The following is a 72,089-nucleotide window of genomic DNA, read 5'->3' as shown; positions in this document are numbered from 1 at the left end:
TCTTAAATTGCATCAACATATAGAGGAAAAGTTAATTTTCTACTATTTCTCTATAGGTAAGTGAAGTTGAAGTTCTCTTTCCCATTCATTCTTAATTTTATCAGATATACCTGGCTGTATTTTCATAATCATATCATAAATAATTGCTATTAAACTCTTCTGATAAGGGTTTAAAGCTAAGATTTTTTCTGTGATATCAGTTGGATATGAAGTCGGAAAGGTAGGTAACATAGTATTTATAAAGTTTCTAATTTGTAAATATATAAAAAAAAATGGGATCTGGGCAAATTATATTCATTAGACAAGTGTTCAAAAGACATGAAACAGTTATCCAACAATAAATGACTAAACCATTGATACCCTTCACTTTCCATATCAAAAAGGCTTGATCCTTAACAGAGGGTTGGAAAAAAATTAGATATAATAGGGCTTGATAAAATAAATTTGTTCAAACCAAAAAATTTACGAAATTGAAACCATATTCGTAATATGTATTTAATTATTGAATTAACCATTTGTTTATTCAATTTAGAGAGAACAAAGGGAAGCGAAGTCCCTGAAATAGAAGCCAATGAGAACCCTTGTACAGAATTATATTCAAGATTTAACCGTTGTGGACTTGGAATTATATCCAAATCTTGAGTCCAAAATATTAAATATCGAATATTAATTGCCCAATAATAAAATCTTAAATTTGGCAGTGCCAAACCACCATCCTCCTTGGAACTCTGTAAGTATTTTTTCCTTAGTCTAGGATTTTTATTCTGCATTTCATATATGAGGAAATTTTAGAATCAGCAGTACCAAAAAAGGATTTAGAAATAAAAATTGGTACCGCTTGAAATAGATATAAAAATTAGGTAGAATGATCATCTTAATAACATTGATTCGGCCAATTAGTGATAAAGACAATGGGGACCATTAAGCAAACAACTGTTTCACCCGATTAATTAAAGGTAAAAAATTCAGCTTAAATAAATCCTCATGCTTCTTAGTAATTTTAACACCCAGGTAAGTAAAATAGTCAGTAACCAATCCGAATGGTGAACGTTCATAAACTGGATCCTGCATATTTAATGGAAAGAGTGCACTCTTATTAAGATTCAATTTGTAGCCAGAAAAGTTGCTAAACTGAGCAATCAGGGGTATTACTGCAGGAATAGATTTCTCAGGGTTGCAGATATACAGTAATAAATCATCTGTGTATAGTGATAACTTGTGTATCTCATTCCCACGGATAATGCCAAGTAAATTAGGTGAGTCACGAATAGCAATAGCTAAAAGTTCCAAGGCAATATCGAATAATACTGGGCTAAGAGGACAGCCCTGCCTAGTACCACGAAACAACTGAAAAAAGGGAGATTTTTGATTTTTTGTAAATTCCGAAGCCGAAGGAGTAAAGTATATCAATTTAATCCAAGATATAAATATCGGACTAAAATTAAATTTCTCAAGCATACTAAATAAATATGCCCATTAAATTCTGTCAAACGCTTCCTCAGCGGCCAGTGAAATGACACATTCTGGAGTTCCAGATGAAGGAGTATAAACAAAATTCATTAATCTCCTAATATTACAAAAAGAATAATGATTCTTAATAAATCCAGTATGGTCGACAGAAATAATTTGAGGCAATTCATTCTCCAGTCTAGTTGCCAGTATTTTAGAAAAGATCTTAGAATCGACATTCAGCAAGGATATAGGCCTATACGATGCACATTCAGTAGGATCCTTATCTTTTTTAAGAATTAGGGAAATAGAAGCTCCATAAAAAGATTGTGGTAATTTCCCTATAAATAATGTATCCTTAAAGATTCTACATAACCAAGCAGAAATTATAGTAGAAAGGGATTTTAAATAATCTACCGTATAGCCGTCCGGATCAGGTGCTTTGCCTGAAATCATTGAAGAAATAGCATCCTATATTTGTTCTTCCGTAATAGGTGCATCTAATATTAAACGCTCATTGGGTGGTAATTTCGGAATATACAAGTTCCTTAAAAAAACATGCATTTTAGTAGGGCCATCAGGAAATTCTGATTGATATAAAGAAGTATAAAATTCCTTAGCTCATCATGATCAACCGTCAGAGTACCATCACTTTTACAAATCTTAATTATCTGATGCTGAACCGAAGCAGTTTTCAATTGGGTAGCCAGTAATTTACCAGATTTATCACCATGTATATAAAACTGACTCATAGTTTTAATTCTATTGCTCCCAGAAAGGAGCTTTATAAAAAGAGAGTCGAACTTCAAATGGAGCATAGTGTATTACTAACATCTGCTTTTGAAATATACATAAAGACCTGGCCCCGACAGCTGTCAGTGAAAAAGAATTCCACAGATTCATCCCTCTCTCGCTAAAGAATTCCCCCTCATCTCCTTTCTCAAAGGATGTTCTTCAATTCTGTGTCCTCCAGTTGTTGTAAACTCTCCCACCATTGGAAACATCCTTTTCACATTCACTCTGTCAAGGCCTTTCACCATTCGATAGGTTTCAATGAGGTAACCCCTCCCCCCATTCTTCTGAATTCCTGGTGAATACAGGCTCAGAGCCATCAGACGGTCTTTATATGACAAACCATTGAATTCTGGAATCATTTTCCCGAACCACCTTTGAATCCTCTCTAGTTTCGACACATCAGTTTTAAGATAAGGAGCCTGAAAATTGCTCATAATACTCCAAGTGAGGCCCAGACAATTCTTTATAAAGTCTTAACATTACATCCTTACCTTTATATCCTAGTCCTCTTCTAAGAAATGCTAACATTTCATTTTCCTTCCCCACAACAGACTCAATATGCAAATAAACCTTCAGGAAATCCTATACCCGGACTCCCAAGTTGTATGTCAGATTGCTAAGTACCTAGGCAGTGACGAAAAGAAAAATAACTGGAGCCGCTTAGCACTAAAGTGCAAATCTGTTTATTAGGTGCGTCAAAAATCAAACTTACGACAATTAACTATAATAGCGAATGAAAAAACTGCCTATTTTATAAATCGATAATTAAGAAAAAACACAGTAATTGCTAATTATTATTTTTGTCCAGTGTGGACTCCTGACAGTCCCAGTTTTTCCCCTCTCCCCTACTGTGAGCGAGCCATGTTTTCGAGCACCAGGACAGAGCATCTTTAATTACCTACAACGTTAACTTAAAACTACAGATGAATTCGAATATGATGTACCCACAATGTAGTTACAAACACATTCCAAAATAACCAGAATTATCTACCTTAAGTACAGTATATAAACAGCATATGCACTTTTACACATAGTATTACTGAAGAAATGGAATATTATGCCGTGTACAGTACCATAAGGCCTACACTGTCCCATCAGACCTATTGCTAGAAAATACCGAGTAAGACATTGAAGTGCGAACACTCAGGGCAACGAGAGAAATTGACTAGGCACTGTGCGCGCGCGCGCGCGCGCGTGTGTATGTGTGTGTGTGTGTGTGTGTGTGTGTGTGTGTGTGTTAAGTGCATTTAACAATCGCTCTCCGTTGCACAGATTGATCATTGCACAAATAGGTCAACATGTCAACATGACAATAGTGTTTGCACGTGAGAAAAAAAATGTGATTTCTGTATGACAATCAACCTAGAGATGAAATTTAACAATACGAAATGGAAATTAATTGAATTGCAATCTCTCCGAAATATATCCTGAAAGAACGAAACATTTGAACACACATGCAGAAAATATGCAGTCTTCCCGATCACATAAGGACATGGGTATTTTCAGCAGGTATAACCATAATACGGTAAGACATTGCTGCAAAGTTCAGCTATTCGGCGCACAGAAAGAACTCTACTGTTCCATCGTTACTGATTTATTATCCCTTTCAACCCCATTCTCCTGCCTTCTCCCCATAACTAAGCAAGAACCTATCTGCTTTAAATATTCCAAATCAGTTGGCCTCAACAATCGTCTGCGCATTGAATTCGACATTCACCACATTCTGGCTAAAGAAATTTCTCCTCAGCTGTGTTACAAAACGACGCTCTTCTATTCTGAGGCTGTGATATCTGGTCCTCAATCCCTCACTATAGGAAACATACGCTGCATGCAACTCTATCTAGGCATTTCAATATCCGGTAAGTTTCAATGAGATCCCATGCCATTCGTCCAAACGTCAGCGAGATCAGAGCCATAACCATGAAACGCTCCTCATATGGTAGCCCTAACGGTCTCGCGAATCTGCTCTGGATCTATTACAATGCCATACATGAGGATTAACTTAGCCATAAGCCCTTCCAAAGAACTGCTCAGAATTCTCCGATTTCGATCTAACCAATGCCTTATAAGCCTTATTATTTTCATTTGCTTATATATTCTCGTCGTCTCGACATAAATGCTAACAGTGCTTTTGCGTTCCTCGCCGCTGACTCAACCTGTAATTTAACCTTTAGGAAATCCTGCACGAGAATTACCAAGTCCCTTTCCATCTCTAATTTCTGAATTTGTTCCCCGTTTAGAGAACAGCCTACGCCTTTATTCCTTCTACCAAAGTGTATGACCTCGTACTCCCCACACTATATTCCATCTGCCACTTCTTTGCCCATTCTCCTAATCTGTCTTATTCCTTCTACAGACTCGCTGATTCCTCTACCTTCCGTCGTATTTTTCACAAATCTGAGCACAAATTCGGTCACAAATCCATCAATTCATTAATCGGAATCAACACACCTATCGTAAAATGAAACAGTCCCAACAGCGTCCACTGCAGACCACTGTTTACCGACAAACAACCAGACAAGGCTTCTTTATTTCCACTATCCAATCCTCTATCCATTCATGTATCTTTATTTTAACGCCTTGAGATCTGATTTTCTTTAGTAGCCTCATCTGTGGCACTTGTCAAAGACCATTTGAAAATCCAAGAGAACAGCATTCACTGACTCTCCTTTGTCTATCTTGCCTCTTATTCCCACGAAGAATTTAAACAGATTTGTCACGTAGGATTTTCCCTTGCCTGACAACGATGCTAACTTCGGCCTATTTTATGACATGCTTCCAAACACCACGAAACCCCATCCTTAATAATGGACTCCATCATGTCAACAACCAGAGAAGTAAATCTAACTGGCCTGTAATACTGTAATTTCCTGTCATTTGTCTCCTTCCCTTCTCAACGAGTGCAGCGACCTTCTCAATTTCCCAGTGCTCCTTATCCATCCCAGAATTTACTGATGCTTGGAAGATCGCTAACAATCTGTCCGCAATCTTTTCACCTTCATCTTCCAGAATCCTGTGGTGTAGTCCATCTGGTCCAGAATTTTCAACTTCCCTAGCGATTTCACCTTACTAACAGTTACTACACTCGCTTCTGCTCTCTGACACCACTGAACTTCCGGCATGTTGCTTGTGCTTCCACTGTTAAGGCTGAAACAAAGTACAAATTGAGTTCATCCACTATTTCTTCATCCTCATTATTGCAACTCCTGCGTCATTTTCCAGCGGTCTGATATCGACTCTCGCCTCCCTTTTTATATATCTGAAAATGACATCCATTCCCGCACCCTTCTCATTCCTTACCCCGTGAGAGGTGATAAATAATGGGCTACAAATTGGACAGCTTAAGGTGATTCAAATGTGCTTTCTTTACACTTTTAAGTTCGGTTTGTTCTGTGTTGATTTAAGCAAGAAACATTGAATCAAGGAAACATCGATATTTAAAAAAGCACTCTAAACAGAAATCACGAAATTGTAGGCCGGTGAGTCTGATATCATTTGTGGGAAAGTTTTGAACGGTATTCTAAGGGATGGGATATATTAGTATTTGGATGGATGTGCATTGATGAAGGATAGTTAGCATGGCTACGTGTATGGTAGGTCATGTCTAACCAATCTTATAGAGTTTTCGAGGAAGTTACCAGGAAAGTGGATTAAGGCAAGGCAGTGATGTTGTATATATAGACTTTAGTAAGGCATTTGACAAAGTCCCGCATGGGAGGCTGGTTAACAAGGGTCAGTCACTCGGCATTCAGGATGAAGTAGTAAATTAGTTTAGCCATTGGCTTTGTGGGAGAACAATTACCTCTCTGTTGGAGGCCTGTGACCAGTGGTGTGCAGAGTCCGTTGTTGTTTGACATCTATGTTTATTATCTGGATGATATTGTGGTTAATGTGGCGTTAGCCAATTTGTGGAAGAAACCAAGGGTGGTGTGTGGTGGACAGTGAGGAAGGCTATGATGGCTTGCAGAGGGATCTGCACCAGTCAGAAAAATGGCAGATGGAATTTAATGCAGGCAAGTGTGAGGTTTAGCACTTCCGTGGGACCAGCCAGGGTAGGCCTTACATAGTCATTGTCATAGTCATACTACATTGACCCCGAGGGAAATTGGTTTTCGTTACAGTTGCACCAACCAAGAATAGAGTAGAAATATAGCAATATAAAACCATAAATAATTAAATAGTAATATGTAAATTATGCCAGGAAATAAGTCCAGCACGAGCCTAGTGGCTCAGGGTGTCTAACCCTCCAAGGGAGGGGTTGTAAAGCTTGATGACCACAGGAAGGAATGACTTCCTATGACGCTCAGTGTTGCATCTTGGTGGAATGAGTCTCTGGCTGAATGTACTCCTGTGACCAACCAGTCCATTATGTAGGGGATGGGAGACATTGTCCAAGATGGCATTCAACTTGGACAGCATCCTCTGTTCAGATTCCACCGTCAGAGAGTCCAGTTCTATCCCCACAACATCACTGGCCTTATGAATGAGTTTGTTGATTCTGTTGGTATCTGCTACCCTCTGCCTGCTGCCCCAGCACACAACAGCAAACATGATAGCACTGGCCACCACAGACAGGGAGAACATCCTCAGCATCGTCCGACAGATTAAAGGACCTCAGTCTCCTGAGGAAATAGAGACGGCTCTGACCCTTCTTGTAGAACGGTAGGGCACTGAGGACTGTGGTAGAGCAAAGAGATTTGGAAATGCAGATACATAATTCGTTGAAAGACGCGTCACTGGTAAGTAGGGTCGTAAATAAAAGTTTTGGCACAATGGCAATCAGAAATCAATGTATTCAGTACAGAAGATGGGTTATGTTGAAGTTTTATAAGACGTTTATGAGGCCTACTTCGCAGTATTATGTGCAGTTTTGGTGACCTACGTATAAGAATGATGTAAACAAGGTTGAAAGAGTGCAAATAAAATTTACAAAGATGTTTGCAGACTAGAGGACCTGGATTATAGGAAAGATTCAAGAGATTAGAATTGTATCCGTTAGAATATAGAAGATTAAGGGTGGATTTGATAGAAGTACACAAAATTATGATGGGTATAGATAGAGTAAATGCAAGCCGGCACTTTCCATTGACGTAGGGTGGACGACAACTAGAGGGCATGGCTTAAAGGTGAAAGATGAGAAGTTTAAGGGCAACATGAGGGCAAACGTCTCATTCAGAGAATCGTGAGAGTGCGGAATGAGCTGCCAGCACAATTGGTCTATGGGAGGTCAGTTTCACCGTTTACGAGGCACTTGGATAGGTACATGGATAGTAGAGTTATGGAGGGCTATCTTTGTACCCAGTGCAGGTCGTTGGGAGTGGGCAGTTTAAATGGTGTCGGCATGTACTAGATTGGCCGAAGGGCCCGTTTTGTGCTATGCTTCCCTATGACTCCATGCCTCTGAAACGTTGGTGCGAATTTTCTTTGTTAAGGAGAATCAGAAAATCCGTGGTCATTCGGTCGCACGGCCCCAAGTATATATGTACAGTATCCGAATTCGTGAAGGGAAGAATATTTACAGCATCTGGAAGTGAAAAACAAACTGCTGGAGAAATTCAATGTGTTGGACGACACTAGTGGCAGGAAATATACAGTCGATCTTTCGGGCCGGGGCCCATCATCTGAACTGAGGCACAGATTCAAGCACAACTCAACTAAGCCTGTTAATTGCATTCCATGCTCTCGATCAGGCCTGCTGCACATCGGTCTAATCACGTGTAGTTTCGCAGTTTAGTTTGGAGAGCACCTGAACCTCATGCGCAAGTGCCAGCTGAAGTCGCTGTTGCATACTATTTCATCTCGAGCTTCACATTCGCACGTGGTCCGGTCTGTCCGCAGCCTTCTCCGCTGCCAGCATGAGGCGAAACGCAAACTTCAAGAGCAATGCCTTTTATTGAGCCTGCGTAGTCAATGATATCAACACTAAATTTTCCAGCTTGAGATAATCTTTACCTTCTGTGAATGCTCACGTCTTTCTCTCCTTCTGATCTAATTGGGTCGTTACTCCTATGGCCCTAACATTCAATGTAGCCCCTAACTAATTCCAATAAACTGTAACCACGAAATGTTTTCGTACAAAGCCTTCCGTCCCCTACTCCAATCGTTCTCAGTTGCCTCTCAGTCGCTTCTAATTTGTTTGCTCTGATCAGTTTCCTTACTTATCAGATTCTACCCTCTCCAGCTCTTGTACCTTCCACCACACCCCAGCATCCGTCTCTATCTTCACTCTTCCTGCATCCATTTGGCATATTTTGCCCTTTTCCTTTGACTATTTCCTTTTATCTACTGTAACCTGTCTGTCAACTCCAGAGACACTACGTCTCCCCCATCTAGGTTCCCGAAGTGGAGAGCCGAAGGAAATCTACCATTTACTCTTCAGTTTCACGGGGAATTTCATTATGTTATGAACAACCTATATTGTAAATGTATTTTTTTTTTGTATTTTTGCAAAACTTAAATGTTCGACGAGAAGAGGCGGAGGACCAGCTTCTTCCCAGTTAGTCTTTCCAATGCCTCCTGAGATGGTGATGTGCCTCTCATGCGAGATGTGGCAGACTTGGGCAACTTCCCTCTCCCGCAGAGTCACGTCTGCCAGAAGTGCATGCGGCTGGGCGACCTGGAAGACCATGTAGGGAATCTGGAGCAGCGGCTGGATGACCTTCGAATCATAAGGGAGACTGAGGCAGTCATAGATGACAGCAACAGGGAGGTAGTCACATGTAGGCTGCCGGAAGCAGATCGTTGGGTAACAGTCAGAGGGGGGAAAGCGAGGGTGAGTAGACAGGTAGTGCAGAGCACCCCAGTAGCCATTCCCCTGAATAATAAGTTTACCGTCCTGGATACTGTTGGCGGGGACGACCGACCAGGTGTTAACCACGGTGGCAGGGCCTCTGGCACTGAGTCTGACCCTGTGGTGCAGAAGGGTGGGACGGTGAAGAGGAGAGCTGTCGTCATTGGAGACTATATAGTCAGGGGAGCAGACAGGAGATTTTGTGGACTTGAAAAGGACACCCGCATGGTTTGTTGCCTCCCGGGTGCCAGGGTCCGGGATGCCTCTGACCGGGTGCACGACATCCTGGTACGAGAGGGAAAGCATCCAGAAGTCATGATACATGTTGGTACCAACGGCACGTGGAGGAAGGCGGATGAGATCCTGAAGTGTGAGTTTCGGGAACTACGCAGAAGGTTGAAGAACAGGACCTCAAGGGTAGCGTTCTCAGGATTGCTTCCAGTGCTACGTGATAGTGCTGGTAAGAATAGGAGGAGATGGTAGTTGAATGCGTGGCTGAGGATTTGGTGCAGGGGGGCAGGGTTTTAGATGTTTGGATCATTGGGATCTCTTCCGGGAATTGTGGAACCTTTACAGATTGGATGAGTTGCATCTGAACTCGACGAGGAGCAATATCCTTGCAGGTAGGTTTGCGAGCATGGTTCGGGAGGGTTTAAACTAATTTGCAAGGGACGTGGGACCCGAAGCTATAGAGCAGTGTAACAACTGCATGGAGTAAAGCCAGGTCTAACATATACAGAGGCTTTGAGGAAAGAGAAGCAGAATAAAAGGTGTAAATGTAGTAAGGTAGAAGGGCTAAAGTGTGTATACTTCAATGCAAGAAGCATCAGGAACAAAGGTGATGAACTGAGAGCTTGGATACATACATGGAATTATGATGTAGTGACTGTTACAGAGACTTGGCTGGCACCAGGGCAGGGATGGATTCTCAATATTCCTGGATTTCAGTGCTTTAAAAGGGAAGGGGGTGGGTGTAAGGAGGGTTGGCATTACTCGTCAGGGATGCTATTACAGCTACAGAAAGGGTGAGTAATGTAGGAGGATCCTCTTATCAGTCAGTATGGGTGGAAGTCAGGAACAGGATGTCATGGTCCGGTCCGTGAAGTCCGTATTCCTTTTCACGGTCCGGTCCATCGACCCTTGGTCCAGGTTTTCCTGTTTACCCTGTTTCTTTTCTTGCTTAGCTCTAACTGAGGCAGATGATGTTCATTGGGCATAAATACCTCCAGAAACCAGGGCGTGGTTGCTGGATTGTTCTTGTCCTTACTCTTTGTATCCCTTGCTCTGCCTTCTGTTTCCTCGCCCGAAGCCCTGCCTTGTCTTGCCGGTAACTCTCGTCTCGCCTTGCTTTGCCAGAAGCCTTGCCTTGTCTTGACGGTAACCCTCGCCTCGCCTGAAGTTCTCGTCTCGCCTTGCAATGCCTGAAGCCTTGCCTTGTCTTGCCGGTAACTCTCGCCTCACCTGAAGATCTCTTCTCGCCTTGCATTGCCTGAAGCCTTGCCTTGTCTTGCTGGTAACTCTCGCCTCGTCTCGCCTGCGGTCTTGTCCTGGAGCCACCCTATACCTAGCTCCCTTCATGTCACTTGTCTCCGCCCAGGTAAACCAGGCCGTCTTGCCGTTACCTGTGGTTGGTTCTGTCCCTTCCTGTCCCTTGCCTCTGTCGGTTGGTGATCCGCGCCCTGCCCAGGAGTACCACGCCCGGCCTAGGAGTATCACGCCCTGCCCAGGTGATCCGCGCCCTGCCCAGGTGAACTGGGCCCTGCCCAGGAGGACCCTGCCTAGCCTCAAGCCTGAAGATTTCAGCCTCCTGTCTAGCCTCAAGTCTGAAGACTCCAGCCTCCAGCCTAGCCTCAAGCCTGAAGATTCCAGCCTCCCGCCAAGCCTCTAACCTCTAGCCTCAAGTCTCCAGCCTCCTGCCTCCTGCCAAGCCTCGCCTCAAGTTTCCAACCTCATTCCTCCTGCCAAGCCTCGCCTCAAGTCTCCTACCTCCTGCCAAGCGTCACCCTCAAGTCTCCTGCTTCCTGCCAAGCCTCGCCTCAAGTCTCTAAGACTCCAGCCTCGTCATGCCTGCCTGCCGAGCCAGAGGCGAAACCCAGGTACTGAGTCCTTGTCCAGTCTCTTGATCGGAGTCCAAGCCTGGGTTCCTAGCTCTTTTGTACAGTCTGTTCCAGGTTCCTGGATTTCCTGTCCATGGTCTTGCCATCGCCCTGTATCCTAGTCCTGTCTCTAGTACTGCAGTGCCTGTGTCTTGCACTTGGGTCCGTTCGCAGCCACCTCCTTATGACACAGGAAGGGAGCAGTTACTCGATTGCGAGTATTCTACAAGCCCCCAGGTAGCATCAGAGATACCGAGGAGCAGATTGGGAGGCAGATTTTGGAAAGGTGCAAAAATAACAGGGTTGTTATCATGGGTGACTTTAACTTCCCTGATATTGATTGGCATCTGGTTAGTTCCAAGGGTTTAGATGGGGCAGAGATTGTTAAGTGTGTCCAGGACGGATTTCTGTTACAGTATGTTGACAGGCCGACTAGGGGGAATGACATACCAGATCTAGTATTAGGTAACGAACGAGGTCAAGTCAGAGATCTATCACTGGGTGAACATCTGGGGGACAGTGACCTCCGCACCCTGGCCTTTAGCATTATCATGGAAAAGGATAGAATCAGAGAGGACAGGAAAATTTTTAATTGGGGAAGGGCAAATTATGAAGCTATAAGGCTAGAACTTGCGGGTGTGAATTGGGATGATGTTTTTGCAGGGAAATGTACTATGGACATGTGGTCAATGTTTAGGGATAACTTGCAGGATGTTAGGGATACATTTGCCCCGGTGAGAAAGATAAAGAATGGTAGGGTGAAGTAACCATGGGTACAAGTGAGGTGGAAAATCTAGTCAGGTGTAAGAAGGCAGCATACATGAGGTTTAGGAAGCAAGGATCAGATGGGTCTATTGAGGAATATAGGGTAGCAAGAAAGGAGTTTAAGAAGGGGCAGAGAAGAGCAAGAAGGGGGCATGAGAAAGCCTTGGCGAGTAGGCTGCTCCACAAGGCGAGGGAAGAGATCGCTGAGGCTCTGGCTCGGATTTTTATGTCCTCGTAATGGTACCGGAGCATTGGAGGGAGGCGAATGTTGTCCCCTTGTTCAAAAAAGTTAATAGGGATAGTCCGGGTAATTATAGACCAGTGAGCCTTACGTCTGTGGTGGGAAAGCTGTTGGAAAAGATTCTTAGAGATAGGATCTATGGGCATTTAGAGAATCATGATCTGATCAGGGACAGTCAGAATGATTTTGTGAAGGGCAGATCGTGTCTAACAAGCCTGATAGAGTTCTTTGAGGAGGTGACCAGCCATATAGATGAGGGTAGTGCCGTGGATGTGATCTAAATGGATTTTAGTAAGGCATTTAACAAGGTTGCACATGGAAGGTTTATTCAGAAAGTCAGAAGGCATGGGACCCAGGGAAGCTTGGCCAGGTGGATTCAGAATTGGCTTGCCTGCAGAAGGTAGAGGGTCGTGGTGGAGGGCGTACATTCAGATTAGAGGATTGTGACTAGTGGTGTCCCACAGGGATCTGTTCTGGGACCTCTACTTTTCGTGATTTTTGTTAACGATCTGGATGTTGGGGTAGAAGGATGGGTTGGCAAGTTTGCAGACGACACAAAGGTTGGTGGTGCTGTAGATAGTGTAAGGGATTGACGAAGATTGCAGAGAGAGATTGGTAGGATGCAGAAGTCGTCTGAGAAGTGACAGATGGAGTTCAACCCGGAGAAGAGTGAGGTAGTATGCTTTGGAAGGACAAACTCCAAGGCAGAGTACAAAGTAAATGTCAGGATACTTTGTAGCGTGGACAGCAGAGGGATCTGGGGGTACATGTCCACAGATTACTGAAGGTTGCCTCACAGGTTGATAGGGTAGTTAAGAAAGCTTACTGGGCGTTATCTTTCATAAGTCGAGGGATAAAGTTTAAGAGTCGTGATGTAATGATGCAGCTCTATAAAACTCTGTTTCGTCCACACTTGGAGTACTGTGTCCATTTCAGGTCGCCTCACTATAGGAAGGATGTGGAAGCATTTGAAAGGGTGCAGAGGAGATTTACCGGGATGCTGCCTGGTTTAGAGAGTATGGATTATGATCAGAGTTTAAGGGAGCTAGGGCTGTACTCCTTGGAGGGAAGGAAGTTGAGAGGAGACATGATAGAAGTGTAAAAGATATGAAGAGGAATAGATAGAGTGGATAGCCAGAGCCTGTTCCCCAGGACACCACCTCTCAATACAAGAGGACATGGCTTTAAGATAAGGGGTGGGAAGTTCAAGAGGGATAGAACCTGGGGTATATTCAGATCGCCAAACGATTGAATTCCCGCGTGGCCCGTTGGGCATTGTTTTTGTACGGTTCAAGTTTACCCTCACGTACCGTCCGGGATCCAAGAACGAGAAGCTGGACGCGCTATCCTGCCAGCATGACTCCAAGGATGACACCTCCAGTCCCGAGACTATCCTCCCACCATCCTGCGTGGTTGCCACCCTCACTAGGGAGATCGAGTCTAAAGTAAAGGAAGCTCAGTGGGACGACCCCGACCCTGGCAATGGACCCAGCGATCGCCTGTACGTGCCCATCTCTGTCAGATCTCAGGTTCGCCAATGGGGCACACATCCCGGTTCGCCTGCCCCCCCAGGAGTGATCGGATCCTGGCTCTCCTGAGGAAGAAATTTTGGTGGCCATCCATGGAGGGGTCACCCGTTCTTTTGTCTTGGCTTGTTCCATCTGTGCTCGGAGAAAGGTCTCTCATCGACTTCCTGCGGGTCCACTTCGTCCCCAACCAGTCCCTGGTCGTCCCTGGTAACACATCCCTTAGACTTCGTCACCGATCTACCCTCTTCCCGTGGAAACACCACTGTCCTCACCGTGGTAGACCGATTCTCCAAGGTGGTGCACTTTGTGGCCCTCCCTAAACTCCCTTCCTCTCAATAAACCGCAGATCTTCTCGTCCGCCACCTCTTCCGCCTCCACGGAATTCCCGCGGACATCGTCTTCGATCGAGGGCCCCAGTTCGTCTTGCAGGTATGGAAGGCCTTCTTTCAAGCCTTAGGTGCGTCGGTCAGCCTGTCATCCGGCTTCCACCCCCAGACGACGGGCAGACGGAACGGGTCGACTAAGACCTGGAGGCGACGCTATGTTGTGTAACAGCAAACAACCCGTCGACCTGGAGCGACCACCTCCCGTGGGTTGACTACGCCCACAACTCTCTGTTGAGCTCTGCCATCGGAAGGTCTCCGTTAGAGTGCTCCCTTGGGTACCAGCTCTCGCTGTTCCCCGCGCAAGAACAAGAGATTGCGGTACCGTCGGTAGAGGACCATATTAATCAATGCCTTAGGATTTAGGAGGAGACACGCACGGCCCTACTCAGATCAACAAAGCGAAATAAGTAGACAGCCGACCAACACCGGACTCCGGCGCCGGAGTACCAACCTGAGCAGATGGAATGGCTTTCCTCCAAAGATATCCCGCTCGAAATAGAACATAGGAAACACGCCCCTCGCTTCCTGGGGAGATTCAAGTTTTAAAGGATTATCAATCCCACAGCAGTCCGCCTAAAACTGCTAAGATCCATGCACCCGACTTTTCATGTGTCTCAGTTAAAGCCAGTTTCCGTCAGCCCCTTGTGTCCCCCAGTTGAGACTCCCCCAGCTGCCTATATCATCGACAACCACCCGGAATACACCGTCCGACGACTACTAGATGTGCGCCGTCTGGGCAGGGGTTTCCAATACCTGGTGGATCAGGAAGGGTACGGTCTAGAAGAGCGCTCCTGGATTCCCCGCTCTTTCATCCTAGAACCTTCCCTCATCCAGCACTTTCATCGGCACCATCCAGACAGGCCTGGAGCATTGGCTGGAGGCTCACATTGAGGGGGAAGTACTATCATGACCCCTTCTGGCAATCCCCCACCTTGCTATTTACCACAGGAATTGGGCCTCAATCACCTCGTTCAATTTCATATCATTCCCAGATTCCGCACACCTGCTTCCCATCAGAAACTGCAGGATAAATGCCCATAGGTCACAACAAGAGCTGCCAGTTCTTTGTTCGACTCGTGTATGAGTAACCTCGTCTCATGGTTCTTAGGACTATCAGTTCTAAGTCTAGCATCGTTCCTCAATTCGCTACTAAAACCAAGACTCCTGTTAAAGACTCCCTTGGCCACCAATTCCACGCTCCCTACGCCTCCCGACTCGGCCTCCGCGGCCACGTTCAGCACTTGGGCTCGTTCCACTGCCACGTCCATGCAACAGCTATACCTTATTTTGGTCACCCCTTAGATTTGTGTGCACGAACTTCATTACGATAATTGGTTCCTTGTTTCCCTCCTCAAAAGAGTCGCCTCACATATTTCTAAAATGAATTTAATTTGACAAAGTTATGTCTTGTGAAATAGTGTGTAACATCTTCTCTCGACGGGCAATGCCACTAACAATTTACTAATAGAAGTTAAAGTTTAAATGTTACGTCCGATGATCAACGACGGCGGTCGAGGAAGTAGAAAGGTTGTTCTTAGTTATCAAATGCTAGTTGTATTCCATATACATTAATAATTACTGAAAATATATTGGTCGTATGTATACGCATGTAATGCATTCATATGTAAACCCCCCCGAAAAATTACAAATAAATGTCTTAATCTCGTTTATAATTTGTCTTGCAACATTTATCCTGCATATTAGAGATTTCTTTTGCAGACCCATTGCAGCGTTTTCACAATACAGGTTACCGTCCTTGCCATCAGCAGTGTGAAAGGAGAGAAAAACATCATTCGAATATCTCTTTAGAATTAAATATGGTTTAATTGTTGTGGCTCTACCTCACATTTCACAGGATATACGCGCAGCAATAGCACAGCAGTTAGCGCGATGCTGTTGTAAGCCAGGGCGTTGGAGTTCGGTATTCACTTCCGGCGTCCTCTGTAAGGAGTCTGCAGATCCACCCCGAGTAATGCGTGTTTTTTTTTCCGGGAGCTCATGATTCTTCTCACAGTCCAAAGAGGCATTGGTTAGGTAGGTCCACTGGTCATTGTAAATTATCCCATGGTAAGGTTAGATTTATTTCGAGGGCTGAGGGCAGTGTGCCTCGAAAAACCAGAAGGGTCTATTCATCGCTGAATCTCTAAATATATAAATAAAAAATATGTGTTATTTCTTGGACTATTGTTCCATTGCCTCTAAAGTACTGCACAAACTTGATTAAATTAAGGCATCCGTTAGTCTTGCGAGACCATGGATCTGCGCCGGGAAAATCTTCACTCTCCACGGCGCAGGCCTGGGCAAGGTTGCATGGAAGACCGGCAGTTGCCCATGCTGCAATTCTCCCCTCTCCACGATACCGATGTTGTCCAAAGGAAGGGCAAGGGCCGATACAGCTTGGCACCGATGTCGTAGCAGAGCAATGTGTGGTTAACTGCCTTGTTCAGTGTCATAACACGCTGTCTCGGCTGAGGCTCGAAGTCACAACCATCAGATCGCCAGTCCAATCAATCCCTTAACCACCTGGCCACGTGTCCACGTGCACACACTTGATAAGTCAATAATATTATTCAATTCGGCAATGTTGCTGAATGGGACATCTTTCAATATAAACCGCCGTTTGCAATGACAACTCGAATGAGAGGGAGATCTAAGAATGCACGAACGAAAATTAAAACAAAAATAATGGGAGAAGTAACGCCCTCTACCTTCCTGATCCTCAGGTATGTTTTGAATTTGAATAATGTTATGGCTGACCCGGTACCGGTCTTCCAGAAGGAACGGAATGATTAAAAGATGGCAAATGGTCTTTGATTGGACAGCGTCGCAGACGCAGTAGAAACATCACCGCGCTGGTCTGGAGCAGAGCTTGATAACGCAGTCAGTTTTCAACGTGAGTCTTTGATTGGACAGCGGCGCAGACGCAGGAGAAGTGTTCTTGTGCAGGTCCGGAGCAGAGCTTCAAAACCATGTCTCCATAAAAGAGAGCTACCATCTACCGGAGCTGTCAACTGGAGCCATCACGGAGATGCAGCATGGACTCAGCAAAGGCAGGACCTGTTTGACAAACTTACTGGATTTCCATGAAGACATACCGAGCGCAGTGGATAGAGGGAAACAAATGGACGTTATTTAATTGGATTTCCAGAAGACTCACGATCAGGTGCCGCATAAAAGACTTATCCATAAGATATAGATGCGTAGAGTTGGGTGTGATGTATTAGCATGGATAGAGGATTGGTTAACTAATAAACAGCGGAGAGTTGGGATACCTGGGTGTGCCACGCGTGGCAGTGCTGGGCCCGCAACTGTTTACGATATACATTAACGATCTGGAAGAGGGGAGCGAGTGTAGTGTATCGAAGTTTGCTGATGATATTAAATTGAGTGGAAAAGCAAATTGTGCAGAAAATACGGAGAGTCTGTAGAGAGGTATAGATAGGTTAAGAGAGTGGACAATGGTCTTCCAGATGGAATACAATGCGAGGTTAATGCGAGGTCATCCACTTTGGAAGGACAAATAAAAGCAGATTATTACTGTATTGAAATTGTGAAAAAGTGTAGCATGCTACTGTGCAGTTTGGTGAGTGGTGAATATATGGAATTCTCTGCCCAATGAAGCAGTGGAGACTACCTTAGTAAATGTACTTAAGAAAAGGTTAGATAGATGTTTGCATAGTCTGGGAATTAAGCGTTATGCGGAAAAAGCAGGTAGCTGGAGATGAGTCTATGGCCAGATCAGCCATGAACTTATTGAATAGCGGAGCAGGCTGGACGGGCCAAATGGCCTGCTGCTGCTCCTATTTCTTATGTTCTTATGTTCTCCTGGCACTTATCCTTACAAGATGAACACTTATCCTTACACCTGCCCCTGCACCTCCTCCCTCACTACCATTCAGGACCCTAGTCCTTCGAGGAGAGGCGACACTTGACCTGTGAGTCTGTTGGGATCATATACTGCGCTTAGTGGTCCCGGTGTGGCCTCCTGTATGTCGGTGAGACCAGGCGTAGATCGGCAGACCGCTTAGCCAAGCACCTACGCTCCGCCCACCAGAAGAAATGGGGCCTCCTAATGACCACCCATTTTAATGTCACTTCTTACTCCCATTCCAATATATCCATCCATGGCTTCCCCACTGTCTTGAGGAGGCGTCACTTAGGTTGGAGGAACAATACCTTATATTGCGTTTGGGTAGCCTCCAAGCTCATGGCATGGTCATCGATTTCTCAAAAAACTTCCGGTAGTGCCCTCTAACACCCTCCTTCACCTTTTCGCTCTCTAAACTTGCCTGCCCATCGCCTCCCTCTGGTGGGTCTTCCCCCTTTTCTTTCTTCCATGTCCTTATCATCAACTCTTCATCGATCCTCCTCCAGGTTTTACCTATCACCTTGTGTTTCTCGCTCCCCTCCCCCCACTTTTATACCTACTCTCAGCTTTTTTCTCCAGTCCTGCGGAAAGGTTTCGGACCGAAACGTCGAATAGACTCTTTTTCTAGATGCTGCCTCGTCTGCTGAACTTCTCCTGCCTATGGTGTGTATTGTTCTTTTATTTTATTCTTATGTACTTGTAGGTCCTTAACATATCCACGTCCTCACCATAAATAGTAACAGGAAGCACTGCAGGCTTAGTTGCCCTAAAGTCCAGCACAGTCTCCTTTGTCTTACTAATCTTCAGGTGTAGATGCACAATTTGAAAAAGTCCTCTACGAGCGCCCTGTATTCATGCCCCCGCCCTCTCCTGATACACCCAACCATTACTGACTAATCAGAGTCATGTCTGGCACCTTATCAAATGCCTTCTCAAAATTCCAAAAAAAGAAATATCGACTCCGTCTCTTTTGTCCACCTTGCATGTTACTTGCTCGAAGAACTCCAACAGCTTTGTCAGGCAAGATTTTCCTGTAGAGAAAGCATGCTGATTTCGACGTATTTTATCGCTATTCTCGAAGTAACCGAAATACCATCTTTCATAAGGGACTCCATCACTTTCCCAACAACTGACGTTAGGCTAGCTGGCTACAATTTTATTTCTTTTGTTATTCTCCCTTCTGAAAGAGTGGAGTAACTTTTGAAATCTCTGGGACCATGCCAGAATCAAGTGATTCTTGAAAAATCATGACGAATGCAGAGGCTTTTTCCCAGGGCTGAAATGCTTGCCACAAGTGGACACAGCTTTAAGGTGCTTGGGAGTAGGTACAGAGGAGATGTCACCGGTAAGTTTTTCACTCAGAGAGTGGTGAGTGCGTGGAATGGTCTGCCAGCAACGGTGGTGGAGGCGGATACGATAGGGTCTTTTAAGAGACGTTTGGATAGGTACGTGGAGCTTAGAAAAATAGAAGTCTGTGCGTAAGTCTAGTAACTTCTAAGGTAGGGACATTTTCGGCACAACTTTGAGGGCCGAAAGGCCTGTATTGTGCTGTAGGTTTTCTATGTTTCTATGTCCTTTGATGTTTAGCTCCCAAATATGGCCTTCTTTCAGCCTTGATTCAGTGACATCCAAAACGTCATACTGACTTATTTCTAATTGTGCCGCGAGTTGGTCCACCTTATTACGACTGCCATGAAACGAAGCCAGCATTTACTCGCATTTGAATCTTCTCCAGTTGTATATCAAATAGTTTCGTTTCCTTTATTAATTCATTGTTTGATTCTCTCTTCTTTGTTTCCCTTACCTTTAGACCTCCTCCAGGCAGCCTCCCTCCCTCCACCACACACCTCAGACTGATCTTCAAAGCTGCATTCTACTTCCTGGGGTTGACATTTCTGAAGGAAGCAGCCGAGTTCAGTCATACTTTCTAAGCGTACTGCAATCCTATTCAGATGCATGCGAGTTTTACTAAAAAATGAACTGTCACTTTTTTTTTCAAACTTCAGTTTTGGATGCAGAGCTCAGAAGTACTGTGATATATCACAACAGTACACTGAGAGATATTCCCATGACATCCTACCCGATCCAGACATGTGGAATCGAAATCCCACAGAATTATATGGATGATTTCCAAGAAAATTATAATTGTTTATGGGTAATTTCCAATCTTAGTTGAATACACTGCTTTAAGAAGTTGTAAGTATTTTGCCAAATTATGTTATTTTGGCTAATTTATATACTAACTCCTAAAATCAACGTTTCGAAGTGCAATGTTTGATATTTAAGCATTCATGGATTTTGATGGAAGACAACACTTCTGCCCCAGTATTTTTTTCAATCTGGCAATGCTTATAAAGATGTCTTCAGTGGGCTTTCAGGGACTATCTCAAAGAAGCCACTGAGACTGCACTGATACTTGGTCAGAAGAGGTGCCAAGATCAAAACAGAAAAGTTTGCATCTGATAGTAATGTGATCCACTGCAACAGACTCAAGGTGGACAAGATATGCTACCGAAATAAATTCAACAGGATTGCACCCTGAGCTCTTTTTCTTCCCTTAATTAATACAGTTTTTATTCAGCAGCAGATAGTCTGTTGAACAATAAATACAAAAGGCCATTGACATATTCTGAGTGAATTTGTTTCGGTTTAAAGGCGAAGAGATGTGGGAAAATGACGTATCATATGCATAACTGGAAATAGTTCAACATTACTTTGTGATTATGATTTTAAGGAGACGATTGACAGAATCTTTCAGCATACTCCTGAACTCCTCCCTGATTTTTTTCTGTGTCCCTGCATAAATGCATGTGTTGGTGCAACAGCTCAGGAGTTGTAACATAATCCCGCTTTCCTGGAGAATGAACTTTGGGTCATTGGGATTAGAACCGACAGAATAACTGCTATTTGTAAATCGTACATAAAGGAAATTTACAACACGGGCTGTCCACAACAAAATAAAGCTACCCGAAATAGCGAAGAGTAAAATAATGGATTTCTTCCGGTTATTGACCTCTGCATCACTCTGCTTCCCTCCATTGTTCTTGGCTCTCAATCGCCTACGGGCACTATTAGCTACTAGAATATGTCTGACAGTTAGAGCATTGAGCAGCAGAATCAAAACAAATGGAGCACAAGGGATCAGGATATAATCAATGCAGTCAAAGGCTATCCAAAAAATATCAGAATGAAAGCTTAATTTGATATTGCAGAACCATGGTAAGTCGTTAAGTATATATAAGGGCTCATATATTAAGTATCTGGGGATATTTTTTGCACAGCTCAGGGTGCACACCATTATTATAACAACAAGCGCCGTTCTTTCGGTGCAATACTTTGTTTTCAGTTTCTGGCAACATATTGCTATAAATCGATCAAAAGTGAACGCGACCGTTAACCACACAGAGCTGTCCCTGGATGCATAAATTAGTGCGATTCTGATGCTGCAGACGGGAGTGATAGACAGGAAGGAAAGGGGAAAATAAATGGCCCTGATCCGGTTAAGTATCACTGCCGTGATGAGGACCAAAAGATCTGTCACTGCCATTCCCATCATATATCGAGTGACACAGCTGGAGAGACCGCACCTTCCCCGAGACAGGATCACAATCGTCACCAGATTACCTGTTAACGACAAGGAAAACAATCTTTTTACTCTTTGAAAATGCCAGAAAAATCCATGGATTTACTTTACACCACACAGCACAGTAAATCACAGGCAAAATCACACAACGTGTGTCTAACTAGCAATAAAACATCGTATTCAATTAATTGCTTCTCTCCACACAAGGTCTGTTTCGCTCTTTCGTCTGCAAATTAATGTACTAACCAAGAGCATCTTAAATGCATCTCTATTATATTGGCTTCAACTACCATGCCTCGACGTGGATTCCAACACCCACTACTTTATCACAGATATCAGTTGAACGTGCCCCTGTTATTTTAAATATAGGCCTTGTAGTACTAAACATTTCAACCTTTGGAAAATGGAACCCATTTCCACTTATGCTGCTACCTTAAAAGCTTCTATAAAGTTTATTTATGGACATCCTACGCCTGAGCAAACAACCCTAGTTTCGTCTCTTTGTAGAACCCGTCCTCTAATCCAGTCAACAACCTGATAAATGCCTTCTGCAACCTCTCCAATATCTCTTCAAACTTACAATAATGGAACGACCAGATTTGAATGCAACACTCCCGTCGCTGTCTGTAACGTGCTTAGAGTTTTTCTCCATGATCGCGCTGGTGTCTTCCTGGTGCTTTCGGTTTCTTCCCATACCCCAAAGTCGTATGGGTTAGCAGGTTAATTGCACAGATGGGTATAATTGGGCGGCACCTGCTTGGTCGGCTGCAGGGGCCTGTTAAGGGACATATCACTAAAATAAAGAATAGAGGATAAAATAATTGCCTCCAGACGTTACCTAGCCACAATTTTGAGAAAGCTTCAACTTATCTTCTTGACTCATTGTCTCGACTAAAAGAAAAGCATGTCATACGTTTCCTTATCTGCCGTAGACACTTGTGTGGCCACTTTACCGAAGTTGTGTACTTGTATTCCAATGTCCATCTGTGCAACAAAGTTGTGGAGAGTTCTATCGTTTACTCGGTATTATTTCTTTACATTTGATCTCCCGAAGTTCAAAAGCTCAAACTTACCTGTCGTTTCCTTGCCATTATCTTCTGCCGGACTATTTCTCGTTGTCTCCTTTAGCAGACTATACTCTATCCATAACAGCAGCAATCTTGGTATCTAATACAAACATGCTCGCCCGCCTATCTACAATTCATCTATATATAGGAGTCATTGGATCCGATATGGATCCATATGGACCAACTTGTCGCCGGCTTCAAGTCAGTATAATTCACATCAACAATTACTCCCTGTCTTTTAGATGCAATCTATTTAAGAATGCAAACGGCCGACACAGTGGATACCATGTTTCTTTGCCTTATTGTTGAGCCTGACATGCCAAAGCTTGTCGAACGCCTTACCTTATTTCATGTAGGTAATACCCACAGATAACATCCCCATCCGTCGCCTTTGTAGTTCCTCGAAATACTCATTCAAATTATTACTCATAGAGTAATTTGCCTCCCTCAAAGCTATAGCTTGCCCTATCTAAGCATTGGCTCTCCAAATGCCCATAAAAGCTATTCCAAATCTCCACTTCCTCCCAACCGTTTTCACCAGTCTAAAGCTTCGAAACTTATCCCTGTGCTTCTTTTCGAACAAAGGAACAACATTAGTTTCTGCCCAGACTTCCGAAATCATGTCTGTGGCTGATTGGGACGGTAATATTTTGGTCAAGGCTACGGAGATCTCACAATTCGTCTCTCTCGTTAGAGAAATGTGTCTTTTGTCCAATTATTGCTGATTCAAAAATATTTCGAATTTTAATGAATAGTTGACACGGTGACGATCGTAAGGAAAACAACTGCTGAAATGAGCTCTGACAGTGCCACTTACTGTCATATCAAAATATGCGATAGATGCAAATTAAAATTCAACACACCTGAGATCAAGTTGGCAACCGTCTGTCTGAATACATGGCAATTATGAGCATCAGCCTAGTTCGGAACTAAATTTTGGCAGAGCATATTAAAACACAACGAATTAATATGTGAAATCGCTCGTTTCATTCACAACGCCGAATTAACCGCGCATGCATGTGGAAACGCACTAAAATATTCCAATGGTAAAACCGCAATTATTTCAAATTGCCGGCAATATTTACTGTGAGTGACTCCAAATCCCACCATATTAATTCAATTAAAATAAAACTTTGCTCGGTGATTTAAAGATTCATTCATTTAAGGTTCGATAAGCCAATACTATCGTCTGTTTTTGTTTCGTTGGAAACGAAGTGCAGATTATACTAGCAAAACAAGACGAGACAGAGTGTTCCCAAGACCTGTGGTATCACTTTGTTAATTATCACACGTTACCTGGAACACCAACAGCAGCCAGAACAGGGTAATAAATGGAGTAAAAAAGACCGGATACGTGACCATGCATTTTGTGTCAGAATCCGTAATGTTTAGAACCTGGGGAACGACATAATAAATCGTAATATTTAACCCTCCTTTTATGCATTTGTTCCAATTCCCAGTGACGCAATTATCTTGTGTCAATTGTGAAAGATGCAGTCTGGTTTCAACATCAGCTCCGTTATTTCCATAAACAAGATAATTATAACACTTATTTTATTATAGTTATTTGTTCTTCCGATGCTTTGTAAGCACTGAAGGCTCAAAATCTGTCTGATATCTCAAGCAGGTTGACAGTACGATTACTTGCAACAGTTCATTTCGCTGCAAGGGCACTCGCCCATTACACTTTTGCAAATAAAACAATGACTCCACTTTATATTGTGAGATTTCTTCATTGACAATGGCAATTGTACTACGTGACAGGAATACTGTACAAAATAAATCTATTGGATTGATTTGTAAGCATATTTTCGACGTTTTTATTTGGCGTCGTGGTACACACATATATTATTTAAAAGTGTGATAATGAGAAAGATGCAGTTCATTGTGGATGTCAATTGGTTGTCGTTCACAGACAGGTATTATGGCAAATGGAGGCACTTGTCTTAATATAATATCCATGAATAATCAGGTGCTTATAAATAATTCAAAGTGACTTTAACAAGAGTTGTTTGTAACAGGCTCTCAGTTCTCAAGGATCTGACGAAAGAGACTACGGAGATAGACGAGGCCAGAATTCGGGAAATGCAGATGTCCGGACATTAGAACTAGAGGAGATTACAGAGAATGAATCAACTTAACGAAAATGTTAAATTATATCAATGGACATTATTGATGTTGCATATTTTGCACTGGGCTGTTAAAAATGAAAGGTAAACCATTTTCAAGCCGTTCAAAGATACTTGTATTTTACTACAGTGGTGTGCCTTCCTTCGAGGGATCGGTACGTTTTCTCAGTTCCTGACCCGTACCTTTAATCTGATTACCAAATATATTTACATGTAAAGGACTCCACCCGCATCCCTGCAATTGCTAGTAAATGGAATGGTCTGTCCTTTTTTCGATTGCTTCTGTCACGTAACCGGCAAAAATGAATATTAACCGAGACAGGTTTTATTAAAACAACCAAACATTTATGAAACACGTATAAACGATAAGGAGAAAATAACAAAGGAAATCTTTAACCGGAGGTTAACAGGTACGCAGCCGTTCATCAACTCCACTCGACTCTGGTTCTTAAAATGTTAAATGCAAAAACAGTTCTAAAAGCGATAACTTCAAAAATCCAACAGTTTTGCGCATTCAATTTGGAGAGACTTCTCTGGACAAGGATTTCTTCACCGACGCACCTTTACTGACGGTTCTGCCCACAGGATTCCCGATGCCGAAATTAAATAGTTTAAGTCGACTGACCTTAAATTCCCTTTAGAGAGAGCCTTTTTGCATGAACTCATTGCCCTTTTACAAGAGTTATGTCGATGCAGGTTCTCTTCAACGAAGACTCAGTAAGGTCGATCCTTTATTAACCTACCAAACGATGCCGACTTCTCTCGATCCTTCACTTCGATGAATTCTTCAGTCTCCCTTCAAAACGGTCGGAATTGAGTAAATTGGCACTTCCAGCCACAAATTTCCAGTCCAAATACAATATCTTGTAAGAGAACGCACCTTGCGTTTTAAAAAATGAAACTGCGTCACGAAAACAAACACGCAACAGAAACGGAGGCACACATACGTTCTACCTGGAAATCTACAAACTCAAAAACAAATTCCTTCACCTCGGTCGACCCTTATATAGTCACTGGGGGGGGGGGGGGCACATGTCATCACGTGACCTCACATCGGCGGGAAAATCACATCAGGTGACCTCCAAAAGACCATTACATCATTCTCACAAAAAAAACAGATCTCCTTGAGCACGTAACACTTCTCTGTAGAAGACGTTTATCATCGCCACTCTCAGCTCTCATTGCACCTTGAGGGACCTCGAATAGATTTCATCACGATTGGAATGTTCCAATATGAAGTGCACCCAGTTTTTCCCTTATCGGCTAATACCCCCTCCAGTTGAATTGCAGCTAGCTGACAGCAAGCCTACAGATCGGAGTGGTGATGATGCGGAGGAGGCACCGACACACTCCAACCTGACCACTTAACTTTTGACCAACCACTGAAGATGCTTACTGCACGGTCCCGATCATCTGATTGGAGCCAGTGAATTTTATTTCAAACGCAAAATTTGATAATACTTTATTTCTTAAAGCAATGCGGTCACAATCGTGCATTTCAAATTTAATTATTAAATTCCATTTCAATTCATTTGAAATGCAGCATTTAATTTGGAGTATTTCGAAATTCAGACAGTGACTATTATCAGCTAGAAGTATATGTGTGGCCTTCTTTCTGCCCAGTTGTCATTCCTGCCCCTATTCGCTCTCCAGACCTGGGCCGTTCGATGTAAATTTGCGACTGGATACGTTTACTTGGACGCTGGGTTAACTGGAGGGATGAATGTGCGGTGGATGCAGCAATCAGGGTGATGGCCTTATCAGATTCAGTTTTACGAGGCAGCTGCTCATGAGTTCCTCCATGCTTGCGATACTAAGACCATTTTGTTTTGTTCCGTCGTGGGGCACGCCTCCACTCGTTATCTGTTTTGTATGTATTATGCATACCTTAGAGGACTTCTGTACATCATATGTATTGTCGACTCCTCTATTCTCACTTTGCCTTTCATTTTATCCCGATTGTCTCTTAGGATTCTCTCGACGCATAACTGATTAGTATTAACAAACTCTCTTTGAATATTCCTCTGTGAACTTTCGACTCATTCTGCAAACCGTTTGCTTATATCTGCTGCTTCAGTACGGTGCTGTTTAGTGCCGAGAGTGTTTCTTTGACTTCTTAGCAAACTTGGTGACGATCGTGCTTTTGTCCCGAATCCATGAGATGCATCACGTGATACCTGGTCGGAATGACAGCGACGGATTTCTTCGGCGGTGCTATTAAACCGGATCAATGGCTTATCATAGTCATAGTCATAATCATAGTCATACTTTAATGATCCTGAGGGAAATTGGTTTTCGTTACAATTGCACCATAAATAATTAAATAGTAATAAAACCATAAATAATTAAATGGTAACATGTAAATTATGCCAGGGAATAAGTCCAGGACCAGCCTATTGGCTCAGGGTGTCTGACTCTCCAAGGGAGGAGTTGTAAAGTTTGATGGCCACAGGCAGGAACGACTTCCTATGACGCTCAGTGTTGCATCTCGATGGAATGAGTCTCTGGATGAATGTAATCCTCTGCCCAACGACTCCATTATGTAGTGGATGGGAGACATTGTCCAAGATGGCATGCAACTTGGACAGCACCCTCTTTTCAGACTCCACCGTCAGAGAGTCCAGTTCCATCCCCACAACATCACTGGCCTTACGAATGAGTTTGTTGATTCTGTTGGTGTCTGCTACCCTCAGCCTGCTGCCCCAACACACAACAGCAAACATGATAGCACTGGCCACCACAGACTCGTAGAACATCCTCAGCATCGCCCGACAGATGTTAAAGGACTTCAGTCTCCTCAGGAAATAGAGACAGCTCTGACACTTCTTGTAGACAGCCTCAGTGTTCTAAACTGACCAGTCCAGTTTATTGTCAATTCGTATCCCCGGGTATTTGTAATCCTCCACCATGTCCACACTGACCCCGTGGATGGAAACAGGGGTCACCAGTGCCTTAGCCCTCCTCAGGTCTACCACCAGCTCCTTAGTCTTTTTCACGTTAAGCTGCAGATAATTCTGCTCACACCATGTGACAAAGTTTCCTACGGTAGCCCTGTATTCAGCCTCATTTCCCTTGCTGATGCATTCAACTATGGCAGAGTCATCAGAAAACTTCTGAAGATGACAAGATTCTGTGCTGTAGTTGAAGTCCGAGGTGTAAATGGTGAAGAGAACGGGAGACAAGACAGTTCCCTGTGGAGGCCCAGTACTGCTGATCACTCTGTCGGACACACAGCGTTGCAAGCACACGTACTGTGGTCTGCCTGTCAGGTAATCAAGAATCCATGACACCAGGAGAGCATCCACCCGCATTGCTGTCAGCTTCTTCCCCAGCAGAGCAGGGCAGATGGTGTTGACCGCACTGGAGAAGTCAAAAAATGGACCCTCACAGTTCTTGCTGGCTTGTCCAGGTGGACGTAGGCACGTTTCAGCAGGTAGATGATGGCATCCTCAACTCCTAGTCGGGGCTGGTAGGGGAACTGGAGGGGATCTAATTGTGGCCTAATCATAGGCCGGAGCAGCTCCGGAACAAGTCTCTCCAGGGTCTTCATGATGGGGGAGGTCAATACCACCGGTCTGTAGTCATTGAGGCTGCTGGAGCGCGGCGTCTTTGGCACAGGGACGAGGCAGGACGTCTTCCACAGCGCAGGAACCCTCTAGAGACTAAGGCGCAGGTTGAAGACATGGCGAAGTACTCCACATAGCTTAGGGGCACAGGCTTTGAGCACCCTGGTACTGACACCATCCGGTCCTGCAGCCTTGCTTGGTTGAGACGTTGCAGCTGTCTTCTCACCTGTTCAGCTGTGAAGCCCACCGTGGTGGTTTCGTGTGGGGAAGGGGTATAGTCATGAGAGCAGGGTGGGGGACTGGGAGGGGGGGTATGAGAGGAGAGTGGAATATGTGTTGGTTGGGGGCCGACAACAGATGACTCATGTGGGGGATGGGCAGGGGCCACAATGTCAAGTCTGTTAAAGAACAGATTAAGTTCGTTGGCCCTGTCCACACTGCCTTCCACTCTTCTGTTGCTAGTTTGCCGGAACCCAGTGATGGTCCTCATCTCACTCTAGACCTCTCTCATGTTGTTGGGCTGGAGTTTCCACTCAAGCTTCCTCCTATACTTTTCTTTAACCTCCATGATCCTGGCTTTCAGGTCCCTCTGTATTGCCCTCAGCTCCTCCCTATTTCCATCTCTAAACGCCCTCTTTTTAGCTTTCAGGATGTCCTTAATGTCTTTTGTTCTCTCCCAGTTTTACTTCTATCTACTACTGAGGTCTGCAGCTTTAAATTATCTGTAACCTATGCTGCCACTGATGGTTCTGTCTAGTTAACGGTAGCAACTACCATCAATAGAATCAAAGGTTTAAAAGGTACATTTAATCTGAGAAATGTATACAATATACATCCTGAAATTCTTTTTTCTTTGCAACCATCCACGAAAACAAAGAAATGCCCCAAAGAAAGAATGACAATTAAATGTTAAAAACCCGAAGTACACCAGTTCCCCCCTCGTACGAGGAAGCAGCAGCAAAGCAACGATTCCCCTCCCCCACCAGCAAAACAAAACATCGGCGCCCCCCACCAAGTACTCAAGTGTGCAGCAAAATACATCAATAAAGACACAGACTTGCAACACCCGAAAGGATACTGGTTCATCCGGTAATTCGACATACAAAGTCGACACAAGGACGAGGCAGGACGTCTTCCACAGCACAGGAACCTTCTGGAGACTCAGGCTCAGGTTGAAGACATGACGAAATACTCCACATAGTTGAGGGGTACAGGCTTTGAGCACCCGGGTACGGACACCATCCGGTCCTGCAGCCTTGCTTGGGTTACGTTTCAACTGTCTTCTCACCTGTTCAGCTGTGAAACCTACCGTGGTGACTTCGTGTGGGGAAGGGGTATAGTCATGAGAGCAGGGTGGGGGACTGTGAGGAGGGGTAGGAGGGGAGAGTGGAATATGTGTTGATTGGGGGCCGACAATAGACGAATCATGTGGGGTATGGGCAGGGGCCACAATGTCAAATCTGTTAAAGAACAGGTTAAGTTCATTGGCTCTGTCCACACTGCCTTCAGCTCCTCTGTTGCTAGTTTGCCGGAACCCAGTGATGGTCCTCATCCTACTCCAGAACTCTCTCATGTTGTTCTGCTGGAGTTTCCACTCAATAAAGAGATCAATAAAGCATGACTATGACTATGACTATGACTATATCAGGCTCTCTCTCTTCCTAATAAGGGAAAACGGGTGTCTCCGTTTCACAGCGAGAGGGGAGACATAAAGAAACAGCTCTCTGATTTAAGATGTTGGAAGCCCGTTGCGTCGCTTTTTTTGAGCTCTGTTCCCAAAGAACTTTGATCTGTGGGTACACAGCCAGACATCCTCCTTCTCCCACGACACACCGATTTCCTGCAGAGGCACTAACCTCGAGTCTGCCCGCCTCCAGACCCATGAAATCCCGAAGGCTGCGTGAGACCCCGAGAGATGGTCCTATTCCCGCAAAACAAAACAGCGAAGTCGACCTGTAACACCAGGTCAGGGTCTTTAAAAGTACTCTGAAAGGGAAAAAATAGAGATATGAAAGATGGAAATTCAGCTGATTCCGAAGATGCATGCAAAGGAGTCTTCGTTAGGCGCCATTGTCTCCTAAGCTCCACCCCTGATCTAGGTCTGTTGCCTTATGTTAAAGCTATGCTATGTTTTGAAATTAGATAGATAGCCTTTGACTGGCTTCAACAAATAAAAACCTATATTTCCCTTTCTTCCTAACGTTTTTACTCAAGATACTGACTATCAGAGCTTGTCATATGGGGCTGCTGGGAGCAGACCCAAATGCAAGACACAGACACTGAAGAACTAGGACAGGACCAGACTAAAGAGCTAGGGAGGAGACTGGATGCAGACTGGGAGCTGGGACAAGAACACAGACTTGGGCTAGGACATTGGCTGGACAAGCAGGACCAGGACAAGGAAAGAGGAACTCGGATCCTGGGCTTGGACTCCGAGCCAGAGACTGGACAAGGACCCAGAACCTGGATCTTGACTCGGGCTCGGACCCCGGAACTAGGCGAGGACATGACTTGGCTACAGGACTGGATGTGGCGTAGGTTCCTCGAGGCGAGGACAGGACGAGGCTTGGGTTCCTCCAGACGAGGACTTTATACTTTATACTTTATTGTCGCCAAACAATTGGTACTAGAACGTACAATCATCACAGCGATATTTGATTCTGCGCTTCACACTCCCTGGATTACAAATATTAAATATTAAAAACATTAAAAATAGTTAAAATTAGTAAATATTAAAAATTTCATTTATAAATTATAAATCATAAAGAGAAAATAGAAAAAATGGGAAATAAGGTAGTGCAAAAAAACCGAGCGGCAGGTCCGGATATTTGGAGGGTACGGCCCAGATCCGGGTCAGCATCCGTTCAGCAGTCTTATCACAGTTGGAAAGAAGCTGTTCCCAAATCTGGCCATACGAGTCTTCAATCTCCTGAGCAATCTACTGGAGGGAAGAGGGACGAAAAGTGTGTTGGCTGGGTGGGTCAAGTCCTTGATTACCCTGGCAGCACTGCTCCGACAGCGTGCGGTGTAAAGTGAGTTCAAGGATGGAAGATTGGTTTGTGTGATGTGCTGCGTCGTGTTCACGATCTTCTGCACCTTCTTTCGGTTTTGGACAGGACAACTTCCATACCAGGTTGTGATGCACCCTAGAAGAATGCTTTCTACGGTGCATCTATAAAAATTAGTGAGGGTTTTAGGGGACAGGCCAAATTTCTTTAGTTTTCTCAGGAACTAAATACGCTGGTGGCAGTGCACTTTGCTTGGTTGGACCAAGTCAGGTCATTTGTGATATTGACCCCGAGGAACATAAAGCCTTTGACCACTTGCACACCACCGATGTAAATTGGGTCGTGCGGCCCGCTACTCCTTCTGAAGTCAACAACCGATTTCTTCGTCTTGCTGACGTTGAGGGATAGGTTATTGTCTTCGCACCATGCCACCAGGTTCTTAATTTCCTCTCTGTACTCAAACTGATCATTACCGGAGATACGGTTTACAATTGTTGTGTCATCAGCAAACTTATATATTGAGTTTGATGGAAACTTGGCTACACAATCATGGGTGTACAGTGAGTACAGCAGTGGGCTGAGTACACAGCCTTGTGGGGTACCGGTGCTCAGAGTGATTGTAGAGGAGAGCTTGTCTCCTATTTTTACAGCCTGGGTCCTGTCTGTGAGGAAGATGAAGATCCAGCTGCATACCTGTGTGCTAAGGCGCAGGTTTCGGAGCTTAGGAATCAGTTTATTTGGAATGATGGTATTAAAGGCAGAGCTGTAGTCGATGAAAAGGAGCCTTATGTATGCGTCTTTATTCTCCAGGTGTTCTAAGGAGGAACGTAGGGCCAGAGAGATGGCATCTGCCGTTGACCTGCTGCTCTGGTAGGCGAATTACAAAGCGTCGAGGTTGACCGATAGGCTGTGGTTGATGTGTGCCGTAACCAATCTCTCGAAGCACTTCATAGCAATTGATGTCAGATCCACAGGTCGATAGTCATTCAGGCATGCCACCTTGCTCTTCTTCGGCACTGGGATTATCGTTGCCTTCTTAAAACGCGAGGGGATCTAAGACTGAAGCAAGGAGCAGTTGAAGATGTCAGCGAACACTCCAGCTAGCTCGCTTGCACAGGCCCGGAGAGCCCGTCCCGGGACACCATCTGGGCCCGTCACCTTCCTTAGATTTATCTTCAGGAAGGCCCTTCTAACGTCCTCCTCGGTGACGATGAATCTCGATGCCACCAGGTCCGGTTCTGAGGTTGGCCTGGTTAAAGTCCCCGGCTGTAATGAGCAAAGCCTCCGGATACCGGGTCTCAAGTTCACTGATGTTGGCATACAGTGTGTTCAGAGTACACTCCACGTCGGCCTGGGGGGCGGAGGCGTAGACCACTATCAGTATGACCGAGGTGAATTCCCGTGGCAGAGAGTTGGGATGACACTTCACCGACAGGTGTTCCAGGTCCGGGCTGCAGGACATGGCGAGGCTTGGGTTCCTCGAGGCGCGGACATGACGAGGGTTGGGTTCCTCGAGGCGAGGACATGGCGAGGCTTGGGTTCCTCAAGGCGAGGCGAGTCAAGGCTCCAGACGAGGCGAAGCGAAACTAGGCTCCAGACGAGGCGAAGCGAGGCAAGGCAAGGTTCCAGATGAGGCGAGAGGAGGCAAGGCTCCAGACGAGACGAGGCGAAGCAAGGCTCCAGACGAAGCGAGGCGAGGCAAGGTTCCAGACGAGGCCAGGCCAGGCCAGGCCAGGCCAGGCGAGGCAAAGCTTCAGGCGAGGCAAGGCAATGCTTCAGGCAGTGCTCCAGGAGGAAGGTGAAGGGAAGGGAAGGGATGGGATTCAGACAGGGGGTTTTGACGGGAACAATCCAGAAACTGAAGCTGAACCAAAGAACTATTTATGTAGCCCGCCCAAAATGTGAATCAGCTGCCTCAATTACAGCACCCAACAGAAGAAAGGGAAAACCAGAAAACCTGGAATAAGGAACGATGGACCGAACAGTGAACAGGAATCCTGACTTCGCAGGACCGGACCATGACAGAGCCCTAATAAAGCGCGGGGGAGACTTTGAGCCCACAGTAGAGAAGAGAATCGGAGTGACCGCGAGGTGGAGAATCGAAGAAAGTCCATCATTTTACTCTTCAGCATGTCAGCATCTTCTTATGGTCAGCATATATTGTAAATGTTATACTGTATATATGCGTTTTGCAAAGCTTAATTATGTCCCTAACTCTATTCTGCAGGAAGCTGGATACATGTTGAGACACAATTGTAATGGGTGACGACAACATGCAAGAGGATTGGGAATATCAGTTTGGTGTCGGATCGCAAGACAGGGAGTTTGTTGAATGCCTGCGAGACGGCTTTTTGGAGCAGCTTGTGCTTGAGTCTACTAGGAGAAAGGTTATCTTTGGGTATTGTGAAATCATTCAAATTTTCTTATGGAGCTCAAAGTAAAGGACCCTTAGGAGGCAATGATTGGCACGTGATTGAATTCATACCGCAATTTGAAAGGAAGAAGCTTAACTCAGATATATCAGTATTGCAATAGAATTGACGGAGTTACAGAGGCATGAAAGAGCAGCTCGCCCATGTGGATTGGTGGGGGACTCTGGCTGGGATGGCGGCAGAGCAGAGGTAGCTGAAGTTTTTGTGAATAGTTCACAAGGTGTAGGACAGATATGTCGCACAGAAGAAGTTCTCAAATGGCAAGGGTAGGCAACCGTGGCCGACAAGGGAAGTTCAGGACCGAAAAAACACCAAGGAAAGGGCATATAAGATCGAAAAATGAATGATGTTGTATGATTAGGAAGTTTATAAAAATCCAACATAAGGCAATTAAAGAGCCATAAGAAGGGGTAAGACGAAATATGAGGGCTAGCTAGCTAATAATATAAAGCACGATGCTCGAAGTTCTTTTATTTATATAAAAAGGTTATATAAACGACGGGAGTGTTCTGGATGACAGGAGGGTTGTGGATGTTGTCCCTTTATTCAAGAAAGGGAGTAGAGATAGCCCAGAAAACTATAGACCAGTGAATCCTACTTCAGTGGTCAGTAAATTGATGGAGAAGATTCTGAGAAGCAGGATTTATGAACATTTGGAGAAATATAATATTATTAGGAATAGTCAGAATGGCTTTGTCAAGGGCAGGTCTTGCCTTACGAGCCTGATTGAATTTATTGAGGATGTGACTAAACACATTGATGAAGGAACAGCAGTAAATGTAGTGTATATGGATTTCAGCAAGGCATATGATAAGGTACCCCATGCAACGGCTATTGAGAAAGTAAGGAGGCATGGGATCCAAGGGGACATTGCTTTGTCGATCTAGAACTGGCTTTCCCACAGAAGGCAAAGAGTGGTTGTAGATGAGTCATTTTCTGCATGAAGGCGGTAACCAGTGGAGTGCCTCAGGGATCTGTTCTGGCACCTTTACTCTTCGTGGATTTTATAGATGACGTGGATGAGGAAGTGGAGGGATGGGTTAGTAAGTGTACTGATGACACAAAGGTTGGGGGTGCTGTGGATAGTGTGGAGGGCTGTCAGAGTTACAGCAGGACATTGATAAGATGCAAAATGAGCTCAGAAGTGGCAGATGGAGGTCAACCCAGATAAGTGTGAAGTGGTTCATTTTGGTAGGTCAAATATGATGGCAGAATATAGCATTAATGGTAAGACTCTTGGCAGTGTGGAGGATCAGAGGGATCTTGGGGTCTGAGCACATAGGACGCTCAAAGCAGCTGCGTGGGTTGACTTTGTGGTTAAGAAGGTACATGGTGTATTGGCCTTCATCAATCATGGAATTGAATTTAGGAGCCGAGAGGTAATGTTGCAGCTATGTAGGACCCTGGTCAGAGCCCACTTGGAGTACTGTTGTCAATTCTGGTCGCCTCACTACAGGAAGGATGTGAAAATCATAGAAAGGGAGTAGAGGAGATTTACAAGGATGTTTTCTGGATTCTGAAGCATGTCTGATGAAAATAGGTTGGGTGAACTCGGCCTTTTCTCCTTGGAGCGACGGAGGATGAGAAGAGACCTGATAGAGCTGTATAAGATAATGAAAGGCATTGATCCTGTGTACAGTGAGAGGCTTTTCCCAGGGCTGAAATGGCTGCCACAAGAGGGCACAGGTTTAGGGTACTTGGGAGCAGGTACAGAGGAGATGTCAGGGGTACGAATTTTACGCAGAGAGTGGTGAGTGTGTGGAATGGGCTGCCGGCAACGGTGGTGGAGGTGGATAAGATAGGGTATTTTAAGAGTGTTTTGGATAGGCACATGGAGTTTGAAAAATAGAGGGCTATGGGGAATGCTAGTAATTTCTAAGGTAGGACATGTTCGGCACAACGTTGTGGGCAGAATGGCCTGTATTGTGCTGTAGGATACTACTAATTCTTGAATTTTGTTACTACATCGGTATGGAATTACGCCATTTTTTCACGACGTAGTAAATGCGTAAATTCAACGTCCTGTCTAGTCGCCTGCATCAGGACGCACTGAAGGAACACTAGCAGAGAAGGCAACTACCTATAATTCCTACTCTATTTTCACTTTGAATGCGGCGTGTGCTGGGTACCATATATGATTAGAGGGGGTTGTTGTGGTGGCGAAGGGGTGTAATGGTGTGCTATTAATTTATTTAAAACTAAGTGTCACTAAGCCACCCCAAAGCTTTTCCATGTATAAGAAGTCACCGTAATAAATCCGTGACAATCGGCCTATAACGCCTATAACGTTGTAAATGTTGAAATGCATCTTTATAACAACGAACAATTGTATAGTTCTTTACATATACAAGCAAGCCAAAGATTATCAGAAATAAGTAAGAAAGTGGATCTCATAACACGAATGCATCAAATTCATGAGTCCGTGTAACCAACCGGAACGGTTGATTATGTTATTTTATTAAAACAACAGTCCGCCCTCATGGATTATTATGCAAGATGCACTGACAATACGATTTATCACACTATATCTACTCTTCTTGGTTTGGTGTGAACAACAAAGGCAATAACGAAGGCAAACCAATGTATTTTGGTGTTACTTCGCCTGGTCCTGAAGACCTTCAATAAGCCACATCTTTGAGAAAAAGCTAGTTAATCGGTGATCTGTTTCGTAATAAAACTGGGAAACAATGAAAACAATAACACATGATTTAGCTTGTAGCAAATGACGGAGAGAGATATGCGATTAAACAATTGACGGTAATATATGTATATACCCTAGTAGTTTTCAATCCCCATCTTACTTCGTGAACCAGTGCATCGGTCTACAGTTGCAGCTTATGGTTCTATTTTGCGTCAAATTACTTCATATTTGAACTTATTTTTTTGTGCGTGGGCTGAGGGCCTGATGTTTTTATTCTTTTTCTTTGAACAGGTACCATTGTTTTCTTTGTTATGTGGCTGGCTGTGGGAACCACGAATATCAGGTGCATGCATACTTTGAATCTTTGACAGTAGGGCACAAGATTGATTAAATGTGTTTTAGAAAACACAGTAACTATGGAAACCTGAAATAAATCACAGAAAATGCTGGAAGTAACCAGTAGACCAGGTGGCACTGGCTGAGAGAGAAGAGTTTCGGACCGAAACGTCAACTGTACTTTTTTCATAGATGTTGCCCCTATTTAACAGCTACGATATCATTTTTCACCGGACGGCTGCGCACGCGCAGGCGCGCCGCCATCTTCTCCTCCCACTTGATAACGGATATGAAGTATTTTCGAGTCGCTTTTCAGTCGATGAATCTTGAACTCTGTAATAAATTGTCTCTGCATCTCAAGATGCGATAGTACTTAAAAGTATATCATTTGCAAACCGTAGAGTTCCCAGTCTTGTGATCAGATGCTAACCGCCGAGCAATCTTCAAATCTCTGCAACGTCTTGAATTTTCGTTCTCCCCTTAGGCTGTTAAGTCTTCTTGTAATGGGGTTCATACCCAGTGAAGTACGGATTATGGGAATGTCGAATCATGTTGCAATTGAATCAGCAGGGAAACAATCATTCCAGTTTGTCAGTAGGGGTTCCCAACCTAGGATTCACCGACCTCTTACTTAATGTTATTAGTCCATGCCATAATAAAGGATGGAAACCCCTAATTTAGTGTTTATTCGATGAATAGCGATACGTATCCTTAACACTCAATATATATTTGGACAGATATTTCAAAATCGTTATTGAAACTAAATATTACGACAGTGACGCTTTTCGGCTCTGCATTTCATTTATGAAAATGCTTTACCGCAACTGACCCTAATAAATCTGTCAATAACTTCGAATTTCAAATATAGTGGCTTTTCCGTGTTATAGAGAGAAAATCGACGCATTCGTTTCTCTATGAAATTGTGAAAATGGAAACAATACTTGAGAATAACTTCAAACAATCTCTTTGCCTCCTCCGTTATGTTACAGTTTAAACACTTATACGCCGTGCTCTTTCGAGTACCACTTGAAGTATTAACCAGCTCTGTCCCCAGGGTTGCTGGGTATCGCTCTATTTCTCCAACATTTTAATCTGTAATTTTAAGTTACATCATATATTAATAATACCGTCAGATTTTTTCCCACCTAAATATTTATTTTGCCATGAAATAAACTACCAAATCTACAAACAGGTGGCTGTTTTAATTTAAATGTTATCCTTATTGTTTACAACACCAATAAGCTTCGTATTATCCGCAGATCTTTCATTTTTCACTACATCTTTATGTCTAAGTATAAACAAAAATGGCAGTATTGACTAGGTTGTCCTGTTGTGTACCAACTTCAGCGAAAAATAAACTTCATTGTCACTTCTGTTATTTTGCATCTAAGACAATTTCCCATTCATACTATCGTGGACATTTCTATTTCATCGATTTCTAATTCTGGAAATATGCAAGAAGCTATTAAATACTTACCTAGTAAATCCAAAAAAAAAATCAATGATTCTCATTTCTTCGTCAAGATGCGACATCCGATTAAATTTGAAGAATTACCGATAGATGGTTGTTATGCCTCCTCTTATTAATGGACTTACCAAAGTTTTCTTTCCCATCATACTCCTATTCTTTTTTTTTTTCAAAAATTACAACGAATGTCGACAGCTGAATCGACTGAGAGCTCTTATGCTTTTCCTTATTTCCAGTTTTCGAGTGGTACTCTTTCCAACTTATTTGCTAACATTCTTAGCCAGGGAGAAATCCAACGGTAGTCACCTCATTGATTCACTGCTCTCGTTCCAATATTTGATAGTTTCTTGTCCTTTATTAAAGGAATGTGTTCAATATTAGACCTTCGCTTCAGTCATGCATTCTTATAGCGTAGTAATTTAATCTCCACTTTGCCCACAGCCTCATAAATGCCAATGTGCCTAGTCGTAGGTGTTTAGGTTAGCTGACAGGTTCTACCTCTCTCTTGTTTCACTTCTCGAGCTATGACAAATTGAACATTCTTCTTAATTGTATAACCTGACATGTGCCATGCATATTTCCTCTGGTCGCAATATATTGGGCTCTTATGAAACTTCTGTCTTTGTGTCCTGTCAGTTCAATTATTAAAAGTGTGTATTTCGGTTCTTAAAGGTAACTTGATGACAATTGTGATCTTGTGTCGAGGAAGATGTGGCCTTTCCAGTTGCATCATATGATACTTGGTGAGCATGGCGGCGGCAGATTTTCTGGTCCTTGTTACGGCAGTGATATTAAACCGCATCAGCACCATTTATTTTCCCGTTCTCGTTCTGTTAATCATTCCAGTTTGCAGCCTCAAGCTGGCCCTCAACTATACAATCATTGATAACTCTGTTTGGTTGACGGTAACGTTCACCTTCAACAGATTTGTAACTATTTGGTGTCCGAAGTTGAATTCAAAATATTGCACAGAAAAAATGGTGGCTATTATTATTGGAAGCGTATGTGCCGCGAGCTTTGTAACAAAAATACCCTGGTACTTTGCATACGAGCCATTATATACAGTTAACGGCATTCCTTGGTTCTGTAATGCCAAGTTAAGCTTTTCCTCTGATTATTTATGGATAGCCTTTGACTGGTTTCAGTGTGTATACAACCCATGTGCCTCTTTCTTCTTGATGTTACTGCTGAACGTGCTAACCGTCAGACATATTTTAGCAGCTAACAGAACCCGCAAAAGACTCCGGCAAAAGACGAATGAAGGAAAGCAGAATGATTCAGAAATTGAAAGTCGAAAGAAATCAATTATTTTACTATTTAGTATCTCGGGTAGTTTCATCGTTTTATGGACAACATATGTTATCAATCTGAAATACGTGCGGTTCTCGAGCAGTGAGAATGGAATGGGTTTCTGTAATACAGGAAACAGGATTTGTGTTGGGGCCCCTGAACTATTGTACCAATACATGCATTTATGCTACAACTCAGAGGAAGTTCAGAGAGGAATTCAAAAATGTGATTAAATATCCGGTTAATCTGATACTTAAAAAATAAATGAAAACGGAATCATAGATGATTTTTTTGCATATTTGGATCTACAAAACCATGAGATATAGGAGCAGAATTAGGCCATTTGACCCATCGACTCTGTTCCGCCATTTCATCATGGCTGAGCCAATTTTGCTTTCAGCCCCAATCTCCTTAAACATACATTAAGACTTGGCTTCCACAGCCGTGTATGCAAAGAATTCCACAGATTCACCATCTTCTGGCTAAAGAAATTCCTCCTCATCTCCATTATAAAAGGACGTCCCTCTATTCTGAAGCTGTATCCTCTGGTTTAAGACTCAACCACAATAGGAAACGTCCTCACCACAATCACAGCCATTCACCGTTCGATCGGTTTCTATGAGGTCACCCTTCAATCTTCTGAATTTTAGTGAATACAGTTCCAGAGCTATCAGACGCTCTTCTTATGACAATCCAATCAATCCTGAAGCCATTTTCATGAACATGCTTGGAACGCTCCAACTTCAGCGCATCCTTCCTAAGACAGCAGTCTCAAACCTGCTCACAATACATTATGTGAGGTCTCACCTGTGCTTTATAAAATTTCAGCATTGCGTTCTTGCTTTTATATTCTCGTCCTCTTGAACTGAATGCTAACGTTGCATTTGCCTTCCTCACCACAGTCATAAACTAAAAATTAACCTTTAGGGAATCCTGCACATGGACTCCCAAATCCCTTTGTGTCTCAGTTATTTTGTATTTTCTCTCCATTGAGCAAAAGCCGTCTCTTTCATTTTTTTCTACCAAAGTACATGACTATACATTTCAATACACTGTATTCCAACTGCCATTTCTTTTTCAATTCTCCTAATCTGTCCAAGTCCTTCTGTTCCCTCTCTGTTTCCCCAGAACTAACTGCCCCCCACCCATCTTCATATCGTATGCAAACTTTGGAACAAAGCCATCAATTCCATCATCCAAATTATTGACATATAACCTTAAAAGAATTGGTCCCAACAAAGGTCCCTGCACAAGTAGTCACTGGCAGCCAATCAGAAAAGGCTCCTTGTATTCCCACTCTTTGCCTGCTGACAATCAGACACAGTTTTATGCATGCTAGAATCTTTCCTCCAATACCATGTTAAGCAGCTTATATGTGGCATCTTGTCGAAGACCTTCTGAAAATCCGAGTATTTACATCAATCGATTCTCCTTTGTCTATACTGACTTTTATTTCTTCAAAGAAATCCAGCAGATTTGTAAGGCAAGATCTTTCCTTCAAGGAAGCATGCTGACTACGGCCTATCTTTTCATGTGCCTTGAAGTAATCTAAACTGCATCCTTGATAATCGACTCCAATATCTTCTCAATCACTGAGGTCAGACTAACTGGCCTATAGTGTCCTTTCTTCTGCCTCTCTCCGTTCTTGAAGAGTGGAGTGACATTTTCAATTATCCAATCTAGTGATTCTTGAAAGATCATTTCTAATGCCTTCACGATCTCTTCACCACGCCATTCAGAGCTCTGACATGTACACCATCTATTCCAGGTAACTTATCCACATTCATTCCTTTCAGTTACCCAAGAACCTTCTCTCTATTTATGGCAACTTCACATACCTCATGCCCATGACAACACGAACACTCGCCGTACTGCTAGTGTCTTCCACAGTGAAGACGGATGCAAAATACTTATTCAGTTCGTCCGCTGTTTCGTTGTCCCCCATTACTATCTATCCAACAGCATTTTCCAGCGGCCAAATATCCATTCTCGACTCTGTTTTACACTTTATGACTCTGAAGAAACTTTTGGCATCCTCTTTAATATTATTCAATAGCTTACATTCGTATTCCATCTTTACGCTTTTAAAGACTTTTTAGTGGTCTTCTGTTGGTTTTTATAAGCTTTCCAATCAGCTTCCTAAACTTCCCACTAATCTCTGCTCTATACGCTCTCTCTTTAGTCTTTGTTTTGGCCTTGACTTCTCCTGTTAACCACAGTTGTGTCATCTTTCCTTTAGAAGAATTCTTGTTTGGGGTGTATAATCCTGTGTCTTCTGAATTGCTTCCAAAATTTCCAGGCATTCCTGCTCTCGTCATCAATGCCAGTGTTTTTTCTAGTCAATTCTGGCCTAGTGCTCTCTCGTGCTTTTGTAATTCCATTTACTCTAATGTAATACTGATACATACGACTTCTCCTTCCAAAATTTCAGAGCGAATTCGGTCATATTATGATCATTAATCCCTAAAGGTTCTTTTACCTTCAGCTCTCTAATCAATGCTTGTTCATAGTACAACACCAAGTCCAGAATAGCTGATCCTCTAGTGGGTTCAACCATGAGTTGCTGTAAACAGCCATCTCGTAGGCACTCTAGAAATTCCCGCTCCTGTAATCCAGCACCAGCTTGATTTTCCCAATCTACCTATATATTGAAGCTCCCATGACGATTGTATCACTGCCTTTTTGCCACGCATTTCCTATCTTCAGTTGTAATTTGTAGGCAGCACCCTTACTACTGTTTGGGGGTTTGCATACAACTCCCATCAGGGTCTTGTTACCCTTGCTGTTCCTTAGCTCTATCTACAATAGTTCAACACTTTCCGACCCTACGTTACTTCGTTCTAATGACTTGACTTCATTATTTACTAACAGAATAACGCCGCCACCTTTGCCCTCCTGCCTATCCTATCGATATGATATGTCTCCCTGGACATTAACTTCGCAGCTATAATCTTTCAGCCCAGACTCTCCTGATGCTCATTACATCACACCTGCTATCTGCGACTATGTTGCAAGGTCATCTACCTTATTCTGTATACTGCGCTCATTCATATACAATAGCTTCAATCCTGTAGTCATCCTTTTCGATTTTGCCGCACCGTGATCAACTTTTAATCGAGTTAGGTAGGGATCTGGCTGTTTCCTTAGCCAGCCGAGGTCGCTGGCCGTAACTGCAAATCGCAGCAACCCCGAAGCAGAGATTGAACTGTCTGTCTTTCTTCGATGTTGTCTCTTCTTGTCCTCGCCTCCGTGGGGTAAGCCAGGCCGTTCTGCCGTTGTCATGCGGGGGGATCTGTCTTGTCTTGCCCTTGCCTTCGTGGGGTAAGTCAGGCCGTTCTGCCGTTGCCTTGCGGGGGTATTTATCTTGTCTTGTCTTTGCCTCTGTTGAGTAAGTCCGGCCGTTCTGCCGTTACCCGACAGAGGGACCTGTCACAGCTTGGTGTGGAGATGAAGTTGAGTCCCGGCTTGTCTAAGGATAAGTCCCGGCTCTATGTCTACACACTGTCCAGTCTCGTGTTAGTGTCGTGGTAAAGAGGAGTCCCGGCTTGTCTAAGGATAAGTCCCGGCTCTATGTCTACACACTGTCCAGTCTCGTGTTAGTGTCGTGGTCAAGAGGAGTCCCAGCTTTTCAAAGGATAAGTCCCAACTCGATGTTTGATGTACATTTCCCAGTCTGTCTCCGAGCTCCAGCCTCCGAGTTATCAGCCTCCACATTCCAAGACCGCAGCTCCCAGCCTCAAGCCTCAAGAGCCAAGACCTCAGCCTCAAGCTTCAAGAGACAAGACCCCAAGCCTGTCTCCAAGGCTCAAGACCCCAAACCTGCCTCCAAGCCTTAAGCCTCAAGACCCCAAGCCTCAAAACCCCAAACCTGTCTCCAAGCCTTAAGCCTCAAAACCCCAAGCCTGTTTCCAAGCCTCAAGCCTCAAGACCCCAAACCTGTCTCCAAGCCTTAAGCCTCAGGACTCCAAGCATGTCTCCAAGCCTTAAGCCTCAAGACCCCAAGCCTGTCTCCAAGTCTCAAGCCTCAAGACCTCAAGCCTGTCTCCAAGCCTCACGCTTCAAGACCCCAAGCCTGTCTCCAAGCCACAAGCCTCTAGACCGCAGCCTCCAGTCCTGCGGTCATGTCATCTCCTTGCCTGGTTCTGGGGTCCGAGCCCGAGGCAAGATCCAGGTTCTGGGTCCTTGCCCAGTCTCTTGCTCGGACTTCGAGCGCAGGCTCCTAGTTTATAGTTTCTTGTCCGGGTTCCCTGTCTAGTCCATGTCCAAGTCCATGCCCTAGCCCAAGTCTGTGTTCTTGTACCTGCTCTTTGTCTGTATCCTGTCACGTCCCTACTCTAGTCAGATCCTGTTCCTTGTACTTCAGTGTCTGTGTCTCGCATTTGGGTCTGCCATCAGCGCCCCATTTGTGACATCACCAAGTTAAATGGCACATTTTGAACCATGAAATATATTTTTCTTGTCTCGAATATACATAATATTAATTTGAAAATCGGGCTTTTGTAAAATTAGACGTATTGCATCAACATATAGCATAGGAAAAGTCAAATAAGGAAAGTACTCCTGCGGTACCTGCATCAGTATGCTATCAGCTGCAACCACTTCGCTATTAGAAATGCTGGCGGGAAATTAAAAAAAAAAACAGGAATAAGAACGTTGTCTGGGGATGTGAAACCAAGACAAAAAATTAATGGAAAATTCTACTTCTATTTACATGCTTTCAACTTCCCGTCGCATGAGAAGTATATCCAATTACATGACAGATTGAACAACAATCAACTTCAGTTAAAATACTTGCAACATTGTTGAAGTAGCCCTATATTAAGCAATGATAGATTCATGTTTTCCAAAGGTTTAATAAACTAAGTAATATTAATAATAGCTATTCTAAGCCAATTACAAATTTCTTGTTGCTTTGCTTATTTATAACAGACATCGACATATACGGAGTCTTCATTCAACGTTAAATTCAATTAAATTACCATCCGTCGGTTTCTAACTAGATTTATTCAATTGTCTTAAAGTTTTTATCTGTTATCTATTGTCTCTGTTTATGTTAATGTGGAAACGATAAAAATGACTATGGCGTCAAATTCCATTAATGTCCTGTCATGGTCCGGTCCGAAGTGGGCATGTCGCAGTGGGGGGGGGGGCATTGGGAGCAAGGGTGGACCCAGATGCAAGACACATCTTGTGAGGTTAATTAAATTTAGTTTATTGTTCGATACCAGGACAGCAAGGCAGGAAAAGGAATAGCGAACTGGACAAGGACTCAGGACTACGACTAGGCTAGGACTAAGGGACTGAGCTAGGACTCGGAATCGGATCCCAAAACTAGAGGCGACATGAAGAGACTACAGTATGGACTCCGACCCAGAGACTGGGCAAGAGTCCAGTACCTGCGTCTTGCCTCGGGCTCGGACTCCAGAACTAGGCATGGACATGACATGAGCTCGGGAGAGGAGGAACATGGAAAAACAGAGCCCCGGTCTCGGGAGAGCAGGTACATGGAACCATGGGCACATACACAGAACACATAGTCGGGGCCCCTCCTCGGGTACAGGACAGAGGGCCGAGACACTCACACAGAACAGAGAGCCGGGACCACTCCTTGGGTACAGGACATAGAGCCGGGACTCATGACCCCCCGCGGGGCAACGGCAAGACGGCCTGACTTACCCCACGGAGGCGAGGACAAGACAAGACCAACACGAAAGAACACCAGACAGTACCTAACCAGCTGCGGTGATAGAAGTAGAATGAAGTGCAGGCGAGGGCTGCAGACGAGGGCTAGAGGCGAGATGGTCAGAGAAGGGATTCAAGCAAGGGGGTAGGACAGGAATCACAGATCGCCAAGGCCAGGACTTGACTCGGAACTTGGATGTCGCCAGGGCCAGGGCTTGACTTGGAACTTGGATTCTGCCAGGGCCAGGACTTGACTCAGAACTTGGATGCTACCAGGGCCAGGACTTAACTTGGACCCTCCGGGTAGTGGCGAGCTCTCGACTCGGCCCAGGAACAGTAGACAGCGGTTCTTGATTCCCTCCGGCGGGTTAACTGACGGACCCACCTCGGTGAGGAAACTTTACAGGCTCGCTTTGGCGAGGTAACTTGACAAGGTTGCTCCGGTGAAGAAAGGCGAATTACCGGCACTTGCGTCGGGCGGAGACTAGGTTTGCTCCGGCCAGATGACATTGGCACGCCGTACTTTGGTGACTTTGCAAACGCTCTCGCACCGAACAGATGAAACTATAAACTACCGATTCAGCCGAGAGTAAATTGCCTCTAATCACCAAGGCCGAGGGACACGGCAAAACAGGGAACCAAAGGGAAACAGGGAGTCAACGGTCCGGATCGTAACATAAACAAAGTAAATTTAAAGAAACCCCGATCCGCAACATGACAGGGCATTCCAGTTCACGGTTCGGTCCGCGGACTCCAGACTCTGGGTCTTCTGGCTGTCCCTGGTTTCGGTTGGACTTATCTACAAGCACCTGATGCTCATCTTGGGGCTGGGAATATAACTGATCGAGTGTGGCTGCTGGTTCGTCTTGTCAGTCTCCTCTTGGAGCAAATCACTGGTGGAAGGCTAGTGCAGTCATCGAGATATGGATTTGGCTGTTTCATAGCCCGCCGAGGTTACCTGCCACCTCGAGTCTCGGAGCCACCCAGGACCTAGCTCCCTTCCTGTTCCTTGCCTCTGTCGGGTAAGCCAGGCCGATTCCCGTTACCCTTGTGGTTGGTTCTGCCCCTTCCTGTCCCTGCCTCCGTCGGATAAGCCAGGCCGTTTGCCGTTACCCTGCGGTTGGGTCTGTTCCTTCCTGTCCTTGCCTCCGTGGGGTCGATTCCCGCGTCCTGCCCAGGAGTTGCCTCGAAGAACCCTTTCCCCGTCATATCCCGTCAAGCCTCCAAGAACCCAAGCCTCGCCACGTCTTCGCCTGTTCTCCAGGAACCCAAGTCTCGCCACGTCTTCGCATTTTCTCCATGAACCCAAAACTCGCCACGTCTTCGCCTGTTCTCCAGGAACCCAAGACTCGCCATCGTTTTCGCCTAGTTTTGGGGTCCGAGCCCGAGTCAAGACCCAGGTTCTGGGTCCTTGTCCAGTCTCTGGCTCGGAGTCCACGCCCAGGCTCCTTGTTCCCAGTCCCTCGTCCTGGTCCCGCTTCCCTAGCCTAGTCTGTGTTCCTGTCCCAACTCCTTGTCTGCATCTAGTCCAGTCCCTAACTCTAGTTCTCTAGTCAAGTCCTGTTCCTAATACTTCAGTGTCTGTATCTTGAATTTGGGTCCGTTCCCAACGCCCCCACTAAGACATGTCCTCGATCGGGGATTGCTTGTTTTCAGATATCTTTTGTATCATCGTTCTTCCTATGCATCTTTGCGAGCGAATGGACTTCTTGGAAACTGCCAAGAGTGTGTTAAAAAAAAACGCTGAACTACTGTATTGAAAATAATTCATCTGCGATGTTTTGGCGGTCGATGCCGTCGAGCTGCTTACCAGGATCAGAATAATTCGTCCCATTTTCCTGATCATGCTCATTGCTGGCGGCTGGGTACATGGAGAAATCACGGTGTGCTTAACAGTGTACTCCAGGTCTCTGCGTGTATGCACGATCTATATTTTCCAGTATAGCAAAACGTCAGACTCGGGTGTGACCTGCATTCTCTTGTCCTGTACTCAGTCTCCAAGGGCATCGTATAATTAGTTGAGCACAAAGGTTCTTTACAATCTATTCACGGTCCCTTACTCTTACACATCAACACAGTCAAAGCCATCTGAACTGCTGGGGGGCGCACTGAATGGAAAATGGATGAGATTTTCATTCTCGTTTGTTAAATAACAAATATAATGTTTATGAAAGCTCAATATGTTTCAGTTTAACTGGTTTTTCTTTAGCTTATCGCCCATTTCATAACTTCCTTGTAACGTTCACGTCATTAGATGCAGATGAATATTGTGAAGATTTCTGACTGCTCGAGCCGTCAGAAGGGAATCACAGTGCTCTAAAACAGGGTTCTTTGGCATTAGGTATGTTGGATCAAATCCCCGTAGCAGAAGAACTTTGTCATTTCATCCTTTCGCTGAATCTGTCAGTTCAGCTCATCGCAGCTGACGTGCACCACTGAATTTCTCCGATACCCTTCAGTGCCACACCAAGTCAATCAGATTGGGAATCATGTTTCTACAATTTGAATGGTTTTCCAGATCTAAGCCAATAATAAAAGCAACGAGCTATTTACTTATTGGCTATCACTTCAATGCTTTCACTGGACAGCCTTTTTTTCGAAAGCGTTATTTCCTGAGAATTGTTTTTTGTTTATGATAGACCGCCCCGCTTGAAATTGAAAACAAATATAATTTCAGACGACTTGATTCTCACAGGAATTTGAAGAAACAATAAATTAATTTTTATTGAATATAATGCGTTTAATTGCATTATATACGGACCCTTTGCAATATTTCAACTAAGTTAAAATGTTTTGTCGATGATTTTAATTTCTATTCAGTGTCCGAGGTTTCTCGCTTAAGATTCCGTAATAATCATTCAGCGTCATTGGATTCCAGTTGCCCTGATACCATCTCTCCATTGACCACAATGTCCTAGTGAAGCCTCTCACCATATGCATCACTGTCAGAGCCAAACTTTGCAGGGATGAAGTTTAAATGGGATTGTAGAAGCAGAATATTTAGTGACATGTGGCACTCCATAGGTTTTCGTGCTTGAAGCAAATTTGCATCCAGTTACACGTACTTTGGTTGTTATGGTCCAGTACGTGATGTCCGTATTCCGGTTCACAGTCCGGTCCATAGCTCCTTACTCCAGGGTTTCTGGTTTTCCCCAGTTTCTGTTGTAGGCACATGAGTCTCGTTTTGGGATGAGACATAGAAATCTCTGCAAACCAGGGATTCCCTGCTGGACTGTTCTGTTCCACTCCCCGTCTTTCCCCACTCGCCTGACTCTCTGCCTTGATACCTCACCTGACTCTCTGCCTGCTCAGCTAGCCTGGATACCCCGCCTGTATACCCTGCCTGTATCGCTGAAGTTTTAACGCCGGAGCAAGACAGGAACCTTGTTAGGTCAAGATAAGGAACTGTCTTTTGTTGTGTGGAATTGTCTCTCTGTGTCCTCGCCTTCGCAAGGTGGGTCCGGCCGTTTGTCGCCACCTTGTGTTGGGTCCGTCTCTTCATATTCAGGTTCTGGGTCCTTGTCCAGTCTCTGGCTCGGGGTCCAAGCCCTAGTCTGCTTTCTTGTCTCTGCTCCTTGTCTGTATCCTGTCACGTCCCTACTCTAGTCAAGTCCTGTTCCTCGTACTTCAGTGTCTGTGTTTTGCATTTGGGTCCGTTCCCAGCACCTCTTTCTGAGAGGGACAAGAACGCAGACTTGGGTAGGACATGGACAAGACAGGGAACCCGGACAAGGAACTATGCACTAGTAGCCTGGGCTTGGGCTGTGAGCCAGAGACTGGACAAGGACCCGGAACCTGGGTATTGCCTCGGGCTCGAGCCTCAGAACCAGGCAAGGGCAACAAAAGACAGTTCCTTATCTTGACCTAACAAGGCTCCGATCCTGCTCTGGCGGCAACGCTTCAGTGGTACAGGTAGGGTATACAGACGGATATCCAGGCTAGGTGAGCAGGCAGAGAGTCAGGCGAGGTATCCAGACAGGAACTCAGGCGAGGTATCCAGGCAGGGAGTCAGGCGAGGGGGGAAGAGACAAAGAGGGGAACAGAACAGTCCAGCAGGGACTCCCTGGTTTGCAGAGGTAGTTATGTCTCAGCCCCATAATGAGAAACATTTGCCCACAACAGAAACTGGGGAAAACCAGAAACCTCAGAACAATGAACCATGGACCGGACCGTGAACCGAAACAAGGACTTCACGGACCGCACTATGACAGTAACCTCCCACCCCTTATGGGAGCCTCCTGGCGACCCAGAAGGCTTTCCCAGACTATTGACGACACGGGCGGGTGGGGGGGGGGGTGCATTGAACAAGAGAGAACCAGGAAAGAGAGAGTAAAACGACAGTGTCTGTGCCTGGGTCCAAGTCTGACTGGGCTGTTCTGTCACAAAGGGGTGCTGGGAACGGACCCAAATGCAAGACACAGACACTGAAGAACAAGGAACAGGAATAGACTAGAGTAGGGACGTCACACCAGCCGGAGGTCCCAATTACCTAGATATCTGAATCCTCGCCACCTGCTCCCTTTCTTCGGCCACGCAGTTATCTACTATCTCATTCTTTGTTCTCCTCAATGTCGCGTGGCTCAGGCAGCAATCCCAAGATTACTACCTTGATGCCCTACTTCTCAGCTTCCTTCCTAACGCCTTATATTCTGTTTTCAGGACCTCCTTCCTTTTCGTATCTATGTCTTTGGAACCAATATGTACCGCAATTTCTGGATGCTCACCCTCCCTTTTCAGGATATTGTGGACGCATTCAGAAACATCGTGGACCCTGGCACCTGGGAGACAAACTGCAATCCGTGTTTCCTTTCATGTCCAGAGCATCGCTTTTCTGTCCACCAGTTATAGAGTGTCCTTTTACTGCTGCCATCCTCTTCAGTTCCCTACTTTTCTGAGCCACGGGGCCAGACTTAGTAAAAGATGAGCTTCAATTTCAAGGTGTTTCAATATTTCAAATTAGAAATCTTTCTGGATGTTTTTCGTGGGTCGTACAGTCTGAGAAAGGAGCTGTTCTGATGTTCTGGGTCGGTTCGCTCGGTTTCACTCTATCAGCCACATCTCGGCATGTTCTGTGCCTTCAATCTGTATCTTTACAGTTAAATGTTTATCCTTTGTACGTCCTGGTTTTTTTTTCGGTCACTATTTCTGAAGAAACTCGTTTAATGTTTTCCCGACATGCCGCCTGACTCTGGGTATGTCAGCATTTCTTCGCATTTCAATTTTTGCAGTAGTTTTTAACTTTATTATTTTATTTGATTCTCTCTTCACTGTTTCCCTTATAGTTAGACCTCCTCCAGGCAGGCTGCTGTCATTGGATTGATCGCCATTTTACTGTCAACAGCTATATATAATCTATTTTCTATTTGTATGGACTAAAGTTCGTTCTCTCTCTCTCTCCCTCTCTCTCTCTCTCTCTCTCTCTCACTCACACACAGGCACACACTCTCTCTCACAATCATTGGATGCAATTTTCAGCAAAGATCGTATTGAATGCTCATTTCATCAGTTTTCGAAATAATTTCTCATGTATGCACACTCCCTCCACCCACCCACCACCCCCCCCACCCCCGCTGATTGGACTGCTAAGCTGACTTTCAGTTCCTGTGGTTGCTATTTCTCAAGCAGCCGATTTCAGCCATACTATCTAAGCGTGCTGTTATCTTATTCATATACATGTCAATTTAACTTTAAAAAAAAGGAATTGTCATTGTTTTTTTTCAAACTTCAGTACTGGACGCTTAGTTAGGGCGTGCTGAGATATATCACAGCAATGCACTGAGTGATATACCCATGGTGTCCTACCTGATCTAGTCATTTAGAACCGGAATTCCCACACACTTATATGGATGACTTCCAAGAAAATTATAACGTTCGTTGTGTGTAATTACTAAATTGAGAAGCTGTATTTTCCAATATTGTGTTATTAGATAATAACTTCTAAAATTACTCTTTCGTAGTGCAATATTTGATATTTAAGTATTAATGGATTTTGATGGAAGACAACCCTGCCACCCCAGTTTTTTTTTTCAACCTGGCAATGTTTATAAAGACGTCTTCCGTGGGCTTCGAAGGATTATCTGATGGAAGCAGCTAAAACTGCGCTCATGCTTGGTAGGAAGAGGTGCATAGGCAAACACAAAAAAAGTTGTATCTGATAGTAATGTGACCAACTGCACCAGAATTCAGGGAAGACATGATGCACTGGTGAAATAAGCTCAACGGGAATACAACCAACTTTACAGATTATTTGCTCTACCTGATATGGTGAGGTCGAATGAAATCACACAACCGTGTTAGGTCCAGATATTTTGAAATTAAGTATTCTTGATCATTGTACATTCTTTTTGAGCTCATTTTTGTCCTTTAATTAATACGGTGTTTATTCAGCAGGAAGACCTTTTCCGTTGATCAATATATATAAAAGGTCATTGACGTATTCTGAGTGAATTTGTCTCGGTTTAAAGGTGCGGAGAGGAGTTAAAATGACGTATCGTATGCATAGCTAGAAATAGTTCAACATTATTTCATGACCATTATTTTAAAGAAATGATTGAGAGAATCTGAACATATTCTTAAAACTCCTGTCTGTATTTTCTCTGTGTCCCTGCATAAATGCATGTGTTGATGCAGCAGATCAGGAGTTGTAACATAATCCCGCTTTCCTGGAGAATGAACATTGGGTCATTGGGATTAGAACCGACGGAAAAACTGCTATTTGTAATTCGTACATAAAGGAAATTTACAACACGGGCTGTCCACAACAAAATAAAGCTACCCGAAATAGTGAAGAGTAAAATAATGGACTTCTTCCGGTTATTGACCTCTGCATCACTCTGCTTCCCTCCATTGTTCTTGGCTCTCAATCGCCTATGGGCACTATTAGCTGCTAGAATATGACTGACAGTTAGAGCATTGAGCAGCAGAATCAAAACAAATGGAGCACACGGGATCAGGATATAATCAATGCAGTCAAAGGCTATGCAAAAAATATCAGAATGAAAGCTTAATTTGATATTGCAGAACCATGGTACGTCGCTAAGAGGATGCAGGGTGACTTGGAGAGGTTGGGTGAGTGGGCAAATTCATGGCAGATGAAATTTAATGTGGATAAATGTGAATTTATCCACTTTGGTGGCAAAAATAGGAAAACATATTATTATCTGAATGGTGGCCGACTAGGAAAAGGGGAGGTGCAACGAGACCTGGGTGTCATTATACACCAGTCATTGAAAGTGGGCACGCAGGTACAGCAGGTGGTGAAAAAGGGGAATGGTATGCTGGCATTTATAGCAAGAGCATTCGAGTATAGGAGCAGGGAGGTACTACTGCAGTTGTACAAGGCCTTGGTGAGACCACACCTGGAGTATTGTGTGCAGTTTTGGTCCCCTAATCTGAGGAAAGACATTCTTGCCATAGAGGGTTCACCAGATTGATTCCTGGGATGGCAGGACTTTCATATGAAGAAAGATTGGATGAACTAGGCTTGTACTCGTTGGAATTTAGAAGATTGAGGAGGGATCTAATTGAAACGTATAAAATCCTAAAGGAAGGATAGATGCAGGAAGATTGTTCCCGATGTTGGGGAAGTCCAGAACGAGGGGTCACAGTTTGAGGATAAAGGGGAAGCCTTTTAGGACTGAGATTAGGAAAAACTTCTTCACACAGAGAGTAGTGAATCTGTGGAATTCTCTGCCACAGGAAACAGTTGAGGCCAGTTCATTGGCTATGTTTAAGAGGGAGTTAGATATGGCCCCTGTGGCTAAAGGGATCGGGGGTTATGGAGGGAAGGCTGGTGCAGGGTTCTGAGTTGGATGATCAGCCATGATCATAATAAATGGTGGTGCAGGCTCGAAGGGCTGAATGGCCTACTCCTGCACCTATTTTCTATGTTTCTATGTTTTTATGTTAAGTATATATAATGGCTCATATATTAAGTATCTGGGGATATTTTTTGCACAGCTCACGGCGCACACCATTATTATAACAACGGCGCCGTTCTTTCGGTACAATACTTTGTTTCCAGTTTCTGGCAACATATTGCTATAAATCGATCAAAAGTGAACGCGACCGTTAACCACACAGAGCTGTCCCTGGATGCATAAATTAGTGCGATTCTGATGCTGCAGACGGGAGTGATAGAAAGGGAGGAAAGGGGAAAATAATTGGCTCTGATCCGGTTAAGTATCACTGCCGTGATGAGGACCAAGAGATCTGTCACTGCCATTCCCATCATATATCGAGTGACACAGTTAGAGAGGCCGCACCTTCCCTGAGACAGGATCACAATCGTCACCAGTTTACCTGTTAACGACAAGGAAAACAATCTTTTTACTCGTTGAAAAAAAAGGGCCAGGAAAATCAATGGATTTACTCTAACTTCCACAGAGCACAGTAAAGCACAGGAAAATGCACACGACTTCCCGTCTAACCAGTAATGAAAGGTCGAACTCACCTAATCCCTTCTGCCCTGACGTCCATTTCTGCACATTAATGTACTATCTAGCATCATTTTAAATGCTTCTATGTATTGTATTGGTTTAACTATTATTTCTGGCAGTGGATTCCTGCACCCACAACTTTCCGGTGGATTCACTTTTTACTTGCTGCAGTCGTTTTAAATATAAGCCTTGCTGTATTAAACATTTCAACCTTAGGAAAATGGACCCTCTATCCATCTATGCTGTTTCCTTAAAACTGCCATAAAGTTTCTTTTTAGACACCGCCACTCCTGGAAAAACAACGCTAGTTTCGTCTCTTTGTAGAAATTGTCCTCTAATCCAGTCAGCATTCTGATCAATGCCTTCTGCAACCTCTCCAAAGTTTCTTCAAACTTACAATAATGGAATGACCAGATTTGAGTGCAATACTCCTATCGCTGTCTGTAACGAGTTTTTATTTTCTACCCATGACTGCGCAGGTGTCTTCCCGGTGCTGCGGTTCCTTCTCACATTTCAAATACGAAGGGATTAGCAGCTTCATTGTTCAGATGAGTGAAATTGGGCGGTATGGTCTTAGTGAGCTGGACGGACCTGTTAGAGGCGACTATATCACTAAAATAAAGAAAAATATATTCTGCAGACGTTACCTAACCTGCGTTTTTAGAATGTTTTAACATACCTTCTTGACTCTTGCTCGCACGTCATATGTTTCTTTCTCTACCCTATCAAGTCATGCGGCGGCTGTACTGACATTGTGTACTGAATCTCAAGATACTACTTCTTTACATTCGATGTCCCAAAATGCAACACCGCAAATTTGCCTGTCATTTCCTTGCCAATAGCTTCTACTGGTCTATATCTCGTTGCATATTTTGGCAATCTGTACCCTATCCACAACAGCAGCAATCTTGGTATTTTCTACAAACATGTTCGCACACCTATCCATGTTTCCAGGCAATTCATTTATGTAGTACAGACAATGGATTCATTGCAGATCCATGTGAACCAACAAGACGCATCTTCCAGTCCGAAAAGTCACATCAACAATTACTCTCTGTCTTTTATGTACAATCCATTTCTGAATGCAAACGACTGTTACTGCGGTTAACATTGCTGAGCGTACGATGAGAGAGCTTGTCGAACGTCTTACAAAAATTCATATAAATGATATCTACAGATAATAACCTGGTCCATTATGCTTGCAGTCCCTCGAAAAACTCAATCAAATTATTACGCATACAGTAATTTTGCTCCCATGAAGCTTTACTGATTGCCCCATCTATGCAATGGTTCTCGAGATGTTCATAAAACCTATTCCAAATAACACCCTCCAATTTCTCCCAACCACTTTCGTGAGACTCACTAGTCTTAAGCTTCGAAGCTTATCCCTGTGCCTCTTTTTGGACAAAGGAACAACATTACCGTCTACACTTCCGGAACCATGTCTGCGGATGATTGCAACAGCAGGATCTTGGTCAAGGCTACGAGATTTTACAATTTGTCTCTCTCATCAGAGAAATGTGTCTTTTGTCCATATTATCTTGATTCAAAAAGTATTTCAAATTTTAAGAAGTCGTTGACACAGTGACAATCAGAATAAAAACATCTACCGAATGAGCTCTGACAGCGCTGGGCACCGTCTTATCAAAATATGCAGGCTGAAATTAAACACACATGATATCAGGTTAGCAACCTTCTTTCTGAATACATGGAAACCGTCTTAGCTATACTCTAAATCTCCAGTTATGATTATCAGCCTAGTTCGGAACAAATTTCGGGAGGTACATATTAATAAAACAAACATTAATATGTGAAATCCCTCTTTTCATTCACAACGTTTAATTAACTGTATATGTACGTGGAAACGCACTAAAATATTCCAATCTTAAAACCGCAATTATGTAAAATTGCCGGCGGCTTTCATTGTGAGTGACTCCGAATCCCACCACATTAATTCTATTGAAATAGAACTGTTGTTCAATGTTTTAAAGACTCATTTAACTAAGATATCTTAAGTTAATGCTGTCGTCTGGATTTTTCTCCGTAGGAACTGAAATGCAGTTTATATTGGCAAAACAACGACGGCTTAAAGAAGGCTACCAAATCACTTCGATAATTATCAAACAGTACCTGGGACGCCAACAGCCGCCAAAACAGGGTAATAAATTGAGTAAAAAAGACCAGACACGTGACCATGCATTTTGTCTCAGAATCTGTAAAGTTTGGGAGATGAGCAACTGCATAATAAAGCGTGATATTCAATCCCTCCTTTTACGATTTTATTCCAAATCCCAGTGACGCAATTATCTTGTGTCAATTGTGAAAAACGCAGTTTGGCTGCAACAGCAGCTGCGTTAGTTCCACTTCATAAACTAATTCTATAATACTTACTTTATTCGAGTATTATTTCCGCGATGCCTTGTAGGCACTGAGGTCTTATTGAATTCTAGCACGATTGACCTTTCTGTTCCTATTTTTCATTGAGCTCTTTACGGTTTATCGTTTGATCACACAAGGGTGCGGTTTTTAATATTAGGAATGATTCAGGAGATCACCGTTCAAGGTGACTTTGCAAAGTCAATATTTCACACTTAATTGGTGGTGCTGCATCCATGCATACCCACATGACACTTCTTGACGATTAGTCCTATTTTCCTCCGTGTCAAGTCGACAGAAGCTGATGATTTTCTCTCCCTTTAGTAGAAGATACTGAGTCATTAATTGCACAAAGTTTTAAAATTATTAATCGAGATTGTCTCCCTATATAAAATGCAAATAACATGCTTTTTAAGCTCAGTAGCAATGTAGCTAATATGAATAACGCAAATGGGTGTTTGATAGTCGGTTTGGATCTGTGGCCCGCAAAGCTTGCCTCCATGCCGTGTATTATATAACTCGAGAGCCGTTTGTTCAACGTGCTGGGCAGGTGTCCTTCAATTTACTAAGTAATACGGCTAATGAACTTCAGGTGCATTCTTAAGCTCTAAATCCACCAGAACTGGCACATCTGACCCTACATAAATGCATTTGAAATTGATCCGCTCCTCAGGATAAGATAAGGTCGTTTTCTCCTATCTTCCTCGTAATTTTCGATTTATTTTTTTATTGAATAGACGAATTTCTTTAAATAAACTTTTTTTGAAATTATTAACTTTTATCTAAGTCTTTATGAATATTTTTGATCAGCATAGTCTTTTGGTAACCTAAAAGTTGTCTTTTAATGAAGTTTATATTTGGTTTACATCGTCTTAAATCCCCTCCCCTAACAAGCTCTCACCGTCTGCTATGTATTATTCCAGTCATCCACGCTATGTGGAAAAAGTCACTTAATATCAATGTGTAAAAATTCTGACCAGTTGCTGCTGGCAAAGTCTGTTACAAAGCTGGAGCCGCAAAGCATGAAGAATGCTGAGATATACTTACAAATCACGTTTAGTGAGGTAGTCTGCTCGTCGTTAAATATTGTGCAAGAAGGGACGAATAGTGCTGGATTTCTATAGCCATGCCCCTTTCTTATAAATACGACACTGTGTTGCTTTGGAGGAAGGAAGATTTTCATGTAAAGGCAAAAGCAACCTCGTTCTCGGAGCAACCGTCTTTCACTGTATCGCAGTGAAGGTAAAAGAGAAGGGAAGGGAATAGTGCCAGAAGATTCAATGGTAAGCGATAAGTGTGCAGTTTTGCAGCTGAAAACCAGACTCCAGGATTGTTTCATGTCTCCCTCCTTCTAAGCTAAAGATTGCCCTGAACAAGCAGCAGGTTGTTCTGGAGTAGTTGAGTGAAAAGACGTGTCATGGAATATATCGAGGACGCCGTCAATAAAAAATAACCACAAACTGAATGTAATGGTCAAAATGTAGAACCACTGTGCTAGCAATTTCAAAAAGAAGTCGACAAATTATGTAAATATTCATACAACAAAAGGTGCTGTATTTGCCTTCACCTTAGGAAATGAAACCGGGCAGGAGGTGAAAATATTATACGGAAAGTAGTATGAGAACAATGCCCATAACACTGCAATTTCAAAAATATTATGAAAAGAGATAAGATACTGAACAGGGAGAAAAATTACTTCGTAGCACAAGAGAGGACATGGTGAAAGTAGTGTTGGAGCATGTACTTGCAGGTAGAACGGCACATAGCAGGTGGGAGCACTTCAGACGAAGCAAGAATTGCAGAACAGATGGTTCCGCAGTTGAAATAGATCTGGATGTCAAAAGGTCTATTTCAGAATACCATACAGATTAAAAGAGGGGAGAGAGTGGGATTATACAGGTTGGTGTTGGATCCCAACAGGGGGTATTTGTAGAATGTTTAACAGATGGATTTTTAAAGCAGATCGTGGTTAAGCCCGCAAAAGGAATCCTTCTGGATTGGGTCTTGTGCAATGAACAGGAAGTTATTAGAGAGCTTGAGGTAAAGGGACTTTCAGCGACAAGAGGTCATTATACCATAGAATTCACCGGGCAATTAAAGAAGGAGAAACTTAAGTCAGTTGTATCAGTATTACAGTGGAATAAAGACAATTGCAGAGGCATGAGACAAGCTGGCTAAAATTAATTTGAAGGGAACACGGGCAGGGATGATGGCACAGCAGCAGTGGCTGGAATTTCTGGGAGCAATTCGGAAGACGCGCGATAGATACATCACAAAGACGAAGAATTCTAAAGGCAATATTTTTGTGGTTGCAAAAGAAGTCAAAACCAACATAAAAGCCAAAGGAAGAGCATATAATAGAACAAACGTTAGTGGAAAATTAACGGACAATAAGTAGCCAAAAATACTAAAGAGGATACAGATATTCTTCAGGTATATAAAGTGTAAAAGGGAGGTGAGAGTAGATAATGCACCGCTGGAAAACGATGCTGCAGAGGTAGTAATGGCGATCAAGGAAATGGCGGACGAACTGAATAAATGTTTGACATTAGGAAGACACTAGCAGTGTGCCGGAAGTTCAAGAGTTTCAAGAGGCAGAAATGTTTGAGGTTACCATTACTAACCAAAAGGATATTGGGAACTGAAAGTTCTGAAATACAAACGTTTGTAGATAAGTCACCTGGACCACATGGTCTGCACCCCAGGGAGGGTTCTGACAGGGTGTCTGAAGACACTGTGGAGGCATTAGTTATGATCTTTCAAGAATTATTGGAATTTAGCATAGTGCTGGACGACTGGAAATTTCCAATTGATACTCTACTCTTTAGGAAGGGAGAGTGGCAGAAAAAAGTAAATTACGGGTCAAAGCAACACACACAAACTGCTGAAGGAACTTGGCAGGCCAAGCAGCATCTATGGAAAAGAGTAAACGGTCGATGTTTCGGGTCGAGACGCTTCTTCAGTCTTCGGTCCCTGAAATGACAAGATGCCGCATACAAAGCTGTTTAACAACTTTAGAGCTCATGGTATTACTGGTGTAAGGGCTTCTTTGTAATGTTAACTGCTGAGGTAATGGTTTATTTGTAGCTGCAATGTTTGGGTTATGAATAGAGGTGACGGGATTTTGGTATTCAGTGACTATCCAATGGGGGAACTGTTATTCTTTCCTGTGTGTCTGAAAGCTGTTGGTTTTGCGGGCTTTTGCCAGAAGGCGCGAGGGGGATGAAAAGAGGAGACGTAACTTGAGGGAGTTGGTGAGCCGCCCGACTGGGTGGACTCCGGGCAGGAGTCCGGAGGTCGGCGACGCTCGAAGGAGATGGAATGGTGGAAGGAAGATCTTGCTGAGTGAGCTCCAATGATTTGTGCACAGACTGTTTTAATCATATTGGCGCTTTTCTTTTATATTTTGTTCTCTACTAGCCATATAGTCAAAGTAAGAGTTATAAATCTTAATCGTTTCAACGTATATTGTGTACTTTTTAGGGGTACTGATTTGAAACAGGGGACACATCGCGCGGCATCCACCCAAACGAGACATTAATTTTGGCCAGGCCGGGGGGAGGGAGTGATGGTTATCACCCCCTATAGTAAGCCGCTAGGCAAGTGCGAGTGTTACACTGGAAAGACACCATCATGGATACTGAATTGGCTGCTTGGCAAAAGGCAAAGGGTGGGAATAAAGAGAGCCTTTTCTAATTGGCTGCCAATGACTAGAAGTGTTCCACAGGGGTCTTTGTTATGGCCGCTTCTTTTTACGTTATATGTCAATGATTTTGATGATGGAATATATGGCTTTGGGGCCAAGTTTGCATATGATACAAAGGTAAGTAGAGGAGCAGCTAGTCATGGAGGCTACAGAAGGACAGAGCCTCAGAATAGACGTATGTCCATTTAGAACGGAGACATGGAGGAACAGTTTCAGGCAGAGAGTGGTGTATCTGTGGAATTTGTTGCACAGGCAGTCGTGGACTTCAACTCATTGGGTATATTCAAGGCAGAGGTTGAGAGATTCTTGATTAGTCAGGGCCTGAACGGATACGTGGGAAAGGAAGGAGATTGGGGCTGAGAAGGAAATGGATGATCAATAATGAAATAGCAGAGCAGACTCCATGGGTCAAATAGCCTAATTTTACTTCTAAATTGTTTGGTCTTATGGTCGTATATAGAGTTTCTGCATCTACATTAGCACAGTTGAAGTGGCCGGAGACTGGAAGTTGGCTAAAGATAATCTTGATTTAAGAAGGACAGCCGGGATAAGCCAGATAGCTACAGACTGCAGGGACTCACATCGGTGGTGGAAGTTTCAGTAAGGCAAGAGCTATTGATAACATCTAGGCAAAGGTAGCATCGTGCAGTTGTAGTCAACCAAGGCATTTGAAGTGAGACTTCCAGAGAAACCCTTGCTTACTGCAGACTACATAGGAGAGGATGACTGCAGCGGTATGAAATCAAGCTCGACGAGTAGGATCTCTGAATTTATACGTTTACTAGAAAGATTCTTGAAGAGCATAGCTTCTCCTTACGCGTTTAGATATGCAGGAGAAAGACGGAATAGCAATATAATGGAAAGAATTGAAACATACTCAGCAATAAGGGGAAATTGCTGTCACAAATTCAAAGTGTCTTTGGTTGTGATCTGGTTGTGAGAAATTCAAATATATGCAATTTACGAAATGGTTAATATCTGTAATTGATCAAGCCAATTCCATATAAAAGTACCTCTTTTCTGCCTGGCTTCAGACCAGTCTGGTGAGAAGATTCATGCTCTTCTCCTTGTGCACAAGCAAAATAAAGTGTGATTGAGTGGAGGTTCGCCGAGATGGTTATTCTTCATTTCGTAAGACAGAAGAAATGAATTCAGCTCCATTAGCTGATTACTCCAAAATCATAGTCTTCTCATATTCGTGTCTTCTACTGGAACGCTACTTTCCTTCTGTGCCAAGCAGTCGATGTTCGCTAACACGCCAACGCATTTGTCGCCGACAGAGGAAAACTTTGGCATGAAAAAAACACAGAAAGAAGCGGTCAGGGTGGGATCCACGCAAATTCGGAAATCTGTGGTTCGAGAAAAAGAAATTCCGAAATATGCTTGTGGGTGTGTGTTCCCTGTGGACACGTGGACAAGTGGTTAAGGCATTGGATTAGCGACATGAAGGTCGTGAGTTCGAGCCCCAGTCAAGGCAACGTGTTGTGTCCTTGAGCAAGACACTTGATCACACATTGCTCTGCGACGACATTGGTGCCAAGCTGTATGGGTCCTAATGCCCTTCCCTTGGACAACATTGGTGTCGTGGAGAGGGGAGACTTGCAGCATGGGCAACAGCTGATCTTGCATACAACCATGCCCAGGCCTGCGCCCTGGAGAGTGAAGACTTTCCAGGCGTAGATCCATAGTCTCGCGAGACTAACGGATGCCTTTAATTTAATTGTGTGTGTTCCCTTAACCTGTTATACTTGTTTTTTTTTTATTCAGACAGGAACATATAAACTTTGTAATCTGAAAATATAACTCCAATTTACCAAGAACACTTTTGCCTTAAAGTAATCGACACTTGGCAGATCATATCTGATGCCATCAAAATTGGCCTTTCTCCAATTTAGAAACTCAATAGGAGGACCAGACCTATCTTTCTGCACAACTTTACTGAAGCTAATATTATTATGTGCAATAGATGCAAAGTGATCCCTTAAAGAAAAATCTGTCACCTGCCCTGTCTCATTCTGAATAGAACTAATATCGCATTCCCTGTAAATGGGACCAGAATGCCTTGCGATTGTCTGTGTGTGTGCGTATATGTGTGTGTGTGTGGGTGTGTGTGTGTGTGTGTGTGTGTGTGTGTGTGTGTGTGTGTGTGTGTTTGTGTCTCTGTGTGTTAATGTCCCCTCTTCTGCATCTCTAAAGGACTCCGGTAGCGTGTACGTCTGTGCATTATGGATCAGGAACCGTTAAGTGTATTGTGAAGTATTTTGAGAAGCATATTATGATGGTCAATGGACTAAGTGAGTTTCTGCAGGCGAGTTGTTAAAGAAAGGAAAATCTGGCTGTAGCGTGATCTGTGCTTGTTCAAAGTAGATATGAAATGCAAAAACGGTAAGATGAATAATGTAACAGAAGAGAAAGTGAACAATGGTTAACGAAGGATAAGACCTGGAAAGAACATGCAAAGTATAACAGCGGCTACCTCTGTGATTGAAAAGAATCAACCAGCACCAGAGTCTGAGAATAAACTGAGGGTAACTACAACCTGATGTACCCCCGCTTTCCTCGTGTACGGTTTCAACAACGCGAAGTGACCCGGCTCGGATGCACAGTGTGGCCGGTATCAGCCACAGACGGCACCTAATAAGATTACGGGAGATAGGAGGTGGAGGGGTACAAAGGAGATGGGCAATACGGAGATGCTTTCAATAATGTCCAGGGTTAATCCTCGAAGCCAGGTCGCCCGTCCTGCAAGTTATTGTTAATATGTCGCAGCTTAGGTCAAAGGAAAACGTATACCGTTACTTCTGCGAGATGAAAAGAATTAAGTAAAATTGCAAGTGTTTCGCAACATTCCCAAAAGCAATTACAACATCAACGGAGTACAGCTGTTCTTGGTAATGAGGGCAGTACTTGTGAAAGACTTCCCGGCTGCTCAGTTGTAGCCTATGGGTAACATTGTACGTTGCTTTCAAAGTATTGCAATATCTTTCCCATACCATTCGAATGTTATTTTAACTTATAGCTTTGTTCTATATGTAACCAAATTGGCAGTGACCAAATTTTTGTCTGAACATTACCAGATTACCTTCGCGTAATTTTCACTGTAAACTTCGGTTTTAACATAATACATTTTATGCACATACGGCTCACGTGGACCATGTGTGATATTTTGCTTTGAACAGCACAGATATATTTACAGTATGCTATTCTAAATGCATAATTCTTTAATTCAGGTTCGCAAACATGGAAATGATTGTTAGATATGGCGGATACCATAGAAATTATGGATATGGTAGTGATAAACATGGGGATGTCCACGAGCAGTATGTTCGTTTGCTAACCACCTGATAATTGGTCTCAATTAATCTCTTGGGCCAAGGCAACTTTGATATATTTCCGTCTCCAGCGGCACCGGTACCACAGACAATGCAGTTTACTATCACTAACTGTATTTCAGAACTTTTACAATGTTAATCCTGTCCGTTGTAAAATGCCACCTGATACAATCCAGTATACAACTTTATTTGTTTTTCCTCCCGATGTGATACTGGGAAAAAATCCTCTTGGATGTGTGTTGTGTGTACTCCATATAACAGCTGAGGCGGCAGCTGCTCAAACAGCTGAAACTGTTTTACTTGTCTTTTAGTCCTGGTTCTGTTGAAAACATTTACGCTGAATCTCGCTATACCTTAGGAAATACACATGACAATGGACGTGGATTTCTCATCTCTTCGGAAACTTCAAAAAAAATCATGGCGAATTAACTATGTATCTTTTGCTACTTTTCAATTACCTACAGCAATTGTTGTTGTAAAATGTGCGGATCATGCTAACAGGAAGGATGAAATGATTAGGGGGAACAAACGAGCTGCCTCTTTTGCTAAGGCAGCAACCGCAGATCTTTGTCGCCACGTAGTGCTCCAGTGTGCCAAAACTTTCCAAATTATTTCATGAACTCGTGCAATTACAGCGTGAAGTGTCAAAGACGGAAAAGATTTTATGGAGCAAAGCATAATGTGCAGTATCATAAAAGACCAGGGGTAAAACCGAAAATGAGAGGTCCTTAACCGTAGCAAGAAAATCAGCGTGAACTGTTTGATTTGGCAGAGGCGGAAGCCCAAAAGACACTGCCGTATGCGCCACCGCCGGGCCCTGCCCCGAAGGTCATTTGTGCATCTCGAACTGGACCATACTCTTACCTAAATGTAGGGGATGGGGTGTAGAACGTGCCCAGGGAGGAGCGGCACCTCTGGTGAGGGGGCGTGTCGTGTTCATTCTGGAGCAGCTCACACACATTTGGTCCCCGTTGGTCCACACTACACTGCTTCGACAGGCGGGCTAAACCAGCTGAGGGTAACCGGCGGGCCTCAGACCTCAGTGAGGTAGATACATGCCTGCGCTGGCTGCTCCAGCGAACTGGGTGGATGAGATCAACAGTGAGATTCAACGGCCAGGAAGGCGATTCTCCTGCACTCAGTGGACAGCGAAGGGCACGACAAGACACAGAAGACCCCATGATCATCCAATTCAACCAAAGAAGGCCGCAGTTTGTGACACTCATTTCTACTACTGGAGCTGGATTTCTGAGGTCTCCTGTCATCGTAGGACACAACAATGGACAACCACCACGAATATCATTATGAACCCGTTATTGTGCTTGTTATTTTCGTGGGTAGAAGATTATCAGACTCATAGAAATGATGCGCTATCTTACTAAATCACAGATTTCCAGACATTAATCCTAGATTTGGGATTTCTGAGAAAATCTCAAATAATAACCGCCATCAGTTTACCAGTAAAGTTATTTAGGAGATGACAAGAGCCTCTTCCCTGCCCTGCCGGCAGGCTTACGGGGCAAGCTAAAAGACAGATCGGGGTCTGAAATGTACGACAGCAAGATTGTGCGACGAAACCTGGCTAATGTGGCCTGAGGCACCGCCACTGGTCCTTATGGTAATGCGCTGTGTTCCAAACCGTTTAACAGGCCTCTCTCCACGTGATATAATATTAAGACGCCTCATGCGCTTGCCAATACGTCTTCCAGTTTTGGTTACAGAATGAAAGTCCATGTCTGGGTGAAAGAATGGTGCATTATTGTATAGCACAAATGCAAGTTCTTAAAGGTTTCCATCAACAAGTACTTGAAGCCCAGAGATCGTGCTGGCTGTAGAGCGCAACATCTACCATCCGGGAGAACAGGCAGTGGTGAGAGCCTACCAACGAAAGAAATGCCTGCTGCGAAGGTCTATTCCAAGTGTTGCTGAGCACATATACTACTTTAAGTCCAAAGGAAAGCCGACCTGGATGCACGACCCGCACGTTAACCAGTGGTGCCACCGGACCAGGGAACAGATTTTCAAAAAATCCTTGATGAGAAGGACTGATAGACCAGACTCTCTTTTTTTGTTATTTATCACATTAATTAATCACTATGCATTGTAACCTTTGCGTATTCTCGGCATTTATTTTCAGCCTAAATGCAGAAGTGTCTCACAACACTAATACTCCTTACACGTTTCTTCGACCTGGTGTTGAATATGCGGCATGTGCTGACCAGTCAGGTTGTTGGAAATGATTTAAAGGGTCTATACACTCAGAAGGTGGATTACCAATGCAGCCAATTATCTATTGAAATTCAGTAATATTTGTGGTCTCCTCCACAGGACGAAAGAAGGAAGTGTGTAAGCTTCGGTTAAGTCAGGACTAAGTCAACGGCCAGGCAACCCTGGCTTGAGGTTTTTGTCGTCCACCCAGATCTTTGAGTCATACCGCCGGGGCCACCCTTGCTTACTGCAGAAAAAGTAGGCGACGATGTCTGCAGCTGTGTGTAATCAAGCTGGATGAGTGGGGCTCTGAAGGGAGATTTTTTTCCTCATAACCTCCCCCCCCCCTTTACACAGCTGGGGGTGTTGGGGGCTGGTGGAGACAGACAAGATAGGAATCCAACGGAGGCATGAAAAACACACACAAAACAACGAAAGGACAATTGCTTGTAGTTCCTATTGGCTTTCAATGTGAATGGCGATTGATCTTCCAGGTATGAAATTGAAACATGCGCAATTTACCTATTTACGAATGGACAATATCCATAACCGATACGATATTTCTGTATAAACATAGCAGTTTTTGCCCTGGCTTCTCTGAAGTGTGGTAATATTTGCCATTCTGTTCTCCTTGTCCGCAAGTAACATAAATTGTAATTGAGTGGTAACAGCGCCCGCGTTCAAGGTCCAGTTATTTTATCTTATTATGGGCGACGACGCGTTCATAGAGACACTACCGGAGAAAATTCTAAGGGACAGGTTTTCTGTACATTTGGAAGTGCGGGCTCTGATTAAAAATGGTCAGTATTGTATTTGGAGAGGGCACTCTTGTTCCACTAATTTGTTCGTTTTTTGTGGGCATAACAAAAGGGATCTGTGAAGGTAAGACGATAGGTAGTAACCACAATCTGGACATCAGTAAGGCATTTGATAATGATCCGCTTGGTACACTTGTCCAGAAGGTGAACGTGTTAATTGGATCCGAAATGATGGGAGACAAAGTGTGGCGGCAGGGGAATATTTTCCTGATGTTAACTTTGGTGCTATAGGTGCCTTTGTTATTTGTGCTAAATATCATTGACTTGTATGTGAACGTAAGAGATAAGCTAGGATAGCTTGCGGATGGTACGAGAGTTTTTGATGTTGTGGTTCGTAAGGAATTCTGTCAAAGGCTACAGAAGGAAAAACAATCAAATGGAAAGCAGGTGCAGATGGAACTTAACCCAGGAAAATAAAAGGTGATGCGTTTTGGAAAATAAAATAGAAGTAGGAGATACTGTTCTTATCACAAAATTTTAAAACATAGATAAGCACTTGAACCACGAAGCCATAGCAGACTAAGTCGGATTTCTACAGATAGGTATTTGGTAATTGGCAAGAACCTGTTGAACCGAAGCGTCGGTTTTGTTCTGGAATACTTTCTGAATTTACGTCTTGATAGCGAATTGACTTATATGAGATCTGGTATCATTATTCTTTCAGAGGCTTCTACTACATTCCCGTAAAAGAGGTTCGTGCACAAAATTATAGCACCACTCACAACACGCTGGAGGAAGTCAGCAGGTCGGGCAGCATTGTTGAAGCGATCAGTCAACGTTCCGGCCCGGAACCCTACGTCAGGACACAATGTTGCTTTGACCCCAGCATCTGCAGAACATTTTGTGTTTACAAAATTATAGCATACAGGTGATAAAATGACGGCAATAAACTTAGTCTGAGAGTCTTGGAGTTTTAGGTGAATTAAAATGTCTTAAGTGGCTGGCAAGATGGTTTCTGACAAAATATGCTACCACCGAAGCTGCCGTAATTGTCCTTCATTTAATAGTGAAACAGGGAAAAAGCGAAATTGCTGATTAGGAAATATTTTGGGAACATACACAATAATTCTGTAGGATGCAAGATTGTTATAGAATGGGGATAAGTTTTGTTCTGAAGATAAGTTCCGAAATTTGGAAAGGCTGGTGGTCATAGGTTAAGAGGAGACCTGGAATATTTATACTCGGAGCAGTTGTTTTGCAACGAAAATTACTTCCAACCAGTAGAAATCATTCAAAATAGAGATAAACAGGGCTCAGAACTAGCTTGTTGCAGCAAGCGTGAACGGCATCAATGTCAAAATTCGCCAAAGTTCGAGGACAGCGGTATATGAAAGTTTGATCGATAAAACGTAGCATATAATATTTACAGGTAATTACAAACAAACGCATCCTTGAAGGATTCTACACTTTGTGTAGAAAGGTAATTAGGATGTAGAAAAAGGGGCCATGACATATACATGGTCGTAAGTTTGAGAGAAACCTAAGTCTCTCTACAATAATATTAGCTGCAAGAATGACGGTTAGGAAATATTAGACACTTTGGGGAACACAAGAACAACCCACGTGTAGAGTTCGTAAATATGGGCCAGTTCTCAAATTAATCTATTTTCATGAAGGGAAAATATGTGAAGGGTGGTGAATTTAGGATAAGATTCGTTGTGAATATGGACAAAGTGGAGATGTAAGCGGCGTGGAGCGTCTAAGTATAGGTAAATCCCCACACGCAGGTAAGTATAAGTAACCCCAGAGCTAATGATGAATGTTTTACAGCGTTCTCTCAAGTACGGAATTTAATTACATTTGAAAAGGCCGAACTAATTAGCTATCGCACCGTGGTATTGCGCAGGGAGATCCTTTCTCACTGCTTTATGTTTTTGAGAAGGTAACGTAGATGTTTTCTGTGCGGCATTTGACAAAACTTCGAATAGTGAACTGATCAATGGGAATCAAGGTGAGCTGTCAAATTGGATCCAAACTTGACTTCAAAGTTCAAAGTATATTTATTATCAAAGTATGTATACTTTGTACATGCTTGTAATTCAACTTCTTACAGACAGACACAAACACAAAGAAACCCAATAGAACCCATTAAAAAAGAACGTTAAACACACTATGTGCGAAATAAAGAGCAAACTCCGCAAACAATAAAAAAAACTACAAGTTCTGACCGCGAAGCCACCCTTTCAGTGGTCCAAGAGCCTGTGAGTGGAATCAGACTGTAGTGGTTGTTACATAACCAGCAACAATGAATATCAATCGAGTCAGGTTATATAAAAACAATCAAACATTTATTAAACACGGATAAACAATAAATACCAAATGGAAACCTTAACCGGAAGTTAACCGCTATGCGGCTGTTCAACGAATCGTCACTCGGTGCTGATTCTTAAAGTGATAAATGCGAAAACAGTTCTTAAAGCGGTAAAATCAAATACATCGAAAGTCCATCAGATTTATACATTCATTTGGGAGAAACTTCTGTGGAGAGGGATTTCTTCATAGACGCGACTTCCCTGCTGGTTCTGTCCAAAGGATTCACGAGCAAGGAAATAAACGGGTTAAAATAACTGACCTTAATTTCTAGAGAGCAAATCCTGCATGACGTACCGCTCTTTTGGCAAGAGTTATTCTTGATGCAGGTCGGTACTCCTTCAACGAAGACTCAATAAGATCGATCCTTTGTTAAACTGCCGAACATTACCGACTTCTCTTAATCCTTCATATCCTGTACTTCGATAAAGTCTTCACTCTCCAATACTACTGAAAAGGTACATCAACAAATCTAGCAGAAATTACCAGTCCAGCACTATTGTACCTTGCAACAGAACGTAACACTCCGTTTTAAAAATGAAACTGCGTCATAAAACAAATACGCAACGGAACGGAGACACTGACGAACGTTCTAGCTGGAAAATTGACTGCGCCACCAGAGGTCTTCCCTTTTATACCCGTAGTGAACATGTTGTCACGTGACCTCACATGGGCGGGAAAATTACATCAGGTGACCTCCAAAAGACCATTACATGATTCTCCAAAAATGTCACAAGATCTCCTTGAGGTATGTAACATATTACAATTATGTATATTTTGTTGGAAGAATGGTGGGGTGCAGCAGAGACCGCTGAAGTGGCCGTTCTTGCACGTAGCATATACCAATAGCAACTAATACAACTGGTAAATTTGTGGAAAATGCTAATAAGTTGAAATCTGCCATTGTCGACCACAAGCCCGGCTGAGAAACGGTAAGGGCTAGGCATGAGTCCAGAAACCCTTTCCAGTAAACGTCCAGAGTTAAAGCCCCACCAGTAACTATTCCAAAGACCTCATTCCTGGGAGAAGAAGGATCTCGCTAAGATGACGTATGAAGTCATGTGGTGCCGGCAGAAGCCATAGGGCCGATAAACATTTGGCCCAGGTCAAAGGAATCTGGCGAGCTGCTGTTGGCGGGGTATGCCTCAATAGGGTTGAAGTGCTTAAGAGAGTGAAGAAGACTAATAAATTTGCAAAAGCACTAGCTAAGTAATATAAATATATGTAAAATGGTAACGTGTAACGCATTAGAAAAAGAAGTTTAATCGTGACAAATGTGAAGTCATACATTTTGGGAAAAAATATAAGCATCGTGCAATACAGTAAATGATAGGGCACTAAGGAATTTTGATATTACAGTTGTAAACGACCTTGCTCAGACCCCACTTGGTCATCTCGCTACAACAAGGATGTGGATACTAGAGAGAGAGTGCAGAGGAGATTTACAAGGATGTTGCCTGGATTGGAGAGCGTGACTTCTGAGAATAGGTTGAGTGTACGGTCTTTTCTCCTTGGAGCGACGGAGGATGAGAAGTGACCTGATAGAGGTGTATAAGATGACGAGGGGCATTGATCGGTGGGTTAGCCAGAGGCTTTTTTCCCAGGGCTGAAATGGCTAACACGAGGGTACATAGGTATAAGGTGCTTGGATATAGGTACCGAAGGGATGTCAGGGTAGGTTTTTCACACAGAGAGTGGTGGTTGCGTGGAATGCACTGCCGGCGGCCGTGGTAGAAACGGATACAATAACATCTTTTAAGAGCCTCTTAGATAGGTGCATGGAACTTAGAAAATTATAGGGCTATGCGCTAAGGAAATTCTAGGCAGTGTCTAGAGTAGGTTACATAGTCGGTACAACATTGTGGGCCGAAGGGCCTATAATGTGCTGTAAATTTCTATGTCCTATGTTCTATGTTCTAAAAAGACATGGGTATTCAGGTTCATATTTCCATGAATGTGCTAAGTCTATTGACAGGATGATGAAGGTTCTTGGCATGCTTCCTTTCATAGGTGCAGCTACAGTCTATAAGAGCTGGAACGTAATATTACCAAACGCGAGTTAGACAAAACTGGGAATATTGTGTGCAGTTCTGGTGACCACGGTGTAGGAGGATTTGACTGCGGTGGAGAGAACGCAGATAATGTTGCCTGGTTTAGAACAACTTAAGTGTTGAATAGGCTGGAATGTTGAAATGTTGCCCTGGATCGAAGAAGGGTGAGAGGCATAGAGCAGAGATAATTAGAATCATTATCTGAAGGCACTGACATCAAATAAAAGGACATAGGATTCAGGTAAGCGAAAGACAGATTATCACGGTTTTCTTAAGCAAAATGCTGTTTGTAAGCAGGAAACCCCGACAGAGAAGGTGATGAGATCAAATATAATTGCTATGTTTGAGAACTGTTTCGACAACGCACTGAAATAGTCAAGGCACAGGGGGACACTGTCGCAGAGTAAACATGTAAGATTTACGTAGACGGTGAAAAATGTCATCATAGATTGGGTGGGCCCGGTCCGCCGTTTTTGTAATGTATGATTTACTCCCAGTAGTTCCACAGCTGACCTGTCCCAGTAGTGCTGGGACACAGGAACATGTGACAATCCACACGGAAGAATTCATCAGAGGAGACAACTACTGCTGTGAGATTTTAAATTATATTCTGAAAGAGAATTCTCATTAGCCGTTATCGTGCATACGGCTTGACTACAGTATGTTGTTGTGAGGACGTAATAGGGATACTCAGCACCCTCTATGCAGATTTGTAGTGAATATATAAAGACGAGGGGATTCTCTCAAACAACTGTGCAAGTAAAGTGCAAACAATGCATCCATTTTAATTGCTATATTTTCCAATTATTAGATTGAGTAAATGCTTAAACCCATTTTTAAATTCATCTCTGAACTTTCTTTGAGTGCCTGCATAAATGCATGTGTTGGTGCAGCAGCTTAGGAGCTGCAACATGACTCCGGTTTCCTGGAGAATGAATCTTGGATTGCTACGGCTTGAACCGGTCGAATAATTGCTGTTTGTGAACCGAACAAATAAAAAATTTACAACACGAGTCGCCCATAACACGATGAAACTACCCGAGATAGTGAAGAGTAAAACAATAGACTTCCTTCGACTCTCCATTTCCGAGTCTTTCTTTTTCTCTCCATTACTGTGACCCCGGAGTCTCTTGCGGGCTCTGCTCGCTGCTAGAATGTGCCTAACGGTGAGTGCGTTGAGCAGTAACATCAGGACGAAAGGCGCACACGGATTTAAAATGTGGTCAATCCAGTTAAATGCTGTCCATAAAACACTGGAATAAAAGATTGACCTGAAGTTGCAAAACCATGGGACGTTATCGATTATGTACAAAGGTTCAGTTGCAAAGTACATAGGGATGTTCTTCACAAAAGACAGGGCGCAAAACACTCCTATAACAATAGCAGCCGTTGACTCAGTGCAATACTTAGTTTTCAGCTTTTGCCAGCAAATTGCTACAAACCGATCAAATGTGAAGGCGACAGTTAACCAGACGGAACTGTCTCTGGTTGCAAAGATTAGAGCAATTCGAAATCTACAGACTGGGGTGGCTTGGAGAAACAGAACGGGGAAATATAACATACTGATCCTGTGTAATATCACCGCCGTGATGAGAACCAGAAGATCCGTCACCGCCATGCCAACCAGGTAGCGACTGATACACCGAGAGAGACCGCACCTTCCGCGCGACAGGATAACGATCGTCACCAAATTACCTGACTCAATAAAAAAGACACTTTCAAATTCCTT

The 72,089-nt window shown here is 43.6% G+C and overlaps 2 protein-coding genes across 2 annotated transcripts in view; both read right to left on the bottom strand.

The window, feature by feature from the left end:
- Positions 1 to 20,629: 20,629 nt before the first annotated feature.
- Positions 20,630 to 48,243, bottom strand: LOC140203656 (probable G-protein coupled receptor 139). Its single transcript, XM_072269703.1, has 3 exons — positions 48,187 to 48,243; positions 30,121 to 30,250; positions 20,630 to 21,543 (listed from the first exon to the last, which is right to left on the bottom strand). Exons 1-3 carry the CDS (start codon positions 48,241 to 48,243, stop codon positions 20,630 to 20,632), a joined length of 1,101 nt encoding a protein of 366 aa, XP_072125804.1.
- Positions 48,244 to 71,144: 22,901 nt separating this feature from the next.
- Positions 71,145 to 72,089, bottom strand: part of LOC140203655 (probable G-protein coupled receptor 139) — a 969-nt gene continuing 24 nt past the window's right edge. The window contains exon 1 of the mRNA XM_072269702.1: positions 71,145 to 72,089. This exon is cut by the window's right edge and continues 24 nt beyond it. Coding sequence (XP_072125803.1) covers positions 71,145 to 72,089 — 945 coding nt within the window.

The sequence above is a fragment of the Mobula birostris genome, chromosome 10, assembly GCF_030028105.1.
Source record: "Mobula birostris isolate sMobBir1 chromosome 10, sMobBir1.hap1, whole genome shotgun sequence".
NCBI classification, from domain to species: Eukaryota; Metazoa; Chordata; class Chondrichthyes; order Myliobatiformes; family Myliobatidae; genus Mobula; species Mobula birostris.
The sequence above is the reverse complement of the archived record's forward strand: the minus strand, read 5'-3'. Positions and strand labels throughout refer to the sequence as shown.

What these genes read in the sequence shown, in the direction of transcription:
- LOC140203656 (XM_072269703.1), bottom strand. Translation starts at nt 48,243, where the DNA reads ATGGACCGGACTGTGAACCGGAATACGGACATCACGTACTGGACCATA. An exon ending in ACTGGACCATAACAACCAAA is followed by an intron (nt 30,251 to 48,186) that starts GTACGTGTAACT and finishes TTTCCCTTTCAG; the next exon opens with AGTACTTTTAAAGACCCTGA. An exon ending in TGGAGGCGGGCAGACTCGAG is followed by an intron (nt 21,544 to 30,120) that starts GTTAGTGCCTCT and finishes TGTCGTTAACAG; the next exon opens with GTAATCTGGTGACGATTGTG.